General features: G+C 44.2%; 2 protein-coding genes and 1 pseudogene across 2 annotated transcripts; all 3 read right to left on the bottom strand.

The window, feature by feature from the left end:
* Window positions 1-249: 249 nt before the first annotated feature.
* Window positions 250-6,196, bottom strand: LOC136483606 (tobamovirus multiplication protein 1-like). The gene is made up of 11 exons (XM_066480720.1): window positions 5,841-6,196; window positions 3,515-3,605; window positions 3,385-3,437; window positions 3,056-3,148; window positions 2,880-2,951; window positions 2,654-2,726; window positions 2,260-2,305; window positions 2,120-2,183; window positions 1,728-1,781; window positions 622-699; window positions 250-542 (listed from the first exon to the last, which is right to left on the bottom strand). Exons 1-11 carry the CDS (start codon window positions 6,030-6,032, stop codon window positions 450-452), a joined length of 909 nt encoding a protein of 302 aa, XP_066336817.1. The 5' UTR covers window positions 6,033-6,196; the 3' UTR covers window positions 250-449.
* A 7,547-nt stretch (window positions 6,197-13,743) lies between these two features.
* Window positions 13,744-15,534, bottom strand: LOC136456624 (uncharacterized). The gene is made up of 2 exons (XM_066456550.1): window positions 14,043-15,534; window positions 13,744-13,916 (listed from the first exon to the last, which is right to left on the bottom strand). Exons 1-2 carry the CDS (start codon window positions 15,532-15,534, stop codon window positions 13,744-13,746), a joined length of 1,665 nt encoding a protein of 554 aa, XP_066312647.1.
* A 24,500-nt stretch (window positions 15,535-40,034) lies between these two features.
* Window positions 40,035-44,100, bottom strand: LOC136483615 (uncharacterized; annotated as a pseudogene).
* Between the last annotated feature and the right edge of the window lie 27,989 nt (window positions 44,101-72,089).

Genomic DNA, 72,089 nt, shown 5'->3' on the forward strand with positions numbered 1-72,089 from the left:
TGGAACAGAGAGGATAATTGTTAGTAAAACATTAGTTGAGGGTCCAAACATGGATCCAAACAGGTTCTAAGAAAGGAAATATGTCAGGTGTCAAAAGTGCAGCTCATCATAAAGAGAATAGCGATGCCATCGAAATTCTACCTGCCGTTTCAATCAATAGATAAAATGGTACAAATGCAAATAAAGTAACCAATTCAAACTGTTCTTTCTGTTAGACAAGTTAATAAAAATATAGACAAGTTACTTGTACAGGGAGATTTAATATATATAATGCCCCCAAAAAATTGGGCCTTTAGCACCGGGGTACTCTTATATCATATAGCCATGGCGCTAAGATGACAAAATACCTCTCGAAGCCATGCTCAAATATCACAGTTCGCTCTGTGACAAACATAATTCTAGGAAAATTTGGTCTTTCAGGATTTCTCAGCATAACATGCCAAAATCTTCTAACGAATAGAGTTGTATTGCACTGATACACGCTTGGGAGGAAGTTTCCGCAGGACGAATAGTACAAGGGCAGAGGGCAGTATCTCTGTCAACTACAAAGGAAAATACTGCATCAACAAGAAAAACTGCAAAGGAAAATAAGTGTATAAGAATACATTTCACGGTACTTACCATGTAGTAGAAGAAATCCAAAACTGGATGATCCAAAACCTCAAGAGATAGATCGGGATCAAATGATGAAAATGCCACCTGCCATCACATCAAAGCATGATTTAAGCTTATGAACTGGTGATACAAGTAAAAACCTGAATATATTGAAGATAGAACACACACATAGGCATGTTACAAGACCTGGAGTAGTCAATACTCAATAATACTCTCTCTGTTCCAAATTATAGCAGTGGTGGATCCATGTATCCGCCCTGGGGCCACCTGGCTCCACAGGTTTTGCCAAAATACATTAAACCCCTACATATTATTGGCAATTATATATGCCAATTGTGTAACACTTGTGTTAATTGACTTAAAATTTACAAGTTTGGCCCCATAGGTTTTGAATCCTGGATTCTGCCACTAGATTACTTTAGTTTTGTCAAGTCAAACTTAACTTTGACCGAGTCAAATACATCAACATCTACAAGTTCAAATAAGTGCACATAAAAGACATATTTCATAGAGAATTTAATGAAACCATTAGCCAAACCTAAAATATCTGACCTACTTTCCAAAAAACTTCAGCCTAATAAAGTATGGTATGCGAGTTTTGATACAAATTGATATCTGGACTGCAAAAGCAGGAAGAAAAAAAAGAATTACTCATGTCCTAGTTTCTGAACCAACTATTAGTCCACGATCTGTGCACTCCAACATCACCCTGAACCAGTTGTCCAGTTCACAGGGTTGTAGTCAAATGCTGCTGCTAGTAGCTGTTCATATTGTGCCAGGGGCAAACCCTGCACCTGCAAGCTACTGAGCAAGGCCACAAAGCAATAGCGATGATCAAACATTTGAGTTCATCATCACTATCATGTTAGGCTTTTGGTACTTAGACTCTTAAGTTATGTTGTAAATAGTTGTATCTACTTTTAGGGTGTTAAGTAACAAATGTGTCCACTCAACATAGAATTTTTAATATCTATTGTTCTTGAAAATGGACAATCTGTAGGGTTGTACACCTGATCTTTTGTCCCACATCAATGACAAAGCAAGCATTATTCTTGAAAGAACTTCGCAAAATAAATATTTAAGACTTGAGTCAATAAGAACTAAATACTTACCACAATGGATCTTATCAAGAAGCAGGTAAAGCAAATTGCTGTCACGGTCCCAACCTGATAGACAATTTTAATACATGTAAAGTTAGTCCCATTAATAGCACATGGGAATCATAAACTAGCACCAATTAGGTACAGGCATGGGAATCTTAAGCATTAAGTCAAGAGAATTTCCAGTGATATTGCATCTTGCAATTTGAGCTAATTGATGTGGAAGTTAAACAAATGCCATTTTAGACTGGCTAGTTTTGAGAGATGCCAGATGCTGCTGTGAAGTAATGGCACAGGACAAGGGCGTAATTGTGCATATACAGCAAGCAAAAAGTTGTTTTGTTTGCATGCACACCATTAACAGTACAAATGGTCTGTAAGGTACTTGTTAGTGTAATAATGACCTCAATAAGCTTCTTTCTCCGCCCCTTTGATTCAATTGGAAAGTGTCTCAGCATGACAAATAACCTAGACAAATGAGAACAGAAATACATTCAAAATGAACTCATCAAAAACAATAGAATATGCACACAAAAAAAGCTACCTTCCACCATAAATTAAGAATCCTAGAAGAGCTATAAATGAGACAGCTGAAAATCAATAAAGGAAAAACATTAGTGAGCTAAAAGGTGGTAAACTAAACAGATACTCCCTCCGGTCCATTTTATCTGGCACAAGTTAGAATGACACGGTCTCCTAAATTACACTTTGACCATTCATTTGCTTTATATTATATTATTTATGCTTATAAACCTATAATCATTGGATAGTATAATTCCTACAAATCTAATCATATAAAGTTTGTATTATAATAGTTAAAAATTATTAGCCTAATTATTGGTCAAAGTTTTTAAAGTTTGAATTTTGATATGCGTTTGTGCCAGATAAAATGGACCAGAGGGAGTAATTTCTCTAGCAATGGTGACAAAAGAAAGCACCTGATATGAATACTTTGCTCACAAGCTCCATGAGAGGATTGTCATTTATTCCAAGGTATACCCAAATACAAACCTACAAACATCTATTAGATACATACATAGAATATAGTTGTCTATTACAGATACCAGAGAACAATTGGGCAATGTATTTTACAGTTGGGGTTAATTAAACAAAGCACCCTAATATCAGATGACAATAGAATCAACAAACCAGGTAAAAACCAACCTGAATTACATATATGACACTATTAACTGCAATGTATATAGTCCTTAGCTTGTCAGTGGGAAGATGCTTAGCCTGGCATAGACATACAAATTAACATATATAAGTTCACGAGTGTATGAGCTGAATTTGTAGATGGAAAAGAAAAAATGCCAAAAGCAAAAAGATATTGGTAAGACCTGATGGTATATCTCTGCCCAGAATAGCACAAGCAATGTGTAGGTCGAGAAAAACAAGAGACCAGGAAGATCTAACAGCACTAAAGTATACACCTGTTGAAACAGAAAGGTTTAGTTGAATAATCAACTACATGACTGACTGGAAGAACAAAATAGGAGGGAAAAAATGCACTGAGCAGTCCATAAGAAAGCTATGGATTTGGGACTACAAACACAAATCTCTTGTAAAACAACAATCCAGATATTACAAAGATACTACAAATATATACTGAAGAAAGAAAAGGCCTCCATAACATTTAGATGAATCTTCTTTGACACATGGTTCTTACTTTTCTTTGAAGAAGGAACACATATGCATGAAATCCAAATATAATAGAACGAACTGCAAGAGGCAACCCATAGTTATTAAAAATAGAATGCAAAGGTGATAGAAGATAAAACATTAGGACCGCACATTACCTCCGTTCACAATGAAATTCATGAGATGAAAAACCTTTTGTGTGGTCCAACCAATTTCCGGCACCCGCAACTGAATTCTGATTAATTGAATCTGCAAATCTGAATGAAGTGAGTACGTAACGGATATTCATTTCACTATCATTTGAAGTTCAAAGTGATGACCGCACATGTTTCAGAATAATGTTATAAATCTGCTAGGCACAACACAAATATGGTTAATGTAGCATGCAATATTTCCAACTTCAAACATTGCTATACGTAAAAGCAGTTCATTATCCGACAGGAAACTCAAAATTTAAAGGCATACAAAGTTTAGTGAAACTAGCATCGAAAAACAAATATAGTTGTTGGAATACAGTAAGAGCAGAATTGCATTGCACTCTTAGCATGAATAGAATCCTTTCAAATAGCATTGAATACATGATTCTTTTCTTGAATCCACATGAGATCTGTGTATCATTACATTAAGAGAGGAGAAGGGCCAAAATAGCTTGGTCAGCGACCAAACATGACCTCACGAACAACAGTGACCAAATGACACCTTATACAACCAATCACACAGAATAAACACATTATCCCATGAATACCTTATAAGACAGTTCGACCTGTCCAGCAAACCAAATAAAAACTAAAAAGGAAGAAGGATATTAGGAAGAAAATGTCATGATAGAAGGAAGAAAATATCATTAGTGACTACTAAAACTTTCAGAGGGCACAGTATGAGGATCCAGAGTATTGGTCCTTTCCAAAATACATTTTTTTTAAATGTAGCAAGACCTAACTGAGTAGGTTAGAGAGTAAAAGACTGGTTCTGCCATTTTTTTAAGTAGAAGGATAGAAGGAAGAAAATGACCAGGTAAGCAAGACCGAATGTTATTACATAGTGATTTAGTCTTCTTAGGTATTCCTTACCCTCTACATGGCCATAACCTTAGGATTTACTTCTCTATTCAGGAGGACTGTTGCAAAATGTTCATGTCTATATTTTGGCTAGTGTTTTATTCAGAGAACTTCCGTCAAAGAAATGAACTATCCTACATCATACCAATGCCAACTTATGCACCATATAAACAATTTTCAACATTCTTATCCTACCAGAGGGATTGTGGTGGAAAAGGAGGAAAAAAAAAGTTTCTAATCTAAGAAGTGTGCACAACAACCATTAAGCAAGGATGTTGGAAAAGAATGGAGGCAAACTGTAAACACCTTAGCAGTAAAGATGGAAATGCTTCATGTTTGTAGCGCTCAAAAGCATAACACCATGAGAAAGATAGTTGCAGTAATGATGGTAAAATTAAAGTGATAGCACTAGATGGAAGTAGATTGATGTTTGTAGTGACAATCAATACTTGTATTAATTTTCTTCGGCAAAGCCACAACTCACAAGCAATTCATCCACAAGGAATTCATCCCCAACACTAAACGTTGACAAAAGCAGCTTGATGGACAACTTCAAGTGATAGAATCGATGATGGAGCAATTGATTACAGCTAATTGGTGGATTCCATGGATAATCAAGTGTTTGTTTAACGTATACTATGCCTTCCTTCTGCAAGGATGATTCTTAAGAGTATAAACAGAAAGATTGCCCTCAATTATGGTAGATGTAGAACAACACTATGTTGTTTTGAGAGACAAAATGGTATTAATCTTCAATCTGTGTATGAAAGATGGCTGTTGAGAATGGTTACTCGTGACTGATACAGCCTGACATGCAGCTGCTGGTCTGTAGCTCCTGTAGAGCCATATAGTACAACTTGTCTGCATCTGTCAGGATTATAGATTATTCCGGCACATACTCGGCCAGCTATAGAAAGATTGCCGTGATTACTGCTATGGTGAATGAATCTCGATCCATAATTTGTGGACAATTCAGAAACCTTATGCATAGGAAATCCTATCTATGTAGATAGTGTTTTCGTTATCCTCACAATGATACTTGTGAACAGGGTGACCGTGTGAATAGATGCCATAATGGCAACAGCACTCATTTCCGGAGGGAAATCAGAGGATTCCGCTATAACAACTAAACACACCTCTCTATAGCCACAGTTTCACCTGACACATATATACAATTTCATCCAGCCACAATACCAAAAATGGATGGAGACGTTTGGGGACAGCAACGGGGACAATCCTGACGCTCAAGGACAAAACACAAAAGATTCGTAATTTACCACGCGTCCCTACCGCACACCGGAGTTCCATTCAGATCGAGGGGCCAAATCATCCGCAAAACCGGATGGGAGGGTGATTAGCGCGATTGAGCGGAGATGATGATAGGGTTAGAGTGGGGGTTCGAACAAGGTCCAGCCGGCGGGCGTACCAGGGCGACAGCGGACACGAGGGCGTAGGCGGCGGAGAGGGAGAAGAAGGCTCCGTCCTGACACGCCGGCGAGTCGTTCACCTCCTCCCACCAGCCCCGCAGCGCCAGCGCGGCCCCTCCCGCCGCGGCCGCGGCCGACGCCACCTCCGGCGGTGACAGCGCCGCTAGGCGCGAGGAGACTAGCTTCCTCATCTCTTCCTCTCTTTCTCTCTCTCCTCTGAGTGCGGAGCTCTTCCGCGAGAGAAGAGATCAACAGGAGACAGAGATGGCCAGATGGGGGAGCGGGCGGCGGCGGTGTTCTCGAAGGGCCGCCCAACCCAACCAACTTTCCTCGTGTCCGTTGCGAACTTGTGCGATCTGCGGGGCAGGAGGACACGGACAAGGTTGGCTCACGGTCCCTTCTGGCCCACAATGTAAGTAACTGATTTGCCGGCCACTCTTTGAGCGGAAGAGATGCAACGAGAGTGGGCAAATTCCAAATGTCCCACTAATAAAAGACGATACTCTCCTCGTTCCAAATTATAAGTTATTTTAATTTTTTTTATTTATTTTATTATACATATAAATATAAGATGTATAACAAAATAAATATAAAAAAGCTAAAATAACTTATAACTTAGAACGGAAGGAGTACTACTAAAAAGTAAAAAATAGTGTACTGCCCTCTCCAATCCAAAAAAAAAAGATGCACTTATACATTTGGTCAAAGTGAAATTATTTTAAGTCGAGCTGAGTTTATAAAAAAAAATATCAACGTGTGTGACTCTAAATAAATATACTATAAAAATGTATTTCATGATAAATATAATGACAATTATTTATTAATATGATAAATATTAGTATCTTTTTTGGATGGAGAAAGTACTTATATGTGAGTGCCCGTGCTTTGCAACCGGGGTATGTTCATCCATACATGAGTGATGATGTTTAGATGATGCTATCAAGAATTTTGTCAATACGAGTGAAAGTGATGTTAATGATTTATCAATATGATCCGAGCCGAATAAGTATTTCGAGTATAAGAGAGGATTTTTTTGATATCTATACGGATATAGATAATTCAAATCCAATTTTATATGGAAAATCCAATACATATGGATTATCATATAATTGACTGTGGATTATCTAAAGCTTTTAGGCCTTGTTTGATATGCATGTTTTCATCTCAATCCATGTGTTGAGGTGGATTAGAGTGAAATTGAATTAAGTTTCATTCCAATCTACTCCACCCAAACAAGACCTTAATAAGATAATAATCTGACTCCAAAGAGCCCAACTGCATAACGTCACAATGTAGTTTAATCTGAGCTAGTCTTGCCCACATAAGGCTCAAATTTGAAACATACGAATATAATAGGTGATTTCTCCGCGTGCTGCGGGAATGTAAAAATAATTTCATTTCATTTGGTTTAGGAGGAATAGGCTTAGAAGGAATAAGATCTGCATGGTGTATATATAAATGAATATAAGAAGTATATATGCACTGTAAGCATAACAAAGTCGTCACAGGTGATTTCAACATGCTCGTTGCCGCATGAATTTAAAGATCACTTTCAGATGTTCTGTATAATTTTGCATTTCCCTATGTATATAATTCTTCTCATTCGTTGCATGCAAGTAGTTCATTATTACATCAAAACTTGCAGCTGAGAAACGATCAAATCAACTATATATAGGCCATAAAGCCTACTACGTAATACCGTACCGTTAAATCGACACTGATTCTTGGCGAAATACGTACGACATGGGACAGGCTACACTACAGCATATTGCACTCGGTAAAGCCTTTGTCGAGTGCTGCACTCGGCAAAGAGCTATCGGCATATCCTTTCACGGCAAAGGCTTCTTTGTCGAGTGCTTTTTGTCGGGCACTCGGTAAAGGCTTTGCCGAATGCTGAAAAAACACTCGACAAAGATTTACCCTCGGCAAAAACAAAATACAAAAAAACCCAAAAATAGTAGTCAAAATTTTTTTCGGGGGAGGCCGCCACCAGCCAGCGTCCGCCCGTCTTCATCAAAGTCGGTGTATTTTTTGCGCTAAATTCGCGGCTAACGCGGCCAGCGGAATTCGAACTCACAACCTCTCCTTCGTGTGTCTACTACTCTACCACTACACTACACTGTCACTTGTGTCTAGATTCCGTTATCTATCCTCATATATTATACTAAACCGAGAGTAAATTATTTGTTTGAGGCCCTAAACGAATTCAAATAAAAAAATGGTCAACTACAAAGTTTCATAACTTTTCGAGATCTACAATTTTCATTTAGGAAGTTTTTCCATCTGAAGTCGTTTGAAAAATTCGAATTTCAATTTTGAGACATTCAAACGTAGTTTTGCATGATAAGATGATTTTAAATCAAAAAGTTGTCAACTACATAGTTTCATAACTTTTGGAGATCTACAATTTTCATTTAGGAAGTTTTTCCATCCGAGGTCTTTTGAAAAATTCAAATTTTAAAATTTTCAAATTCAAACGTCGTTTTTGCATGACAAGATGATTTCAAATCAAAATGTTGCCAACTACAAAATTTCATAACTTCTCAAGATCTACAAAGTTTATTTTGGTCATTTATTCGTCCGACATAGTGGTAATAACCTTGTTCACAAATCTTATATATTTCTCTTCTACTTTCATGAAAATAATATGAAAGATATGAGAGATGTAGATTTTATGAACAACGTTATTGTCTCTTTGTCAAATGAAGAAATGACCAAAATAAACTTTGTAGATCTTGAGAAGTTATACAACTTTGTAGTTGAAAAGTTTTTCATTTGAATTCATTTAGGGCCTCAAAAATTGCTTTGAAAAACTGATTTGCCGAGGGAAAAAAAATGCACACGGTAAAATGCCTCTTTGCCGAGTGCCAAAACAAAGGCACTCGACAAAATACATATTTGTCGAGTGTTTTTTTTTTTTGCCGAGTGTATTTTATCTGGTACTCGGCGACTGTCTTTGCCGAGTGTCCAATAAAATACACTCGACAAAACATCCTGCACTCGGCAAAATGCCGATTTCCTGTAGTGCTAACATCAGGTTTTAGCTATGCCTTCTAATACTACATGCGTACTACTAGAGCAGTTGGTCTGATGAAAAAAAGCTATATATCACGACAAAAGAAGCTAAATTTTGTTTCAAAACAAAAAACAAAAGAAGATAAATAAGTTCGCTTCTGAATGTCAAGACTCATCAAGAGAGTAGCAGTCAAAACTAAAAAGAAATCAATAATATTAGCGCGCGTGTTCTTTTGCTACTGATCATTATACTAATAATGTTATTTTACCACTTACAAAAGTCCGTTATTTCATTCTCTATGAGATGCACCTGAAGCGTTAGAAAAAAGTATAGCAAAATAGCCACTTGATATTTGGCGACTACAGAATAGAACTTCTCCAGTTTCTCCATCACTAGTGGATCGCGTCCTCGAAAACATTTACCAGTGACAACAAAGCCAACAGTTTGTAATGAAGGTACCAGTTTTCCCAAGCAAGCTAAGCCTAACTCGTTTTATTATACGCTAATGCTCACGCTCAGGCATCCATTCGTCCAGACCCCACACCCACCCACCCCCAAAAAAAAAAACAAATCATACCCACTCAACAATCGTCTCCCCACTCCGTGCTCGTCCGTTGTGCGGCCGTCTGCCCCTCCTGCTCCACCGCGCCACCGCCGCCATCCCCCGTGCCATGGCCCACTCCGGCGCGCCGCCACCGCCATCCCCCGTGGCGCCTCCGTCCCCGCGCGCGCCATGCCGTGCTCCGTCCTTCGCTCGCACCCAGGCCAGGCGGCTAGGAGAGGGGGCCGTCGCTAGCCGGGCAGGCACAGGCGCAGCTGGCCGTTGCCGGGCCGCGCCACCATCCTCGGCCGCCGGCTGGCTGGAACCGACCGTTCCCCCACTCTGCGGTGCGCCGTACAGAAGAAGGGTGACAAATGCATGTTGCAAGCCTTATGTTTCAAGTTTTAGATGTGTTTTATAGGTACGCTGCAAGTGTTTCATATGGATGTTGCAAAAGTAGATCAGGATATTACATATGTTGCAATGGTTGTACACGTATGTTACAACCTTCTGTTCCCAATGTTTCATCTATTTTTCTAGACGTATGTTGCAAGTGTGTTTATTTGATAATGTTGCATATGTTTCACACATATGTTGCAAGTATTTTATATGGATGTTGCATATATTTTATAATGGTTTCAAGTGTTTCTGAGGTGTTTTTGCAAGTGTTTCAGATACATGTTCACATGTTTTATCTGTCTTCAAACATATGTTGCAAGTGTTGCATCCAGATGTTTCACAAGTATATCGGGTGCTGCATCTCCCTCCTTGCCTTCTGCTGCCTTGTCTTGGTGTCTCCTCCTCCTCCCAAAGACGGCTGGGCATCCGCCGCCCCATCCCCTCTTCTAGATGTTGGTGATGTTTGTGGCGGCGCGGGCCCACGTGGGCGTGCCAAACGGACTGCAGGCGTGGGTGTCCGTCCGTCCAGACGTCTGGGTATGTTGTAAGGACAAATGTTACTACTAGTATAGTACTCCGTAGTGTGTGTGTGTCTATATATATATATATATATATATATATATATATATATATATATATATATATATATATATATATATATATATATATATATACACACCCTGTAGCTGGCTATAAAATAACTTATTCTATAGCCACTTTGAGTTACGATAATTACTATGTTAATTTACGAGATTATAGTAACTCCTTACTAAATGGTTTACTATAACGTTATGGTAAATATCCCCATGTGTTATAGTAACCCAACTATCGTAAATATGTATTGACATTATCGTAAATTAGTATATAGAATTATCGTAAATGGGGGTGACTACATAATAACTTATTTTGTAGCTGGCTACCAAATATACTCTCCCTATATAATATGTTGTAAAAATATTCTCCTTGTATATATATACCTTATTAACTGATACTTTACTTCTTAAGTTGCTTAGGTGCCTCTAGCTCCTCAATGTCTTCATTTCACCAGTTTTGCAAGGTGAGCCATTTCAGCCTGTCGAAACACAGGTGCCCTTTGTATCATTTGCAACGTCCCAACTGCTTGTTTTAGTTCACTCATATGGTGCTTCCAACTTTGTCCCAAGCTGCTTTCATCTGATAAAATCGATTTAGGTAGTAGAGTATTTTAGTACAACCTTCACTGCTATCCGGTCCAGTACTGTTAATTTCCTTCTGCCAGCCTGCTAGATGACCGGAAAAGAAAAGGAATGTCATGGTTTATTTGTCAAGTGGGAATGATGTATATAGGATTATTTCCACTTCAGCAATTATTGTACCTAAACCTAATCCCTTCTTGTTGACTCTATAGAATCTTCCACGGGGGAAAAAAATTAAATCTTTATTTGATTCTAAAGATATCTCCGTCATAGTGTGCATATATATTTTTCTTATCGGCTACTTATCTCCACTTCTCAATGCACATACGTTGGTCTTCGAGTTTTCTCTGTTACTGAACCTTCCAGTGAGATCCTTTTTCCCTCGGTCCTCTCTTGACATTATATTGCTGCCAATACTCGGTGCTCGACTTTCTTGGGCATAGCTAGACTTCACCCTTCATTGTTTCACCAACACAATGTGATACTCGGTGGGTACATTTCCACACTACCCAATCTTCTGGCAATGCACTGTTCTTCTCCAAGTTCTTGGCTGACTAATTTGCTGCTTGATTCTCCATCAGAGTCTTCACATCAACCTCTCGACTTGCATACACATAGGACTTAAACAGGCCCTGTTCGCTGGTCTGAAACTTGGCTGAAATTGGCTGAAAAATACTGTTCCGGCTGAATTGTTGTGAGAGAAAAACACTATTCCGGCTGAAAAAAGAAGCCGAACAAGCCATTTTTAAGACAAGCGAACAGGGCCTATTTGACACAATTTTTAGTCCAATTGATGTTCTCTTCATCACCGAAATCACTTTAAACATGGGCATAGGGTGAGTGTTATATCGCAGTACAATTGAATTTATGGGTCTATGTGAACCGGTCCTTTTTTCCCAGGTTGCACTTGTAGAAACGGAATCCTACCAAGTTCATGAAAATAATCCCACGTACGGCCAAAAGGTGCAGAAGATAGCCATGTAACAAAGGCTTGTGGGAGCTTGACACACAGTGTGCTAGGAATCTAGGGTATCCACCATTTCGGCACACAAATGAACCAATAGACCGTCAAATAAAGTCACCAACAGCAGAGGACTTCACAGAAAAATGAGGTAAACAATGAGTATATATTTGCCATTTGAAACTATAGATAAATTAATTTCTGTACCTAGCATAACAAAAAGGGCATAATATATGCTCAAATTTGTTTTTGCATCATCATTATATGATATATATTTACACAGGCAACAATAACGCCACACAAAATATCACATCTATCTAAGCATACAGTACACGCATATGCTTTTTCATTGGAGCAAATGAAAAATAACATATCAAAGATACTCCCACTACACCATTCTCAAACATATATAATTTAAGAATGCTTTTACACACTAAACTCTGAATCTCTGATATACAAAACTGGTGTGGTCGTATATATGTCACATAAAAATGATATTGGCAGAATTGTGTCATGAATTTTTTAAATGATATAATTTTAAAAACAAATTATCAAATTCTTCGGTAAAGTATTGGATAGATACAAAACACAATGTAAACAGGAACAGATGGAATACAATTTTGCATGTCTCAAATTGTACTCATTCGCAACGTTTGTGCACAAGCCTAGATACTTCACTGTTACATCAGCTCATGGCTGAGAAAGGATCAAACCAAGTAGATCACATGGTGTTTAACATATCAAACATCACAAATCCTACTGTTAAATCGACACTTTTTCTTTGGAAAAAAAAAACTACATGGTATCCATTTCCAGCGCTTGGCATGCTTTGGCTTACATCCTTGCTGCTTCCTATCTCCTTTGTAGGAATGTTAACACCCTAAATATAATATTGCCTGCATAAAAGATGTAATTGTATTTTATAAAAAGTTATATAACAGCATTCAATGTCGTAACCATATATATAACTCAACACAATGGATCTTTAATTTCTTGCACGACTTGCAACCAAAAAATATATAATGCAGCTCATGCATAGCAAAAGGTAGGATCCCCCCCCCCCCCCCCCCCCCCCCCCCCAAAAAAAAAATGAATGTCACGATCAATGATGGAAGTTCACTAACTAATAAGGATATATTACAGAGAGAAGTAATATATAGATTGAATTCAACAACATAAGAGGGAGGGGTAGGAGCACACTTTCATTATCAAGAACTGTTCGTATCATGTATTACTGGCTAATAACATCAGTTTTTTTAAAAGCAAATAACATCAGGTTGGTGTCCTCCTAATACCTATATATACATGTCTATACACCAGCTGGTCCTGAGGAAAAAATGTTTTAGTCATCATCAGAACGAAAGAAGCTAAATGCAATCGCATCTGAAAAGCCAAGAGTAGGAACAAAAAACAAATTCAATAACAGTCGTTGTGCTCTTTTTCTACTGATCATTATTTTACCACTGATCAGGATCGAAGTTTCCTTGTTTCATTATCTATGAGAATTCACACTGAAGCATTAGAACAACGGTATAAAATTAAATTAGGAACTTGATTTTCTTTCGGATACTATAAAATAGAACTGCTGCTGTGCTGCATACTATTGGATCAACCGGGTCCTCCAAAACATTTGTCCTGTGACGCCAACACTAACATTTTGTAATAAAAGAACCGATTTTCCCAAGCAAAGTTAATAATCCTAATCCGTTTTATTATTTGACAGATATCATAGGCGATATCAGTAATGCGTTGCAAAGACAAATGTTACTAGTAGTGTATACCTTATTGACTGATGCTTTACTTGGGTTGCTCAGATGTCTATAGCTAGCTCCTGAATCTCTTTCACCAGTTTTGCAACGAGTTCCCTCGATCCAGCCATTTCAGCCTGCCGATTAACGGATGCCCTTTGTATCATTTCCATCGTCCCAACTGCCCATTTTGGTCCACTAGTATCATTTCTGCTAGACGACCCCTCATTGTTTCCTGCAAAAGAAAAACAAAGAGAGACAGAGTAATTTAAGGGTTATGTATCAAGCCTAAATTGCATTGTTCCAACTAATTTGATGTATATATAGCTAGTATTGCGACTTCAACAAAATTCTCTGGTACCTGATCCCTTGTTGCTGGTTTCTTCCACGAGAGAATCTAACTCTCTATTTGATGCTAAGGCATCCCTCTGCTCAACGGCAATAGCACATGCCACTGAGTACGGCTTCCACCACTGAGCATACTCATCCGTCACACCGGGCTCGTCACTCGGAATGGCGAATGCATAATCTTCTGCCCCAGTATTGTATGTCTCCCATGCCCTCTCCCAGAGATTGGTGTTCAGTCGGGTCATCGTCCCCGGAACGTCCTGGTCGAACCCGAGCTGCCTCGCGACGCGGTGAGGATTGTACTGCTCGATGTAGTCCACGCCCACGAGCTCGCAAGCCTGCAGACACCGTGCAAAGGATGATAGCGGTGCCCTAGCTCCGCCATGGCCACGACGACGCACCCAGAAGCTACTGCCGTAGGGCCGCCACTCGAACTCCTTGGGTGCCGTGAACACCGCGCGAGTGTACCCCGGGTCCAGCGCCCTGTGCACGTCGTGCCACTGGGCAGCCCTAGGCAGCAGCATCACATCCTCACCGTCAGTTGCGTCCGCCGGGACGCTTGCCGTCGCCACCGTCGCCGGGCGAAGCTCGGAGAAGCGCTCCCAGACCCAGAGCTGCAGGATGTGCATCGGCGCAGAGACTGTCGGCGCCTCCGTTCTCTTGGAGTGGATGAAGTGGCGATGGAGCGCGGAGAGGTCGCTGTAGATGCTGGCGAGCACCGCGGGCGCGAGCGCCGCGCTGTGGCCGTGCGCCAGGCGGACGGCGATGGGGAGCACCTCCTCCCCCGGGACGATGTCCTCGGAGCCGGAGTCGGACGGCGCCGGGAGCACGAAGCGAGCCAGCCACAGAGACAGGAACGCAGCGTGTTCCAGGCGCTGCTCCCGCTCGCCACGGCGGCCGCCTGCCTCCTCTGGCTGGTGCTGGCGAAGGAAGTGCTCCGCCCAGCCGGAGCCGGTGCCGGTGCCCTCGCGCTGATCCATCAGCAGGACAGCGCGGACGGCAGCGAGCTCGCGCTCGTCCGCCATCTCAATCTCAACAAGTTTGTCAGAGTACCGAGGCTCGAGCACGGGGAAGCCCAGGATGGGCAGGCCCGCGAGCGCGACGATGTCCTCCAGCGTGACCGTCGCCTCGCCCCAAGGGAAGACGAAGGTGTTGGTCGGGGGGGACCAGAAGGGCACGAGCTGGAGCAGCGCGCCCTCGCTCTCCCGCCGCACCCGGTACGTGGTCGCCAGGATGCCCTCCAGGATCGCGAGCTCGCGCCACAGCGGCTCGTGCAGCGGCCGGAGCTTGGCCACCCACTGCCTCCACAGATCCGTGCTGTCAGCCCAGCCCTCGAATTTCGCGTGGATCCCGCCGTCGAGAACGAGATCATGAGGAGGCAGGGGTGGCAGGGACGGAAGAACACGGTTGCCACTCGCGCGGGGAAGCAGGAAGCGCGGCGATGGTCGGGCGGTGGTTGGGACGGCGGTGGATTCCCGGATCAGGGTCGCCTCGCCGCCGGCCATCTCCGTTGCGGGGCTAGCTGTGGGCTCCGTCTGGAGAGGGAAGAGGGGCGCGCGTTTGGTGTGGTGAGCGAGAGCCAAATGCAAGAGCGCGTGAATGGAAAGGAAATGGAGTGGAAATGAGGAAACGCTAGCTTTGGCGGCTATATGAAAGGAAAGCAGGTACTGACAAGACAACCTTGACGCGGCTAGCTGATGAGAATTCAGAACCTCGGCCCTTCCTTATTTACCGTTGTAGTTGTATGTGACATGTGAGCGGGGAGATTGGAACGGCTTTACATCTGTGGGTGCCAGCTGTTTCATTCATATAGGAAGTGATGTATATCGGTAGTATAGTATGGGATTTCCACGGTAGTATAGTATGGGATTTCCTTGAGTATGTAGTATGTAGTATGTATGCATGTAATTAATAGTATACATCCTAACCAGTTTTCTTTTTACCGTTGTAGTTGTATGCATGTAATTAGTAGTACATCCCAGTAGCTTACAAAGCATAAGCATAGAGACGATGTATCCTACTATTAATTATTACATCTTGTATTTTCTAAATTATAAATGGTTCTGACTTTTCTAGTTGTATACCTTTTGTTATGTATCTAGATATACATTATGTCTAGATACATAGCTTTTACTATGTATCTAGAAAAGCCATAATGGCTTATAATTTGGAACGGAGTGAGTAAATAATAAATAGTAGCAATGATGTATCTTAAAATTCCCTTCACCATGATATGATGGATATAATTAGGGTAATATATAATCGGAACTCACAAACTTTCTTTGCCGCAAAGCTATGTTAGGCTAAGCAAGAGTTAAGTATTGTAGGCACCCCCTCCTAGAACACTTTATTTACACTAAAATTTGGGAAGAAGAATTGCAGAAACTCGAAAGCTCTCAAGATCGTGTCATCGATGAATTGATTGCATAAAGGTCGGTATCAGCTGATTCGAATGCAGTACTAGAACCGGCTCTCTTCAAATAGCACCAACAGATAACGATAAAAGCTGTTGTTGGCGTCAGGAAAAACATGTTGGACTCTATAAAATGGGAAATATTATGGTCCATGTTATCTTAAATTAGGAATGTTTTCTCTTATGCCAAAGATTGTAATGAGTCGTGCTTAAGTAGGATTCATGCTTAGACTCCGGGTATAAATATTGGACCGCGGCTATTGTAAAGGACACAATCAATCAAATACAAGTCATTTGCTTTTTTTTGGCTCCGACCAACCCTTAGGAGTAGGAGTAGAGTAGATCTCGACAAGTTCTTCAGCAAGCAGGGCTGCATCGGTCTAGCCGACCTCCGGCTTGTCTGTAAGTACCGTCATGGCTTATACTTCTGTTCGTACGGCTGCATCGATCCGGTCGACCTCCACTGTGACTCTAGTATAAGCTAGTTATCGACTCTTGTCTAGTTCAAGTACGGCTGCACCGATCTGGTCGACCTCCACTGCTCGAACTAGATTAAGGTCAAGTTATCGGCTCTATCTAAGAGTGGCAATCTTTGGTAGATTTATTAAGTTACCGATCTTACTGATGTTCTTATCGTCATTAGTTTGCAGCAACATCAGCAAAGCTATAGAAGAATTTCAGAACAAGTGTTTATTATCCTACACCAAGACACGTGATAATACAATTGTTCAGAAATATCCACTACCAAGAGTTCTATTGCATGGGCAAACAGATGTAGATGAAGCTGAAGACAGGCGTTTCTTCATAGAAGCTGTAAACAATTCCGTTCATGATGCCATGTTGAATCATAATGAAGTTTTCTTAAACACATTCCACAACACCATGAAAGAGATGTTTCATGGGTTTCCAGTTGATCAGGTTGGACTGGCTTATTACAACATTCCACATCTGTCAACTCAGAGGACTAATCAAGCCGGTACTAGCCATCAAGAAACAGCACCCGCTAGTAATGATGATGTCCAGGTGGTTCATAGCTCATCTAAGCAAGTTCAGGGTGCTAATGCTAATCAAATACAGTATAATCCTGGATCATCAGAACAGCATGTGCAACAACCGACATGGCAAGCTTGGAATCAAATGGTCAATTTTGGCACATCAGGCCAGATGCCATCATCGGCTCAAAAAATAGCGCCATTAGTTCAAAGGATTCGTAGAGATATAGATTCTAACATTTATAACCAGAGACTTTAAGCAGCAAACAAGCAGAGGACCCAGCAGATGGAGATAACATAAGGGTATCATTATGGCACAGATTACAACACCCTTCACATGATTCTAAATTCGGGGTATCAAGGTACTCGAAATTTTAATCCACAGATGGGTCAGCAATTGCAGAGAGATTCAAATTTAAATGCTGATGAGTTATTTGTTAGAGTGACCGAGATGATGAAGAATCAGTTCAGTTTGAAGTCAAAAGGCAAACATTTTCATATAAACGCCCATATCCAGAATGGTATGATTTGATCACTCTCCCGGTGAATTATAGGCTCCCGGAGTTTGCTAAGTTCACTGGCCAAGATAGCACAAGCACAATAGAATATGTCAGTCGATATCTTACACAGTTGGGTGAAGCATCCATTGAAGAGGCCCATCGAGTTCGCTTCTTCTTCTTGTCTCTATCAGGGCTAGCCATCACTTGGTTTTCATCACTGCCAGTTAACTCCATTACTAATTGGGCTGACCTAGAGAAGTTTTATACATATTTTTATACTGGGACTGGAGAAAAGAAGATTACCAATTTGACAACTATAAGGCAGAGAACTAATGAATCCGACATCGAGTTTCTTCAGAGGTTTTGAGAGACTAGAAATTTGTGCTTCTCATTAAACTTGGCTGATGATCAGCTAGCTGCTTTGGCCATTCAAGGGATGTTGCTAACATGGAGAGAAAAGCTGCTCGGACAAGAATTTGACAACTTGGGTCAATTGGCTCAACGAGTGACAGCGCTCAATAGCTAATTCCAGAATATGCGCAGAGATACCTGATTCCAGAAAAGTACCACAATGGCCGAAGCCTATAATTTGTATTTAGTCGATGACTGCTATGAGGACGATGAAGAAGAAGAGGTTGCTGCGGCCAAATGGAATTGGGGTAAGAAGACAGTAATAGTGCCAAATCCTTGGGGAAGAGGAATCAAAGAGAGCTATGACTTCGATGTCACAAAATCGGACAAGCTCTTCGATTTCTTGCTCGAGAAAGGATAGATCAAGTTACCCAACAATCATGTTATGTTGCCTCCCGATCAGTTGAAGAATAGGAAGTTCTGCAAATTTCACAACGCCACTTCTCATTCTACTAATGAGTGCAGAGTTTTCCGGCAGCATATACAGAGGGCTATTCAGCAAGGAAGGCTCAAATTCGATACGCCTCAGAAGATGAAAGTTAATGATAATCCTTTCCTAGGAGATCAAAACATGGTCGATGCCAGGCTACTCAAAGGAAAGACTAAGGTCCTGACGTCAACTAGATCAAGAAAAACTAGAACAGTCGATCCCGAGATGCAAATATCGGCTAATGAATACAGAGAAATTAGAAGGCGTCGTGACCAACAAAAGAGCTGATATGAGCAGGGGGAAACATCAAAGGATGGGACGACAAAGCCGCTTGTTACATCTCAAATTTTGTTGAATAAATGGCAGGGGTAGAAGGAAAAGGATTATCAGCGTTGGTTAGAAGAGCAAGAAAACCAGCATCAACAAGAAAAAGAGAGGTATGAAAAAAGCAAATTGAATCACATTGGAATTATCCTTTCTTCAAACATTGCTGAAACGAAGGTTTGAAATTGCCTACCAGAAATAACTATCCAAAATGCAGTGAGCAATATTGGGAGTTTAGGCAATCTCAAGCCAACCATCGGTCTATCCATGCTCAAGATATGTATCATCATAATAACATGGATCGGCGCTTAAAAATAGAAGTGTTCATGATCTGCTAGAAAAGCGAGTTATCAATCAAAATTGGGCTGATCATGAAGAAGAGAGTAATGAGAAAGAATATGTTTGGTAGGAAGGCCAATGGTGTTCAGGAGGTTTGATAAGAAGCCAGAAAAGAAGAGTGCAATGGCTAAGAAACAGAGAACTAGAACAGGCTCAAGCACCTAGTAAACCTTAAGTATGGCGTGCTAAGTAAACAACAGATAGAAGGCAACCATCAGCTAATATTCAAATGGCTTTTCTGTTGCCATCAGAATTCAGAGCTCCAATAGATCAAGAAGTTTATTCAGATTTTGATGAATCGGAGTATGAAGAAATAGTTGCTAAGTTGAGAGTTATACAGCAGGCTATATTCGATAAGCCAGTCAGGCATTGACACTTGAAGGCTTTATATGTAAGAGGTTTTGTTGATGGGAAGCCGATGAACGAGATATTGGCGGATGGAGGTGCTTCTGTCAATCTTATGCCTTTTACCACTTTTCATAAACTTGGCAAGGGACCAGAAGATTTGATTGAAACCGACATGATGTTTAAAGATTTTGGGTTTAATGCATCTAAGACTCGGGGGGGGGGGCAACGAATGTTGAACTAACAATTGGGAGTAAAACTCTGCTCACCACATTCTTCATCATCGATGGAAAAGGGTCATACAGTTTACTCCTTGGTCATGATTGAATTCATGCAAACTATTATGTGCCATCAACTATGTATCAGTGTTTGATTTAATGGCATGGAGATGATGTCGAGCTGGTTCACGCTGATGAATCTGTGAGTATCGCAACAGCCGATCAAGTATTTTGGGAGCTAGAAGACTTTAAATGCTTTTCTAGCAAGTTATGGGAAGGAGGCTTCATTAGAATCAATAATGAAAGCCAACAGCCGATCCAAGCAGTTGGCTTTGAAAAATTGTTTTAATGGATAATCCAATAGATAGCACAGATGGCAAACTAGGACATGGCTTCACGTCGGTCGATGAATTAGAAGAGGTAGATATTGGTTCTAGAGATAGGCCTAGGCTGATGTATGTAAGTGCCATGTTAGATCCTAAGTATAAGCAAGAGTTAGTCAATTTATTAAAGGAATTTAAAGATTGTTTTGCTTGGGGATACTATGAGATGCTTGGTCTAGACCGATCGATTATTGAACATCAATTGCCAATCAAACCTAGATATCGGCCGTTTAAACAAGCTCCGAGGAGATTCAACCCAAACGTACTTGACGATATAAAAAAGGAGATTGAAAGGTTACTAGAAGCAAAGTTTATCCGACCGTGCCGATATGCAGAGTGGATATCGAATGTTGTTCCTATGTATAAGAAGAATGGAAAGTTAAGAGTTTGCATCGATTTTAGATATCTGAACAAGGCCACACCCATGGATGGTTATCCGATGCCAATAGCCGATATGTTGGTAGACGCAGCCATCGGGCACAAGGTTATTAGCTTCATGGATGGCAATGCAAGATATAACCAAATTTTCATGGCTGAGGAAGACATAGCAAAGACCGCTTTTAGATGCCCTTGTGCAATCGGTTTATTTGAGTGGGTTATGATGACCTTTGGTCTGAAGAATGCCGGTGCCACTTATCAGAGGGCAATGAATTATATTTTTCATAAGTTGATCGGTAGGATCGTTGAAATCTACATTGATGATATGATGATAAAATCCTAGGGGTACAAGGAGCATCTAGCTGATTTGCGGGAGACTCTGGAATGCACAAGAAGACATGGTCTAAAGATGAATCCTAATAAGTGTGCCCTTGGAGTATCAGCTGGATAATTCTTGGGTTTCCTGGTCCACACGAGAGGAATCGAAGTTGGTCAAAAAACATAAAAACAATTGATGAGGCAGTGCCCTTGATTACTAAAATAGAGTTGCAATCTTTGCTTGGCAAAATTAATTTTATCAGGAGGTTTATTTAAAATTTGTCGGAGAGAGTTATGTCGTTTTCTCCCTTGTTGAAGTTGAAAAATGATCAAGAATTTAAATGGGGGTGATGTACAACAAAAGGTGTTTGAGGAGATAAAAGAATATATGAAATGTTCACCCATGCTAGTCCCTCCTCAGTAAGGTAAGCCTTTTAAATTGTACATATCAACCGATAACCAGACAATTGGATCAGCCCTGATGCAAGAGTTCGAAGGGAAAGATCGAGTTGTTTTCTATCTCAGTAGGAGGCTTATGGATCCGAGACAAGATATTCTCCCGTCGAGAAGTTATGCTTATGCTTATATTTCTCTTGCACTAAGTTACGACATTACTTGTTGTTGGCTGAGTGTACGGTTATCTCCAAGACTGATGTGATCAAGCACATGCTATCAATGCCAATATTAAATGGAAGAATGGGAAAGTGGATTCTTGCGTTGTCAGAATTTGACTTGAGGTATGAATCGACTAAAGCAGTCAAAGGGCAAGTAATAGCCAATTTTGTCACCCAACATTATAAGCCAATTGTTGGCTATGTGGAACCGGTACCCTAGACGTTGTTCTTTGATGAGTCATCCTGCAAGCAAGGTGGCGGCATTGGTATTGTTGTTATTTCACCTCAAGGGGCAAGTTTCAAGTTTGCTCTTCCAACTAAACTAATGATTACCAACAACCAAGCGGAATATGAGGCTACTCTTAAGGGGCTTCAACTTCTTCATGAAGTAAAGGCCGATGCAATTGAAGTATTTGGAGATTCATAGTTAATTATTAATCAGTTGATCGGCCTATATGAGTGCAAAGAAGATACTCGAAGGGGATATTATGATGAGCGCCAAAGGTTGCTCAAGGATTTTTCTCATGTCTCTTTTCAACATATTCTGAGAGCACAGAATCAAGAGGCTAATCGTTTAGCTCAAAGTGCGTCAGGTTATCGAGTGTTTCAAAAAGTCTTGAGTGGTGAAACCTCGAATAATGATTGAAGAGTGGAAATAGCCGATTACCTTAGGAATCCATCACAAAAAGTTACCAGAAAGCTAAGGTATAAATCGACTAAGTATGTTTTACTGGATGATCATCTATATTACAAAATAGTCGATGAGGTGTTGCTCAAATGCTTAAATCAAGAGGAAGCTAAGGTGTTGATGGATGAAGTGCATGAAGGGATATGTGGAGCTCATTAATCGACTTATAAGATGAAATGGATTATTCGTAGGACTGGATATTTCTGGCCAATAATACTGGAAGACTATTTTGAATATTATAAGGGATGCTAGGACTGTCAACATTTTGGTAATATCCAGAAATCACCTACATCGGCTATGAATCCAATAATCAAACCATGGCCATTTCGAGGTTGGGGAATTAATTTAATCGGCCAGATTTTTCCGCCCTCAAGTAAAGGACATAGGTTCATATTGGTAGCAACGGATTACTTCACTAAGTGGGTTGAGGCAATTCCTTTGAAGATGGTAACCTCAAAGAACATGGTTGATTTTATCAAGGAGCATATTGTGTATCGTTTTGGGATTCCTTAAACTATCACTACCGATCAAGGGACAATGTTCACATCAGAAGAGTTTGGAGATTTTGCTACCAGTATGGGAATTAAGTTGTTAAATTCTTCTCCTTACTATGCTCAGGATAATGGCTAGACAGAGGCATCTAATCAGATTATGATTAAGCTGATCAAGAAAAAGATTGAGGAACAGCCAAAGAAGTGGCATTCGATGCTTAATGAGGCACTATGGACATCTAGGATGGCCTGTCATGGATCGATTAAAATGTCCCCTTATGAACTTGTGCATGGTCACAATGCAGTCCTTCCTTGGGAGGTTCAAACTAGATCAAGGCGTGTCACGTTGCGAAATGATTTGTCAGCCGAAGTCTACAAGAATCTTATGATAGACGACTTAGAGGACTTGAGTTGCCATCGGCTGCATGCTCTTGAGAGTATCGAAGCCAATAAACTGAGGATTGCAAAATATTACAATAAAAAGGTCAATGGCAAGCAATTTTCTGAGGGAGACTTAGTCTAGAAAATAAAATTGCCGATCGGGTCAAATGGCAGTAAGTTCGGCAAATGGCCGCCTAATTGGGAAGGACCTTATCAGATTAAACGTTGTGTGCCTAACAATGCTTATATTCTGGAAACACTAGGAGGAGAAGAAGAGTTTGATAGAGCAATCAATAGAAAACATTTAAAGAAATATTATCCTAGCATTTGGATTAACACTTGACAGCTGATTTGTTTGGTCATTGGTTCTAATAGCCGATACTAGAAGGGTATCATCTCTAGTTCAAAAATAAACTCGAAGGGGTAAAAGCCAGTATAATACGTATCGCCTATAGAGCAAGACCAGACATAGATCGGAACATGAAGTACGAAGCAAAAGAAAAATCACTTAAGATGAAGAAATTGTTTGCTGATGTCACATATTACAAGCTACAGGCCAGAAAACACTTTGTTTACTATATCATCGGCCTGGGAAGTAAGGGATATAGAGTCGGCGGCGTCGATGAAATCCTCAACTAGGTGCTCATGATCCCCAGGGTGTGCCATGGCTGGAAAACCATGGGGAAGAAGCTGAAGCTTGTGGCCAGAATGGGCTTGCACAGCAGCCAACGCCATGGCAGCACCATGACGAATGCCATGAAGAGCGACCTCCCTGACATGGTTTGGGATGTCGTGCAAGCGAACCACTAGAACGGCGCCTCTAGCATTGATGAATCATGCCACGTACTCCGTAGCTGATCGGAGGCTTTCCAGCTGAGTAGATAGATCTAAAAGATTCAAGGGAGGGATGATCAAGATCTTGAAAACAAAATTAAGAAGAGACAGAAAGTTGTGGTTGGCATCTCACCCATGATTTTGACCTTGGCCTTGGCCAACCTATCCTCCACCGGGTCGGCCTCGAAAGGCGATCGACAACCATGACCAGAGCCGATTCTATAAGGGAGAGGCGATCAGTGAGATTCTAGCTAGCCCGATCGATGGAGGTGAGCAGATCATCATTGTCGATCCACCTCCTCAGATAGCAGGGGAGCTGGGGCGAGCTATTGACGAGGATGACCTCGAAGGCTAAGCGAAGTCAGTCCTATGCTCTAGGATGGTGAGGGCATCCTGAGTTACACCCTCCTAATGACGAAGGCGCTGGCGTGATGATGCAGATCTGTTGACGGCCTCCTCAGTAGACATCTTGCTGTTCTCCATTATATCAAACCTATGGAAAAGTAGAAATCGCACCAGAGACATGAAAGGTTTGGGATAAAGCAAGTTGTTTTTTGATCCATAGCCGTGGCCCGTATGTATAGCCCGGGAAGGTGAGAGGATAGACTTTGCCGGGGTTATGGAATTAAAGTCAGATATGGAAATGGATCGACACTCTAGAAATTCAGGGGACGGATCACGAAGAGATAACAGATTCGGACTTATTGCTTCCCATAATCACAAAATATCGTGGGATGGATATGAAAGGTTTACATTGACCAGCGATCAACCCACCAAGGCTTCTTTGGAATGAAGGGAGTTCGGATCCCCACAAGGCCGAACGTCATCATGAACCTAGTCACATCAGTCCATTGATAAAATTGCATCAGGAGAAGGGGAAAGGCCGTCTGCTTAAAAGATGCCCAACCGATTTCTCGGTGACTGGGAAACAATGGGAAAGAAAGCCGCCTACTTAAAGATGCCCATTTCTCGGTGGCTAGGAAACTGTGGGAAAGAAGTCTATGGTTTTCCTGATGGGCATTTGATGAAGTGAATAAGGGGAAGGTGTCCACACATTTTAGCCCTTGCAAACACTAGAACAGCTCTGCCATCATGGAGAGAAGACTCAGGTGATATCACAAGAATTCTTCTAACCGCAGTAGCTGATCCTCTTGCTCGACAAGGCACTAAGATGAGTGACACAATCACCCTATGTACAAGAATTCTTCTAACCACTCAAGATCCTCATAGCAAGGAATTAGACCATGGAGGGTCCAACGGAGCTAGAGGCAGTCAAGAAAGCAGACAGAAGAGAAATATAACTGAGTTGTTGAATTGCTCTCGCCAGAGTCGGATAGACATTTTATAGTCGGCCTGAAAGATGGATCCAAGCGCCCATAAAGCAATGATGCTCTCGTAAAGTTTTGAAGCATGGGCTCATAAGCTAGCAAAGACGGTGATTGATAGTAGACTCTAGATCAAGATTCTCTACCCGTGACCATGGACCTATCGGGGGTATAGGCATGATAATTTTGGAATAAAATTACTTTTATCTCAAAATTGGGGGGTATGTGTTTACACTAAAATTTGGGAAGAAGAATTACAGGAACTCGAAAGCTCCCAAGATCATGTCATCAAGGAATTGATTGCATAAAGGTCGGTATCAACTAATTCGAATGCAGTACTAGAATTGGCTCTCTTTAGATAGCGCCAGCAGATAACAATAAAAGCTACGGTTGGCATCAGGAAAAACATGTTGGACTCTACAAAAAGGGAAAGATTAGGGTCCAAGTTATCTTAAATTAGGAATGTTTTCTCTTATGCCAAAGATTGTAATGAGTCGTGCTTAAGAAGGATTCATGCTTAGGCTCCGGATATAAATATTCGACCCCGGCTATTGTAAAGGACACAAACAATCAAATATAAGTCATTTACTTTTTTCGGCTTTGGCCAACCCTTAGGAGTAGGAGTAGAGTAGATCTCGGTGAGTTCTTCAGCGAGCAGGGCTGCATTGGTCCGGGACCTCTGGCTTATCTGTAAGTACCATCATGGCTTATACTTCTATTCATATGGCTGCATCGATCCGGTCGACCTACATTGCGACTCTAGTATAAGCTAGTTATTGACTCTTGTCTAGTTCAAGTACGACTGCATCGATCCGATCGACCTCCACTGCTCGAACTAGATTAAGGTCAAGTTATCGGCTCTACCTAAGAGTGGCAATCTTTGGTAGATTGATTAAATTACCAATCTTGCTGATGTTCTTATCGTCATTAGTTTGCAGCAACATCAACCTGCCTGGCCGAGATCGATTTAGATCGGCTTCATATCCTTTGGGTCTGTCATTTGCTTTATCATAACACGATACTTCTTACAATGAACAACAGGTTATGTCTTATCGGCTGTTCTATTTTGATCTTGGTCGCGCATAGTACACGGTTAAGGCACGTATGATCTTGGAGAGGTTTGCTGGTTAGTTAAATCTGGTCTATGGTTCACTATTATGGCTATAACGATCCGGTCGATCCCCACTGATAGCACTGTAGATTAGAGGACGCTAGTTAGTAGATCTGTTCTCGATTAGGTATGACCTTAACTATTTGCTATGCCAGCATCGGCTAAATAGCCGACCGCCCATGCGTTAACGCCTACAGTGCGTTTACATGATTCTGTTAAGCGTGAATAGATCTGTTTACTTTAAAGGTTTGATTTGTTGTCTTTATCACGGCTGCATCGATCCGGTCGAACCCCACTGTTAGAGATAGCAGGTTAGGTTTGATGAGTCTATAGGTTTATCCATGTGAAATAGTCAATTGTTCACACGTTGTAGTTCTCTTCACTTGAATCGGCTATTTTAGCCGATTCATCCAAGCCTTCACGAATAGCATGTCTTTTGGAAAGCCTGTCGAAGTATGGATGTTTTTACGGATTCCTTGGTTTTAGTTTGTTAGTATCATCATAGCTGCCATCGATCCGGTCGAACCTCACTGTTGATGGTAACAGATTAGATTCAGAAAAGAGGTCGTTATTTCACAAAAAGTCACCAATTTAGAATTATCAAACAACTTTTGCACCACTATATGAGTTGTGTTATATATCATACCACTCACAATACTCCTTTATTCACTCAAATTAAGGAAATATGTGTTACTACAATACTGCTTAAAAGACAAATAATTGTATAGATTTTATAACAAGATGGTACTACATAAGATCATCTGTAAGACAATGCCAATGTGTGCTTGACCCTAGTGGAAAGTTTTTATAAGGCAGACATAGGGGTATTAACAGCCTTGCAATGTTTTATCCTAGTACAAAGTACCAATTATTCAGCATACTTTGACTGAGTGAGTAACAATTCAACGGTGTATGTTCACATACACTTCAATTCCTAGAAAATATGAAGAGCACGGAGACCTTTAAGAGCAAATTCATGAAGTCCCTTTAATATAATATTGCCTCGACTTCCTTATCACATGAACTGACAATAATAACATCATCAACATATACCAAGGAATATGTGATAACATCACCTTGCTTGAAAAAGAAGTGAGGTGTCACCTTTAGATGGTTGGAATCCAAGCCGTTGAATCTTATTGCTTGTTGAGAATATCAAGCTCTTGGCGCTTGCTTTAAAACATAAAGAGACTTACCAAGCTTACAAACATAGCTCGGCAAAAGATCGATCCTCACATAGAAGGATTTGTCTCATATAAACATCCTCCTCCATAACACCATGCAAAAATGTGCTCAAAACATCTAGTTACCGAATGCACAATTGATTGAATTGCTAAAGATAGTGCAAGTGATCTAATGGTATCCACGATGACAATAGGATTGAACGTGTCTTCACAATCCAATCCATGTATCTGTTTGAAAACTTTACCAAATAAGAGAGATTCAAAATTATGAATGTCCTCATCAGCCTCCTTTTTACTTGTATACACCCACTTGTAGTCTATTACATTCCCTATAGCCAAGAAGGAACAAGATGGCAAGTCCTTCATGAGAGCATAAAATTCTATATGGTTTCTAGCCTTTTTCTAATCCTTGGAAGCAAAGGCTTCCTATAATAAGAAAATTTTCCTCCCTAAACTTCAAAGGCATAGACGCTGGGGATAAAAGAACAAGCTAAATTTCAATAATATGTCTATGTTTCATTCGAACAAGTCATTTTATTGATGTGCATGAGGATAAGAGGCATAATGAACAATGTAAAATGTTTGGAAACAAATTCAACTTTTCATATTCCCCACCCAAATCGATTTGCTTGGTGAGAATTTTCTTGTTAAAGAGGCATTCAACACATTATGAAAATTAAGAAAGACTTGAAAAACTTTAGATCTATTCTTAAGTAGATAAATTAATGTAAACTAAATGAAATCATCAATGAAGCTGACATAGTATACACTGATAGTGACTAACTAATTTTGGTGTAGGATCCCATACATCTAAGAAGACAAACTCAATCGGGGAAGAAGAAATACTATTGGCCCTCAATAGGTTAAGGCAACTAATGACTCACTAATGAAAAACAAAGAATTGTCTTGAAGAACGCAATAACGTTAGAAGATGGATGCCACATATGATGATGCAGGCGAGGAGTCAAACACTAGACGAAATGATGAATGTTTTGTCCTCACACGGTCGGTTCGTCTTATCAGCTGTCAGTGATTAGGATTTCTAGAAATCCAAAAAAGGGGCAAAAAATCCGTACGACGCGCGGTGGTGGGATTCAAACTTGAGACATGTGTCCTCGCGCGTAGCTCCTCTAATCACTCCACCCACAGGTCACTTGTGTCTATATGGCATATTCATTCCTCTAGTATTTACTTTTTAGGATTTAAAAAGAAAATGTAGGACACTAAATGACTTCAAATGAAATGTCATCAACTATAAAGTTTTTGTTCTAATCGAGATCTATAACTTTGGTTTTGGTCGTTTCTCCATCTGAGGTCGTTTGACCAATTTGAGTTTCAAATTGTCAGAACTTTAGCCATACTTTTGGGACCTCAAATGATTTCAAATAAAAAAGTCATCAACTAAAAAGTTGTAGTTCTCATTAAGATCTACAACTTTGGCTTTGGTCGATTTTTCATCCAAGGTCATTTGAAAATTTTGAATTTCAAAATTTAGAACTTCAAATACAAACTTGAGACTAAATGATTTCTAATAAAAAGTTGTCAAATACAAAGTTGTACTCCCTCCATTCTAAATTATAAGTCTCTTTGATTTTTTTTGGTACATAGATTTTATTATGTATCTAGATATACATTATATCTAGATACATAGCAAAATGAATGTATACCGAAAAAGTCAAAGCAACTTATAATTTGGGACGGAGGGAGTAGATCCCATCGAGATCTACAACTTTGCTTCTGATCATTTTTCCATATGAGGTCATTTGTAAAATTCAAAAAAATGAATTTTAAAATTTGAGAGCTTCAAACAGAATTTTGGGACCGTAAATAATTTCAAATGAAAAAGTCATTAACTACAAACACTACTACAGAAGTTTTTTTTGGAGACGGACGAAATGGGTTAACCGAGGCAGGCATCACAACCGCCTCGGTCAAAAGGTCATGGTAAATCGATCGTTCCCGAGACGGTTCAAATGCCCGTCTCGATAAATCAAATAAAAAACAAAAAAAGAAAACCCGTGGACAAGCTTGTCGAGCCCATCCACAGGCCCACCAAGCCCATCCATGTGCCACCGTCGATGCCGCCACAGCTGCTCGTCAAATTTGAGCACCTGCCACCGCCGGAGAAGGGCCGAGCCCTGCGCCGCGCCTCTGCTATCGGATCCAGTCACACCACCACCGGATATGCGCCTCTAGAACCAAATCCGCAATTGGGGGAGCACGGGTGGCCAGATCCGGCCGCTCCACCACCAGATCTGGTGCGTGGGGGAGGAGGGGTGCTAGGATCCGCCACCGGTCGCGGAGGAGGAGGGGCGAGGCCGGGCCCTCCACCACCGAAACCAAGAGAAGTGAGGGAGAGAAGAGAGTGATAGAGGTGAGGGAGAGGAGAGATGTGTGAGAGAGGGGAGGGAGAGAGGGAGACGCGGCTGCTCTGTCCAGCGTGATTGCGCGAGGGGAGAGAGAGAAGTGAGAGATGAAACCCTAAGTGCTGGTTTTATATGACTATGGTAATGGGCCTTCTGGGCTTGTTTGGGCCTTGGGCCAATTTTCCGAGACGGATAGGAAAATGCCCACCTCCGAAAATGGATTTATGGAGGCGGACATCTTAAGACAACTGGCTCTGAAAATGGAGGATTTTTAAGACGACCACCTCCGTAAATCGATTTTAGGAGACCGCCTCCGTAAATCGATTTTACGAGGCGGCCTCCGTAAATGAAAAAGGCCGACTCCGAAAATCCTCAGGCATTTTATGAGGCGGTTGGATTTTGTGACCGCCTCGGTTAATGTTTGGACATCGCCTCGCAAAATCATTTTTTAGTAGTGAAAGTTGTAAATCTGGTCAAGATCTACAACTTTGATATTGTTTTCATCCGACTTTACTTGTAAAAGTTGTGAATTTTATTGTGTTGCAGCATAGTTATCACTGTCGTAACATACAACAAGCTGGCGGGTGAAAACCGTCTTCACCGCCAGTTCATACGGCGAGCTGGAAGTGATGAGGAGCACATCATCACCACGGGTTAGTGGTGCGAACCGGTTGTGATGATGGATGCGAACCTGCGATGATAGTTATCAATGCCAACGTTCTTACGAACCGGCTGTGATACTCGGTGCTAGTTATCACAGCCAGTTTTAATAAAACTGGCAGTGATAGAGACGTCTGGGATGGCCAGATCTGTAGTAGTGTTAGAAGAGCGCAGGTTTGGTTCTTTGTGAAGTTCTGTACGCTCTACGGAGATTGAAATTAAGATTGTCATCGTTGATTTTTGTGAAGTAGTAGTATTGACTAATCTTTTTACTTCTAATGGCACTATCTATATGACTTGAATGGCACCAAGTTCTTCGAATACTTATTGCACTATCTGAAATCTTTTATTTACAATGGTACAAGTTCTTGAGGCTGGTATCATAAATTGTTGCTAGACATTGTTTATAAAGTGTTAATATCATGTGAAGCCACTAAGTTAACTAGTAATAAGTGCACTATCTGCGCGTGTTTGAGTGCGGTTAAAAAGTATTGAGTACCAGTAACTTATACGCTAATAGGATTTGGATGGTGAGGTTTGGGCGTTTGGCTAGGCTGCTGGAGTACGAATGATATGGAAGCGAACCTTGTAGAGTAAATAGCCAAATGAAAATATAGACAGTAAAATTTAGAGTGTGTTTCACTCTTACCCTAACTACGACTCCATTAACTATCCAATTGAAATTTATTTTTTTCTTGCAACTGGTGCCCAAACAAAACAAGCAAAAAAGTGCATGCAAGTTTTCCCACTACTTTCTCTCTCCTCCTTTCACCACTTTAGCATTAGCACGCTAGCTAGAGTTGCCCCAAAGCATGCATACTATTGCCCCTCACATGATTCTGCCCAAAACAGTGAACCATATGTGGCCCCTCACAAGAACTAGAGAGCTCCCACGAGAGAAGCACCTTGCTCTCCTACAAGCTACTGCAGTTTTGTAATATAGGCTGTATATCCTCCTCGAAGAACTCCTTAGCGATTGAAAGGAAAATGACTAATCATACAACCAAACAACTGGGTAGGAATGAATAGCATTATGATAACTTACATTGATGGTACCAAATCAACTTTATGAAAATTGATCCTCTGGCCTGATAATTGTGTTCAAAACATACAAAATCTAATTTAATTTTCTAGCATAAATTTTCTAGCATTGTATATTTGAGACTAACATTATCTTCTACCTCCCGTACCTTAGCTTGTACCCATCGAGAAACATCTAGTGATCATGCAATCTATTACAAAGGAAATAATAAAGGACATGTTTTGGATAGTTTTCTTGTTGGGTGATCATTATTAGGAGCATATCACCACTGAATATATCAGCTGCATCATGTTGTATCAAATTGTACTCCAAAATATGGGAAAAAATTACAGGAAGGTCAAGCGACAACTATAACAAGATATTAAGTCTAAGAGGTGGTTGTCTTCAAGTAACAGACTTTCAATTATAAATACAAAATTACTAGAAAACATCGCGCGGCTTTGCCGCGCAAGCCGCGCGGGCCAGTAGGTGCCATCGTTATGGAGCTGCTAGTAGTTGCGTAGAAGTCCAATCCAGTGTAAGCATTTTTATTTTGAGATTTACTTAATTTGAAGTCAAAACATGAATATTATTAGGAGAAAGTCGAGTTTCATCGATGGAGCTTCTGCGCGGTCCAGGGTGACGATTGGTGAGGAAGGGAAGAAACCCGGCGGCGCGTAAAATGAGTCGTGGGCTGAGTAGGCGGAGATTGCTCCGACTCGACGCTCGCGTATGCTTCCTCGTCCATCCGAAAGCTCGCAAATTCTCTCGCAGCACAGCGAGGTCGGGCTGGCCGCACGCCACAGCCCACCGGCGAGTTGACACAGCAGGGCACGGTTTTTCTTTGGATCTCTGATTGTAGCAGGATAATCAAGCAATTTGAATAAAGAAACTAACTCTATTAATTATTTATAGAAAACTCTAGAGAAATCTAGATCCACGTTAATAGCAAAAAATTACACTAAAACATGTGATGTTATGTGTTTACAGTGCAGTACTAGTTGTGTAGAGTTCAACAAACTTGGTTTGACATTTTTTAATTTTTATTTGTTTTATTATGTTCTTTACAAAATTTCAACTGTTTTAGATAAATAATAAATTCGCAGGAAAATAGAAAAACGTCGTTTATTGTTCAACTGCTCATGCTTAGAGCAGCTGGATGCCGTTATAACAGAGGTACGGGATAGATATCATGGGAACTGGCCACTTATCATAGTACATAATAAACGAATTTCCAAGCTTATGGAAAATGCATCTAATAGATATTTGATTGAGACTTGGAGAACAAATGGGGCTTTGTATACTTCACCAAGTGGGTCAAATGATGACTCGTAATGCTCAGTTTCTAACATTCAGTATATCTAAAGAACAAGCCGCTACTCTCATCTTGCTTGGAGGCCAAACTGCATTGAGGCACCGATCCTGTTATGGGCCGGCTTGGCCACCTGGGCCCAACTGCTGGAATGCTTTGTTCTTCAGGCTTTAGTGCTAGTGCTTCGTTGGCAGAAAGAACATTAGTCCCACCTCGCTCAGTCATGCACAGCTGAAGCTACGCGCACTCTATAAAACACAAGCATGCACTACTTGGCTGATGAAGCCTGCAGTTTGTCGGGTACTGGCTACTCATGGTTACCCAATTCGACCCAGTAACGCCTAGGTTCGGCGCTATACAGGCCTGGGTGGGAGGTAGGCCGGTCCATTTAAAAGGTCTGGATTGAGGGTTGATTTTGGTAAAGTTTGAGGGTTTTTTAAAAAAAATATGAGAGGAGGTTTGGACTGTGGGTTGATTCGACTAAAGTTTGAGGTTTTATTTGTAAAAAGACTATGGTTCGTATGATCTGGGCCGTCCGTGCTTGATTGAATGGCAGAATTCATATGGTAAGATATGATAAAATGCATACTTAGCATCTAGCAAACAAAGACCTACTGAAGTTTCACTTTGAAGAGCAAAATAACACCTAGCATCGTCATTGGACAATGTCTTCCACAAAAATTAGAAAGCATACCATTTGCATCATACATTTGCGCTTCTAAGTATTGTAAGAGTCACCAGGAGCGGCTACATAGTAGAACGACACGAACCTGTGGGTGTTTGGTTTGAGCAAAGAGTTCATCATCTTCTCACTCCTTTTTTTGTTTAGTTTGTAAAATGAAATGATTTGATACATCATCTTATTTCTTACCGGCTAATAATTAGTACTAGTATAGAGAACGAAGTTATTCCATCAAATTTGATGGAATGGACTTATGATACATCACCTCATATAGAATGAGATGGTTCCTCAAACTAAACGCGTTAAGATCTGGATGCGGCCTTCCTTCATGAGATGGCAACAGAGCTTCTCTCAGATTTGGAGTTGCATCAGAGTAATTCAACAACCTCTGGCAATCTCCATGGCAGGTAACCCATGTGACCGGTAAAAAGCTCAGAAGTTAAGCTTAGCTTACTGGGACATTGATTGACAATTAGCAAAAAAAAAGGGTGAAAGGGGGTTTGATATTTGAATATGAGCAACTATATTTGGAAAGGTTTGTTATAATAGCAAACAAATAAAGATATAGTTTGGTAGCAACTGTAACAGAACCGCACAATTTATACAAGATCAAGTATGGATGTCCCCGCTAACACGTTGACACACACATACCTTCACTCATATAAACCCGGTAGTCCGCCGAGTGTCCCGAAAGACCTCGGTAAATCAACATCACAACCAAGATCGCGTGATTAAGCAAATACACATCACATACACAGGGTTGCAGCGGAAATAATATTACAAATGGGTTCATAATTAAAAGTACAAGTTTGGGTTTCAAAATCGATTAGTGAAAACAACATAGCTTTCAAAAGATTACATTAATATATGTTCCAAATACATTGCTAGCATAAGTGACATCATCCGACAAAAGCATATAGATGAGAAGTAACTATAGAATCACCGAGCCACCGGTGGTTAGCCACCATCTTCACAGGGCGAGAACTTCACCTGCAACATGGTGGGATAAACCCTGAGTACGAGAAGGTACTCAGCTAGACTTACCCGTCAAAACCAGAAATAAAGGACACCAAGGGTCATGCAAGGCTTATGAGGTGGGCTAGCTTGACACAGTTGCATAAAAGAGCTTATGAATATAGTGACCAATTTAAACTTAGCATCAAGTTTATCATCATTTATCTGTCCACTAGATTAGTACCTGTACTAGAGCACACTTATTAGGAGCAAACAATATTAACCATAGCAGGTATAATAAGGCTGTCATCATCATTTCTGAACCATTATGTTATTTAGTGTATCTACTTTGGAGATAAGCCCGTCAAGTTCTCACTAACCAGTGAGAGATAGCAACTCGAATCGAATTACAACTCAGCTGAGGGGGTATTCCTAACTCTCACCCTGGCATACTTTGCAAGGGTAGCCATGGGTCACCTTTGGTACAACTCAGGAACCAAATTCGCGGATTTGATCAGCGCCAGCACTCTCAGGGATTACCCTTCTGCCAGGACGATCAGGACTTTTAAATCACCTGCCCTTGGACTCACGCCTACGGCTCCCTTCCGAGGCGTACTTTATACTTATCGACTCTCGGCCTAAGGTGAGCTACTCGGCTTCGTGGTCGGTCTCCAGACCCGGCCAACTAAGAGAGAGGCATGCGTTCAACATGAACAGGAAAGGCTCCAAGATTCGGTCCTTAAGCGACACAGACGGAGTCACTGCAAACTAGCAAGCCTCCGCCCGGTCTTCAATTCAAATTAAGACAGGTTCTTTTCCACGATAGCAAATATAGCCAACTGTGCCATATGTATATCCCTAAAGCTCGCAGGTGACAGGAAATCACCTGACTTCTACCGCATTTAAGCAGGGCTAAGCACTACACGAGCCTGAGCTACATAGGATTCAGGGTATCAATATCTGGACAAGGATTGGATAACCAATGCAGCAAGTGTTTGCATCCAACACCTAAACTTAATGCAACAATATATATGTAACAATAATACTTTAATTGCATTTCGGAAATTAGGAGGCTTAATATGCTCTGAGGCTTGCCTGGGATCCGACATAAGTCAGTTCAGTTAGCTTGCACCATCCTAGTGACATCTCAGGTCCTAGCACTTGCTTAGTCCTTCCATCTTCGGGATAGATCCATCAAACGCTGTCTTCGGGTTTGGCTCCAACATCTCATCCTTCGCGTGGTGCATCTAGCGTATCTAGATGAGATGCAATATGCAAGTGCATAAATATGAAGACTAGTACCATGAGACACATCACAAAATAGCAAGCAAGACAAGCATAGTTTATACTAACACACTTAAGTACTTTGCGATGCTTAACTTAAACATCACACAATCTATCATGCTAAGATGGCAAAGAAGACGACAACACCAAGCATGACACAAGTTTCCCAAGATCTCAGGTGCTCTAACTCAGTCATCATCAAAGGTATGAGCCACACTTAGCAATATACAAACAAACAACTATAATTGGAATCTGTCAATTTCTGGACATGCAAACAGCAGCTACAAGATTTAGCTATAACTGGAGTTACAAAAATCCAAATGACTTACAAGAAGACATTCTGGAAATCTTATGAAATTATCTACATTTCATCTATAACCATCATAGCATGATTCACAAGTTAAGTATGTCGAAATTATACATTTACAGAAACTGGTCCACAATTGACAGAGAGCAGCCATTTCTAAAACCCAACTTTCAGCAGGCATAACTCACAAACCACAAGACCAAATACCACCAAATTTTAACATCAGCTAGATACATGAATTATGTACAACTTTGTTATTATCACCAAAAGCTCATTCAAATCCTAACTAGATCAAACACTAGCATCTTTCAGATCTGCTCATAATACAATCAAAACCTGATAGGAGACTTAAAAGTCATGTAACTCCTACACTATCAGGCCTATGGCCTTACAATTTGAACACAAGCAAGACCATGGAATTTTCTACAACTTTTGTATTCACTACAACCATAGCAAACATCATTTACACCACGAAAATAATTGCACAAGCAAAACTACAAATGCAATCCAATAGCAGTGGTACAGAAAACTGATAGGAACTTCAGAGAAGCATAACTGGAGTTCTAGATCTCCAACAAACATGAAACATAACTTTTTGAAAAGCTTAGGAAGTTACCTACAACTTTCTTATTCTCATATTAAAATGATTCTACAGTTAGAAGGGTCAATTAATCCAATAATTGCATCTCTGTCCAAAACATAGACAGAAACTTACATGCCACTTTAAACAGCTATAAATAGAGTTATACATGTCCAATAAATGTGTTTCTAGACTTTTTAGAAATATTATCAAATTTTAAACAACTTTGTTATAAACACCTAAAGCTAATTCTACTATTAAGAAGGCCCCACAGTAAGAACAAAGAAACCCTCTCTGGGTTTGGACAGAAACAGACACAGAGATTTAAGCAAGTATAACTCAAGATCTACTTAACCACAAATCATGATATTTAGCTTTTTGAAAATTTTAATAAAAGTACTACAACTCATGTATTATCATAAAGTCATGATTCATAACTTAACTGAGCCAATTAATTCAAACATGCAGACCTATTCAGAATAGGGGTAAGGCAATACAGGTAATTTGTTATTTTTATAGATCTTAAACTATCAAGCCTAAAATACTGAAATTTTTACCAGATATCACTAATCACATCAGTAACACTCCATAAAAATTTCACATTTATTTGAGTAAAATAACTACAGTTATAAAAAAGACAAGACATGATTAGCATTAAGAATCTAACTGACTAAATCTATTTTTACAGCAAACTATTTAAACTTAAACATGTAATATTATAGATCTAGTACATATAGAATTTCACAAGGATTCCAAAAAGTCTTCATTTACTATTTTACGATTTTTCTACAAATTACTACGAATTTTCAAAGTGGAGCATTCAAATCTGTAAAAACCAGAGAAAAGGGATTGAAATCTTGCATCGGGGTCCCTGCGGAAAACACAAATTAAACATGAACAAATGGATCCTTTTTGGCACTGTTCAACTGAGTCATTGTTTCTTCAGTTAACCCCCTGGAAAAGCTTCTATTTGCGCATGCAATCCTTCTTCTCCTTCACCGAACCGAGCAGAGGAGGCCATCGGGGAGGACCAGCCGGTGGCCGATTTGGCAGGCTGGAGGGGGGCGTCGGCGGCCACAGAGGGGCAGTGCTGGGGCTTGGCCGTGGACAGCCATGGCCGCGCCTGGCCCTGGCCGGCCAAGCTGCAGGCAGCAGCGACGCAGCAGCCGAGCCGCGCCAGGACGGCAAGCAGGATGGCAAGCAGGGCAGTGGCAGCTTTGGCGACGGCAAGCAGGGCGGCGAATCCGGCCGAAGAAGAGACGGCAGCGGAGGATCAGCGTGGCGTGCCTAGGCACTACAGCAGAGGAGGAGAGGGAGCAACGCTATAGCAGCAGCGGCAGCTCAAGCTTCGCTCGGCGTCAATGGCAGTCATGGCCATAGCGAGAGGCAGGGAGCGAGAGGGGCAATGGAGAGGCGAGAGAGGAGGCAAGGGCCGCTCGGGCGCTCGGTTTGAGGGGCAGGGGCACTCGGCGGCGTGTGGCACAGAGCTTGGACGCGCGTCAGCCATAGCGGGGCGCGCTCCGGTGCATGGCTGCCACGACGTCATTTCGTCGAACACGTGGCGCGCGTCGCGGTGCTCGACTTGGAGGCCGTGATAGGGATGCTTGCGTGCTAAACTGGGCTATGAACCTTGAATAAAAATTGTTCCACTTCTAACGATCTACAAACTTTATTAAAGGATCATAGCCATTGGGGCAATAGATTAGTGGTTAATGACACTCCAAGATGGCAGTGTCAGTGCATTAACGACGATTAACAACCTCTAGAAATTGATGGGCAAAATGAAGTCAACTGAGTGTCATCTTCATACATGCTCATCTCCATCATGTATACTCCAACTTTTATTTTGGGACCTGCTCACTTTGCTTAACAAAATCACGAGAACGCAAGATGCCAATGGCGACGACGATGAATTCCAGACTTAGAAAAATTCGAAGTCTGAAAACAGCCGCTGATTCAATTTTTGAGCCTCTGTTTGACTTAGTTCCAAGTTGATCTGGCTCTTGTTCCAAAAACAAAGTTTGTTCTACATGATATGGACTACAACTTTCATTTAAGGTCCAACCTCAAAACTGGTATAGAGCCTGCTGTTCTACTTTGACCAAAGTAGGATCACGATGAAGCTTAAATTATCCTTTTTGATCCATTGGAGCATTTTCTTGGCATTTGCCCAACATGAACCTTTCATGACTTTTGTTGTAGAGTTCATCTAGAGTCATTTTGGCAAGGTTGCAAGGTTTAGTTGACATCTCATGTTCTCATTCACTTAATAGTGCAATTCAAGCACTTAGTAAAATCATTCCAACAAGGATATAACTTATCATTTCATGTGACTTTTTGATTCTAAACTTCATAAAACTTTTCCATGGATCAATATAGATGGATATTGATGTGAGACACATGAAACAAGTACATCCAGCATTACTCAAGCATACTTTTTAGAAAAGGCAACATGTAAGCAATAGTGCATGGTTCAAGTTTAAGTGGTGGCTCATTTTCATATGTTTGACCTAACATCTCCATCACCACTTAACATGTCAAGGTTGAGCTTAAACCTATTGCTTAACTAGTGACAGACACCTGGGGTGTTACAGCAACAATCCTACTGTTTCTACTTAGCTTTCGCAATTACATGTGTAGATTCTACTCCAACTCTCCAAGCACCAAAATTTCAGATAATGGATGATTATATGAACTCACTCTATATAATTTTTTAAAATCTTTTGTGTTGTGAGATATATGCTGTACAATAAAATAAAATTATATTTGGCTGTTGCCTGTGTATCAACTTCTATGTTTAACAGTTACAAACTGCCATAGACCCAAGGTTCAGAGAAATGAGCTATGAACTAAAAAGCAGATCTCAGATCGAAATACAACAGAGAAGAATATCTAGCTTTGAGGGAAAAAGAACTTTTAATCTTCTAACTTTGTATGTGCCAGCAGTTTTCCAATTAGTAAGTCAGGCGTCAAATGGCACATGGTCACATGGATGGATAGTTCCTCAGCAAAGTAGCAAAAATGCTAATTTTATATGCAAACCCCATTTTGTGTAGTAGGCCTTGTAAGACTTAAAAGTTGTCTGGTAGACCAGCAGGTCGTGAGACAAGGTATTCTCAGAAAATCCAAAGAGTAGCCAAGACCATAAAAGAAAGACAGATTTACCATTGATTACTAGTTCATTCATTCCAAGGCAAAGTATTGGAGCCTAATTGGATTAAAGTGCAACAGCTTTTTCAGAACTAGATCCTTCAACACATTAATTAAACAACTGAGACCAAATTCACAAAGGAGACTAATTTCACCAGAAAGCCTAGCGCATTCTATTACTGAACTACCATCTGGTGTAAAGACCAATATATTCCTACATTGTTTCAAGTTATACTTCACTCAGCGGCCTTCCCTTCCTAAGCTGCCTCTAGCGCCCGAATCTCTTCCTTCAGAGTATTAATCTTTTTCTTCAACTCAGCCATTCCGGCTTGTCGAATTGCAGATGCTTTTTGTATCATTTCCATCGTACCAACTGCCCTTCTTGGTAGGGTATTTGCATCTTTCTCCCAAGCATCTTTCATCCGATGAAACCGACTAAGATAGTACAGTGTTTTAGTACAAACTTCCTGGCTAACCAGTTTAGTATTTCCATCTAACAGCCTGCTAGAGAATCTCTCACTGTTTCCTGCAAAAGAAAAGGAGGCAGAGACAAAGTTTTAATTTGGGATTTGATTTTCATTTCAGCTAATTTGGAGTGTGTGGCTGCTGCATCAGCAAATTCTTATACCTGATTTATTTATACTGGTTCCTGCTGAGTGTTCCATAGGATGTTCTGATTCTTGGTCTGCCACTAAGATAACTTCATTTCCTTTCTCACTGAAATTCAGAGAACCACCATTTTCATTGGGCACCTTGTCGATATTGCCAATATCCCCTGTGACAATGCATGTATCCATTTCTTCGCTTGGTCCTTGTAAGAGACCATCATTGGTTTGAACAGTAGCAGGATGAGTTAATACATCTGGCTGCCGCCTTGGAGTTGTGTCATCTTGAACACTTGCAAGCTGATGATCATAACTGTTTTGCACCATGCCTTCTTTCATCACACCATTGTCCTGCTCATCATTTGTTTCCCTGACCATCTGCTTTTCTTCATTGCACTCCTGTAAGATGGTCCCCATTGGTTCCATCTCAGGAGATTTCAAACGCATGGTACCTAGTACATCTTCCTTGATCGTTGCTTCAACAAACATCCCAGCTTTCTTGCTTGTTTCTTCATCAAGCTCATCATCACTGATTTCAACGATATCACCGAAATTGCCTTGTTTGGTCACTTTCTTCAAAACTTGGTTGTCTTGCTCGTCGTTTCTTGCATCAACCAGCTTGGTATCTTCATTTCGCTCTCCTATAAGGGGCATTTTTGCCCCCGACACATGAGATTCCAGATGCATTGCACTCACCTCATGTCCATTGCAACAACAACAACAGCAACAAAGCCTTTAAGTCCCAAACAAATTGGGGTAGGCTAGAGTTGAAATCCAGCAGAAGCAATCAAGGTTCAGGCACGTGAATAGCTGTTTTTCAAGCACTCCTATCTAATGCTAAGTCTTTGGGTATATTCCATCCTTTCAAGTCTCCTTTTATTGCCTCTACCCAAGTCAACTTCGGTCTTCCTTTGCCTCTCTTCACATTACTATCCTGGCTTAGGATTCCACTACGCACCGGTGCCTCTGGAGGTCTCCGTTGGACATGTCCAAACCATCTCAACCGGTGTTGGACAAGCTTTTCTTCAATTGGTGCTACCCCTAATCTATCACGTATATCATCGTTCCGAATTTGATCCCTTCTTGTATGACCGCAAATCCAACGCAACATATGCATTTCCGCGACACTTATCTGTTGAACATATCGTCTTTTCGTAGACCAACATTCTGCACCATACAACATAGCAGATCTAATCGCCGTCCTATAAAACTTACCTTTTAGCTTCTGTGGTACCTCATGTCCCTTGCTGCTTGATTTATCACACTCGTCATCATCACTGATCACCAAGAAGTCTTCATGTGTTGAAAGCATATCAATTCAGTCCCAGCTCCAATGGCTTCACTTCTTCCAGTACTCATGGCACCCTGGACAACATTAAGAAGCACAACATCACAATGCTCTGTTCTGCTACTATTTTCCCCATTGGCAGTATTAAGATCTTCATCTTTACTTTGTTAGAGACATTTGGCCTGTGGCCTTTCCGTAACAAACCCACAAGACGATTCATCAACTATAATAGCTGAGCTCGCAACAGCATCAGGAAAAGCTTGCTCAATAACTTTGTGTAAAACTGCCTTATTTGGGCCAACACTTGGAGATTTTGGTATAAAAATCTTCACACTTTCGGCAGTCCTCTCCTGCTCACCACCCTTCACCAAAGATTCTGTGTTGGGCTGCTTAGGCTTAGTAATGTAATTGAGCCTTTCAGAAAGAGAAATGTGATCTAGTGGATCGTCGGCTGCATCTGGCGCTGGCTGAGGCATCCCGGTGGCGGACATAGCTCTAAATCTTAGGTGCGGTGGACACGCACAGAGAACAAGCCCTGGTGTTGCTGCAGCTCGTCTTATTTTTGCATGGCTTCCTGAGGACTGGGAAGGGTAAATGTTAATTCCCGCTGGTATATTGGGCGGGCGGCCCTGGGTAGCAGTGGCCACACTCAGACACAGCTTCTTGCCAGAATTTCCAGCAAGAACCCCTTCCATTTTCCTTTTCACTGGACTAACAAAATCATGGCCTTCTTTCATCTTTGCAGCATTAGCAATGGCACTACTGCATGCTGATGAGTAAGGCTTCCACCACTTTGCATACTGAACCGTCACACCGGGCTTGTGATTTGGAAAGATAAATGCAGAACTTTCGGCATCTATGTTGTATGTCTCCCATGCTTTCTCCCAACCTGAGCTTGCACAGGGAACCGTCCCAGGGATGTCCTGATCGAAGCCGAGCTGCCTTGCAACATGGTGAAGACTATACTGCTGAATGCAGTTCATGGCCACGAGCTCACAAGCGTGCAAACACCGCGCCAAGGACAAGAGCGCTTCACTTGTTGCTATATCCTGAACGCGGACCGGAAAACCACCCATCTCTGGCTGTAGACCAAACAAACTGCGATTTCCATAGGGCCTCCACTTAAACTCCTTTGGTGACATGAACACTGCGTGGACGTCCTTGGAGCTCAGCCTTTTCCCAACTTTATGCCATCGGGCAGCCCGTGGCATGTCATGATCACCTGGAGCAGAGGAGGCCGCTGGTTCAGGGCTTAGCTGGGTGAAATGCTCCCAGACCCAGAGCTGGAGGATGTGCATTGGTGCCGACACGACGAAGGACTCGTTTTTCTTGCCGGGGGTTATGCGGCGTTTGAGCGCGGAGAGATCGTGGTAGATGGTGGCGAGCGCGGCAGGGGCGAGCGCCACGCTCTCGCCGCGCGCCAGACGGGCCGCGAGCGGAAGCACCTCCCGGCGGACGACGTCGAACGGCGGGCCCGGGAGAACGAAGAGGGACAGCCACATGGAGAGGAAGGCGCCGTGCTCGACCAGCTCACGCGCCTCGCCGTCGCCGTCGGCGCCACCGGCCGCGGACGGCGGCGCCTCCGCCTCCGGCGCGCGCTCGACGAAGCGCTTCACCCACGCGCTGTAGCCGGCTTTCTTCTTCTTGCTCCGGTGCAGCACCGCCCGGACGGCCTCGATCGCGGCCACATCCTTCTCCAGACTGTCCGACACGGGCGCGCGCACGGGGCCGCCGAGGAGCGGCAGGCCGGCGAGCGCGGCGACGTCCTCGAGGGTGAGCGTGGCCTCGCCCCAGGGGAAGACGAAGGTGCCGGACCAGAAGGCGGCGAGCTGCAGCAGCGCGCGCTCGTGGTGACGGCGGCGCACCCAGCAGGAGCTGGCGAGGATGCCGTCCAGGATCCCGACCTCCCGCCACAGCGGCTCGTGGCGCCGGCGGAGCTTGGCCACCCACTCCGGCCACCGCCGGGGCACGCCCGCCCAGCCCCTGAACTCCACCTCGATCCCGTGCGGGCGAGCGGGGACGGGGCCGGGATCGCCGGGCGGAGGAGGGGGAGGGGCGCCGTCCCCCGCGCGGGGGCGCAGGAAGAGGGCCGGCCGGACGTAGGGATTGGAGGAGGCGTCAGCAGCGTCGGAGACGACCGGGACGGTGGATTGCTCGACCAGAGGATGCTCGCCGGCGGCCATCGCGGTGGTCGGCGCTGGGGTTTTCGGTGTGTGGGCAGCGAGGGAGGCGCGAAGAAGGCCAGGGGAGAGGACGAAAGGGCAGTCGCTTTGGGCCTGGTGCCCTGGTGGGTTGGGGTGCCCACGATGGAAGTGGTAGACGGTTGCTCTTCTGTGCGACACACCAAAAGACGCCCTGTTCGCTTGAATTTCAGCGGCGCTTTTCAGCGAACCCTCACAGCAAATCAGCATATTACATTCAGTGAAACGAACAGGACTGTCCTTGCCACACCACTCTCGTCTCATCAGCAAGACAGCAACAACAATGACACGGTGCCCACGTCGCAACATGTAGTACTACTCCATCCATCTAAAAAAATACAATCTCATTTTTTTGAAAAGCGTTAAACTTTAACTAATAAAGCTATATAAAAAAAATACTAACATGATAAAAGTACGATTGAATTAAAAATAAAATATAGTTCCCACGCCTGCCGTTCACGCCCCTTCGCTCCCACGTGCATGCACGTTGGCCTAGCAGCTAGAGCAGGTGGCTGCGACAGATAGGTTCTACTATAATATATCATCTAGTTGTGTAACATCTAAATGAAATATTGTGCAACGTACATCTGAAATAGTTGAAACACCTGCTGAAACATCAGGAAAACACATTTTTAGTCATTGCAAAACATATGCAACATTCTGATAAAACACTTGCAACATACGTATGAAATACTTGAAACACTTAAAACATACGCTTGCAACGTGCATTTATATGCAACATCCGGTCTAATTTTGCAACATCCAGATGAAACACTTGCAACATACGTATGAAACAGATGAAACATTTAGGACATACGCTTGAAAACACCATTGCAACATGAGCAAAATCCCGATCTACTTTTGCAACATTTATATAAAACACTTGCAACATACCTGTAATGCATTTGAAACACTTGAAACATGCGCTTACAACAGGCAGTTTCAGCGCAACATCTCTTTGCAGCTTGGGAGAATGGATCCTCGTCGGTGTGTGGAGTTCTATCCCAGCCGTCACAGGCTGCACACGGGCGAGTTCCGCCCCGGCCACGACGAACTGGGTAGGCGGGCACGAGATGTGCATGGTCGGGCTCCACCCAGGCTACCGTGAGTTGCACGCGGGCGAGCTCCACACCCAGCCACAGCGAGCTAGGCACGAAGGTAGAGGTCTTCCTGGCCGCCGGCCAGGCGTCCGGCCCCGTGGTGGAGGCGGCAGCAGTCTCCCTCACCACGGGCGGACGGCGCAGCGTGTAACACCCTCGGTGTTACATTATACTGTTTTGTTAAAACACTGCATGAGCATCATACTTGTTTATACTTGTGTGTAAATTGGAGTATAGATCAATATACGTCACTTGACACGTTTATCTAAAACAAGGAACAAATGTTACATTTCATGTCGTTTAATACTATTTAGTATTCTGAGCGAATTTTTATCGAGTGAAAATGCTATAGAACGTTTATGCGAACTTTGATAGAGTTGGTAGTACGTACTTCGTAGGCGACGACAATATATGTGCGGACGAGGTTCATTAGCTAGCATACCTAGTAGGTCTAAATTGGAATTCGGCGAGTAATCGTTCGAAGTTAAGTCTTTTCGCGTAAGTTTATAAAGGGGTCGACGAAGCCACTTTTGGCAATTGTTGTAGAACGTTCGGCTTAGGAAGTGGCATGATGTCATGACTCCGGTCGATAGCCCTACGTACCCTCTTGCGCATCGAACAACTAGTTTGGCGTTTGGGGTATCAGGTTCGAGTTTTTGGGCTGCTTTAAAAAGCGTGCACGGCACATGGTTTAGCTCCGAGCGTGGTCACCACCCCCTGCTGGCCTGGCACCGTTGCTGGCTTGCCAGTGCGCGCTGTCGTGCCTGTGTGTGTACGCACATGCATGGGCCTTGCGCTGCGAGCCAAGGCCGCCTGCCACCGCGCGCTGGCCACGGCCACTGCTGCTACTCGCCTTGACGCTGTTGCTGGCTCGCCCAGAGCGCGCGCCGAAGCACCAGCCGCGTCCTCACTGCCGCTGTGAAGGCACATCATGCGCAGGGTCCTGGCGCTGCTGCCAATCACTGGCGTGCGGGTCGCATCATCGTGGCTGACGCGCTGCGTCCGGGTCGCCAACCATGTCCTGCCCTGCCCTGCTCTGGCCGAAGGCGCACCGGGTCCCACGCTACATGCCACTAGTCGCCACACCCAGCACTGCTCCCATTGACTCACCATGGTTGCTCATGCGTGAGACGACCGCCTGCTCCACCATCACCTCGACGTCGCGTTGCGCTGTATTTCTCTTGTCCGGCGCTGTCCGCTGTGGCGTCGTACCGAGTTTCGTCGGCGTACGGGTTCGGCCGTGCGGACAGCCGTCTGGAGCACATCCTGTTGTTCCCCATAGTTATGTGTGCTTGTATTTTGCGTTGACGTCCACAGTCGGGCCGAACCAAGTCATGCCAAAGCTCCCCTATCTTCGTTGTCGCCATGGCCGGTGGGACCCCTTCCTTCAATTCACCGTGACTGCAGCACTATACTCCAATTCGTCGCACCCTTGGCTCCACTAGGTAGCCGGTCACCCAACCTACCTCACCGCGCTATAGGTACCACTACACGGTGCCTCAATTCCTAATCGCCGCTCCGCTGGGTCCTTTAAGACTAGATGGGTGCACGCCATGGGCAAGCCGCCTACTCATAGCACCCAGTGGCGATTCATTGCATCACCAGCCTAGTCTTACCCTCTAGAGCGCCCCACACACCTTAGTCGTAGCTTTACAGCAGCCCCGCTTTCCCCGACGTGGACGTGCCACCACCGTGCACCGCCGCATCATCGGTGCGCACGTGGCCAGCTCGGCTCGGGCCTTCTCCGGTCGAACCGACATCTCAACGGTCTTTGTGGGTAGTTCCTTGAGCTTGCTAGCTAATTTGTTTGCTCCGTTTTCGTTGTGGCTCACAGGAACGCACCCACCGTCGCAGGGAAAGAACCACCGCCGGGGAGGGAGCTCGAGACAACGCCCCTACTCACCGTATCGCCTCCCGTCGCTGCGCGTTGTCATCAAGGTAACCATCGGTCCCTTAGATAGGACATGGAGGGTCGGGTGACGCCGGCGTGGCCGCCCGGTGCCCACACCATCGTGCCTGTGCGCGCACGGGTGCCGGGGGACATCGCCGCGGTGAAGAAGAAGAAAGGGAGGGCGTAGCTGTAAAACTGTAGACTAGAGGAATAGTGTCTTAGAACTTGCAGTAAATACAGAGTAGTTTGGGGGCGTTTTTGCATGTTTGCCATCGCGCGCGGGTCTCTCTCATAGTGGGCCATTGGCCGGCTAGGCCGCGCTTCGCTGGCGCGCGCGCCATGCCGTTGTGGGCCGAGCCGCGTGAGCTGGGCCGCGAGTTAGAATTTGGTTTCTTTAATTTCTAGTAAAATATAAATGCTTATTTGTTTTAGTTATGAGTTGAACTTTGATAAATTGTAGTAAATTATGTAGAGGTCCAAAAATAGTGAGACTAATTTTGTTAGGTTCGCAAAATTACCATCTACTTGATAGTATAGTTAGATTGTAGTTAGCTATGATGGTAATGGGCTCATAAATCCAATCTAAGAGAGCTTAGTATTATGTAGATTAATTTTTGTAGGAATTTTTGTGGGAAATTGGTGATAGCTATAGCTATAAAAATTTTACAGTAGGCTCACTATATTATTATGTACTTGTTGTAGATTTTGTGGCTTTAAGATGGGTTGTTAAATAAGGTAGCTATTACCCTTGATGTATCGTATGTAGCGTAAATCGGTATTAGGAGTAAGAATACCTGTAGTTGCTATAGTAAAAATGAATGTCATATTTCAAACTTGTTATCGGTAACAATAGGTAGCTTAGTACCATGGTCGATAGCACTAGATTAGTAGTTAAATCAATGTACTTTTATTTTAAGAGTTGCTATTGTTATATTCGTAAGCATTGCATCGTCATCTCATGCATGTAGATCACGAGCTAGTAGACTTTGTGCCCGTCGGCAAGCCGAAGTATGACGAGGTGATCGAGGAGTACGAGGAGGAGATCCTCATGTAGGAGGGAGCCCAGGAGCCTATTGGTGCTGATCCTACTAACCCGTCGCCTGCCTAAGGCAAGCCCTAGTGCATAACCCCTATTTTAATGATCACTGAATATATATATGTGATGTGCATATAAGTTATAGGCATTTTATGGAAACTACATGCATAAATATATCTACCCATGAGTCCTACTAGTATAGGTCGAGTAGCTGCTATGCTCAGGGTATCGGTAGCATGAGTAACCTATCGTTACTCGTAAATAGGTGATAAAATATGATCACTCATGATAAAATGGTGGAAAGGTAAATGGTGACCGGGCAGGGATATGGTTTGGGTATTGGTGGGTGTAAAGGGTTGTGTCCTGCGGCCAATAGGGCATAGCTCGGTTATACTTTTTCCCTGTCTGTGTCGATTAAGGACTGGTCGTTGCATATGACTCTAGGCAAGTCACAGATTTATTGTCCCGAGCGCATACTTGGGTATGGGCGCAGGGAAGACTTGTTGCTCTCTTGTCACAGATCCGGCTCTTTTTGGACTGACTGATTGGAGACGGAGATAGTGGAGGTCCTTACACCCCACTTAGTCTGGGAGTTACGAGTGGGGGCTTGGAGTCCAAGTTTGGACGGGGACCTAGACACCCGGGACAGGAGAGTGATGGGTTAGTCCTGCTTGTGCCTAGGGTACAAGCGAGGTGTGTGTTTTCGGGGCACTCGGCTGGGCACATCGATTCGCGAATCGCCGGGCGATTCGGTACGGCTTGTCTGTGGTTTAGCACCGTAGTAAGAACTGGAAGTTGAAAAGAAAAGAACTAGAACTAATTGCTCCACCTTTGCTTGAAAGTAGAATAGGTGCTGATATAGACTGGCTAGATGATAACTTAATATAGCTATAATAATACATGAACAAGGACTCACTATTAGTATTGCTTTCTGCCAAAAGAAACCAGCCAACCATAAAGCTTATCATATTCCTTAGAGTCAGGAAATTATTCTCACTAGTCAGATAAGTCTTGCGAGTACATTGTGTACTCAGGGTTTATTTACCCCTGTTGCAGATGATACTTGAGAAGTACCTTGTGTGGAGGATTCTTCTGGTGGGCTTAGACGGATCCTCGTCCCTATCGCTAGATGTATATTTTTAAATTCCACTGTTTATCATTCCGCACTCTGATATTTGGTATTGTAATAATGTACTTTTTAAGAAAACTCTGATGTATGAAATGGACAAGTATTGTAACTCGTTCTCATTATTGGATCCTTAGGAAAATGTGGATCTTTCGGGTTCTCCCTTGGGGTGTGCCCGATAGATACCGTCCGCTGTAGCTTGCTTTCAGGGTGCTTAGTATCTGGTGGAAGACGAACGCCTCCGTAAGTGTGCTATTTCGGGTGGTTCTGCCATAATTGGTACCAGAGCCAATAATGGTCACGAGTTTCATCACTCTTTTTTCAAAACTAAAAACTTGACCAACAAAAGCTTTGCGAAAAGTAGGATGCGATTAAGTTTAGTTAAATAAGTATAAGCCCTAGCAATATGGTTTATCTAGGATTGCGGCACTAGTTTTATCTAATCAATTTTCTGTAGGTACACTGACTTATGTTGCGTAAGAAATCGCTTAGTATACGGAAAGTGAGTGTGCGATGTGCCAAAAATTTTACGAATGCCGCTATATTCTGGCTTGAGTGAACATATAGGTCGAAGCATGCATCATGATAATAGCATCTTACTTCAACTGAAATTCCCCCCTTCACATATAATTGAATTAGTAAATTGATAGGACTAACTAACGGAATGCTTTAATAAATGTGCTGTCATCCCTCTAATTCCTTGCTTCTGATCGGGAAGGTGTTCTAAATGGATGGTTTCTATCTCTTACAGATGAATCTAAGGTCTAGACGTGGGAGCACCAGTGCTGGGGCGGCTCGCGGTCTTGGTGAGGGCCACGACAAGAGTGGCCGAGCCCATGAGCCCAACAGGGAGAGCCATGGGGCTCCACTTTTGGCTCCTCCTCTGCCACTGCCGCCTCCGATGACCCACGCCGAGATGATGGTGGAGCTATTGGCTGCTCGCCGAGAGTCAGAGGCGTAGTGGTCGAAAAACAAACACATTCACCGCAAGGTGAATGTGTGCCCACTTAGTCCCCGAGCCTGGTAGTAGGTGACGTAGGCACGTGGTGGCAGGGTCTAAAAAAGAATTTCCACTGAAGTTAAGAATCCAATTGACGTGCATGCGATACGAGATGCACCGGTAGGTGCATTGTACCGATGTAGTCCCCGAGCTTGCTGGAAGGCGAAGTATGAGCCTTGTAGCAAGGTCTAAATAAATGTCTCTCAACTGTATGTGAGTACAAATCACATGTAGCCAAGGAGAACGATCTCCGAGCAGTGGTCGGGACAGTTCCCGAGCACGATAGTAATCCTTACAATTAGTCAAAGCATAGGGGTCGATTAAATAAACACATTCACCGCAAGGTGAAGTGTGCCCACTTAGTCCCCGAGCCTGGTAATAGGTGACGCAGGCATGTGGTGCCAGGGTCTAAAAAATAATTTCCACTGAAGTTAAGAATCTAATCGATGTGCAGGCGATACGAGATGCACCGGCAGGTGCATCGTACCAATGTAGTCCCCGAGCTTGCTAGAAGGCGAAGTATGAGCCTTGTAGCAAGGTCTAAATAAATGTCTCTCAAATGTATGTGAGTACAAATCACATGTAGCTGAAGAGAGCGATGTCCGAGCAGTGGTCGGAGCAGTCCCCAAGCACAGCAGTGGTCGGAGCAGTCTCCGAGCATGGTAGTGGTCGGAGCAGTCCCTGAGCACGGCAGTGGTCTGGGCAGTCCCCGAGCGTTGTAGTGGTCGGGGCAGTCCTCTAGCACGACCGTGGTCTGGTCCATCCTTGAGCACAAGACATGCAGCAAAAAAACAAACGCCTCTTGTACAATTATTTAGTGTATTTATTTATCTCCTTACTCTGTCAAGTCCAATCTGACATGTCTGGTCAAAAAAAGCAGACGGGTATAGCACATCACATTGTCTTCTTGCTCTTTCTAGCAAACAGGCGCTTGGCACCTGTAAGGAGGTGCATCAGTGTGGGCCCTCTCACACTATCATCGAAAAGGCGTGTACACTGGTAACGAAGGGGCGCATTTATTGGCGTAGATCTTGAGGTTGTGAAAACAACCGTTTGTGGCACGTGCGCACGTCTCCCAAGAATCTTGGGCAGACGAAACGATGGAGCTCTTGGTTATTTATAATATAGAATTGGTAAGTTACTTTTTACTGATCCCCATTGTCATTCGCCGCCGCAACCTTCTTCTTCCTCTTGCCAAAACCCTATACCTCTAAAAATCATCACCAATCCCCCCTCCACCGCATCCACTCCTTTAGCAAGGACAGATTAATGGTGAAGAGAGACGCCCAGAAGAAATCCGGAGTCATGGCAAAGGAGTGGTGGAAGTCAAGGAGCAACGAGCAGACCATTGAAGACCTCATCGCCATGGAAGTGCTCCACAACAAGGCACTCACGGGATGGCTTGCGCCGGAAGGAGAAAGCTTCCCCGATCCACAACCAGGTGAGATTGTGGTTTTCGAGGATTTCTTCAAATGGGGTTTTGGGGTACCAGTGCACCCTTTCCTTCAGGGGCTCTGTTTGTATTACGAGATTGGGATTTACAATCTGCATCCCAACTCAATTCTTCTTGTCTCCACCTTCATCCATTTTTGCGAAGCCTATGGTGGCTTCTAGCCCTATTTCGACCTCTTTCACCATTTGTTCTGTCTGTGAAAGAAAGGGAGCGGCAGCTCGAAGATAGCTGGAGGCATATACCTCAATCTACGTGATGGGATGAAGGCCCAGTACTTGCACTGCCCTTGGAACACATCACTAGACGAATGGTACAAGAAGTGGTTCTACATCCGTGAAGAGCCGAACACGATCACCTTGTGCGAAGTGGGGTTGATTCCGGAAAAGAAGAATAGCTGGTCGAAGAAGCCCAAGCACTTGGAATAGATTGCAGAACTGCTCGGGATGATCCCGTGGGGGAAGCTGGATGGTCCAAGCGTGGTTGGGAACTTCATCAACCGAAGGATCCAGCCCTGCCAGAAGAGGGTACATCCTGGCTACGAATACCAAGGGAGCGTAGATCCAACGAGGACCAAAAAAGAGGCTCTCAACAAGATCAAAGTCAAGGCCAGGATTGGGGAGCTATTCAACCTAGCCGATCCCAATTATATCAGGTTAAGCGACATCGAGCACGCCTTCAAGCTGGCCCGACCTCCCCCAAAGGTAAATGATGCTTCCTTGTACCTATAGAGTTATGTTGTAACAAAAAATTGACTGTGTTGTCATCTTTATATTTCCTAGAGTAATGGTCATGACAGGATAGCAGTGTTCGTGTCTCCACCCCTTGGTGTGGATTGGCCGCAAGTTGCTGGCCCAACCGCCCAGACTAGTGCCAGGTCTGAAGACGTCGACTGGGCTGTACTCGGGGTTGGAGAGGAGGCAATGGCTAGGGCTGCTGACAAGCGGCCAGCGGCCAACAAACGTCGTCAGGCCATCTTCCCTCTTTCAAACGATGAAACAGAGGATGCGGACATCTTCCAATTCGTCCCCCGAAAGAGGAGGAGACAAATGGAGTTAATGGAGCAGGGTGGCTCCTCTGTGCCAGCAGGGATCACATCACCGACCACTGCAACACAGAGGACAAGCGGAGAAAGGGTCGAGCACCAAACCCCAGCGCCAGTACTGGTCGCGGAAAAAGACCCGGTGGAACCCACCGAGCACGTGGAGCAGGCGCGGTCAAAGAGACGCTCCTTCACCATGTCATTCCGTGCTTCCAAGCTGTAAGTATCTATAACCTTGATGTACACTTATAATTTGTATTGAATACTATTGTCTTCTGAACTTTTCTCTGATATATTAGGTCGGCGTCCACCGAAAATCCCGACCAGCTAGCCGGGTGCGGCATGGCTTCACCAGTACTGGCGGAAAGAACTGCTCAGCAGCCGGCTGTGGAGGAACCTATAGAAGAAATTCCGTCAGAACCTCAATAGGCGAGTGGCCAGACGATAGTCCCCGAGCAGCTGGTCGAGAAGAGAGCCGAGCCAGGTACAAGTGCTCCAAGCACTAACCCTGCTGAGGTGGATACCTTGGCGCCAAGGGAACCAGACCAAGCCGAGGAGCAGTAGCTGGAGGTGGCACAGAGCATGCTTGCCGATGCTACAGCTCATGGGAAAGCCATAGTGGTCGTAGAGACTACAAACTCCAAACTAGCGCCGCCCCCTGAACAAGAGGCCGAAGAGGACGAAGTAGAAGAGGTCCTGGGCCATCCCCAAGACAAGCGACAACATGTATATGTGTCGCGCTGGTGGAACGACGAGTGGGTTATGCACGAGGAAATCCCAGAGGTCAAAGAGACCCTAAAAGTTGAACGAGTGGCAAAACGTCTAGTGATAGAAGTCCATGTATGTTTGGCTTGACCACTTGATCCTGCTATTTAGTCAAACTGTTTGATTTAGCTTGTTTATACATAAGACTTGATGAAGACCGCAAAGTACCGAAAGAGGTGCTTCAACCAGATTGAGGGAATCACGGCCAACAATAGAGAACTGGTGGCCGAGGTGGAACGCTTGCGCCGCCAAATTGAAGCCATCGACTAGGAGAGGACAGAGCAAGAGGCACAGAACCAGAACCTAGTCGGCCAGCTCAGTAACAAAGAGCAGGAAAAAACAAGTAAGTTTTCATTTTATCATAGCAAGTGCATGACACGTGTTGTTGCATTATTGGTAGTGACAGCTGTAGTGCAGGCTTAGAAGCCAAAGTAACCCGCCTCCAAGAGGAGAATAGCCGTGTAACCACCGAGTGTGGTCGCCTGAAGGAGGACAATGAGAAACTGGCGTGCAACCAGTCTCAACTCCAGGACCGCACAACCAAGATGAAGGAGGAACTGAAAAGTAAGTATTCCAGACCACCTTTCTCATTCTGTTGCCCACCTTATCTTGTCGTGCCGTTACATTTTGATGTCTTGTATGGTTTGTAGTTTTAAAAGTCAATGCCAAGAAACATCTAGAAGCCGTGATGAAAGATCATGATGGCTAGAAGGCACGATGCCTAGAGACCACCGAGGATCAGGACACATGGAAGAACCGGTGCTAGGAAGTGGCAACTGGCATTTTGCCCGTCCTCGACCTTATCAACCCGGCACTCACAGAGGAAGAGCCAGGGACACCCCAGCTCGGACTGGTCGAGAGATGCAGAAAGGCATGGGGATGGTTCCAAGAGTTCGTGAAGGAGATGAGTGAGTACACAGGTGCACATGTGCTAAGCATGGTGCATGCCCACTACCCCCTAATCGATCTCAAGCGCTTGGAGGCTGGATACCCAAAGGAGGTAGACCCAGACAAGGCTGAGGAACTTCGTATGGCCTAGCTGGACCTGTCGTCAAAGATAATTGGCGACATTAACCTTTGTGGAGGTGGGACAGCACCTGTACAGGGTACGCCATCGACAAGTCAGCTGGGAACGCCATCAGTTGCAAGCCAACCGACAAAGCTTGCGGTCTTGACCAGCCAGGCATCAGTGGGGCCATCCCCTTCAGCTCGACCAGCACAAGAGTCCTCGAGACTCGAGTAGGATATCGGAAGTAGCGAGCAGTAGGTGCCACGCGCCCCGACCAGCCAATGTAATAGGCTTAGAGCTGTAGAAGGAGGACATAGTTGTGTTATTGTAACCTTGGGCCTCTTCAGGCAAGCTTGTAATAACATAACTGTATATCATCATAAGCTTATTTGCTTTGTATAAAACGTATTTAAGCTTGAAACTCATGTTGGTGTAACTAAGTGAGAACATGTTAATGTTTTGTTTAGTTGTACCGTTTTGCTCGACATGTCATCCTGAAAAGTTTGTGCGGCCCTAGTTTGCCATGTGGTCGGAGTGTGAGGTGCATGACCTGTGCACACGTAGACACGGACAAGTCAAACCAAGGGGGACCTGCCGATCACCCGTAACGTAGAGAGCGGATCCCATGCACATGTTGGGAGGAACCGGAGACAGGGCCTGCTCCAAAAACCGTAGAAGGAATGGTGGTCGACTTTTACTGGCTAAGTTAGAATAACCATAAAATTCGAAGTTACACATTAGAGTGGTCGGAGAAATCATAATAGCTTTATTGAAGTAAATCAAAAGTACAAGAGGAGTACATATCTTAGTAGTTAAGCATAGAAATGTCTAAGCTTGTCGATGTGCCATGAGTTTGGTACGTCTGTACCATCTAGGTGAGCTAACCTGTAAGACGTTGGTTGTGTGACTTCCTTAATCATGAAGGGCCCCTCCCATGGGGTTGCGAGTTTATGGACACCAGCCTGGTTCGTCTTCCACTTCAGGACCAGGTCCTCGACCACAAAGAACCACTCTTTAACGTTCTTGTTGTAGTACCTATGCAAAATAGCAAGGTATTTGGCCGTACATACACAAGAATCGAGCCGCTTCTATGGCAGAACCTCCTAAATTATAGGACCCATATGCACTTGTCACTGTCCAACGACCTTTGACAACTATGCATATGTTCCTGGTAACTTAAGAAGTCTGTCGGGTGTCCTCGAGGAACCCCGAATCATCCATGATTTCCAAGCAGGATCATATTACAGAGTCATTGTAGTATTACAACATTTGTTCAAATATCAATACCAGAGTAAAAATAGCGGAAGTCTTACAATAACTTAGTTTACAAACCAGTTGTTTCAAACCTTACAAACTAAGTTCGATAATTATTACAAATCGTAGTAGTAGTGGAGTGGCATTATAATATAATACAAAACACACAATAAAACTGCCCTGCCCAAGGGCCACACATTTATTTCTCATCGTCATCACAAGGAACAACTGTCATGCAGCATGATCCAAAATAGATCTGCTCATGAGGTTCACCTGCAACAAGGGTCAACGAACCCTGAGTACAAAAGTACTCAACAAGACTTAACCGAAATATTAACGGATAAACTTAGAAATGCAGGCTTAGGGATTCAAGATATAGCTTTAACAATAATCAAAGTTCTTTTGCGTAAAAGCTCTTTAACAAAATTCTTTATATAGAAAACTTCATAAAATCATATACAAAGCTGACATGATCCGTTTTGAGATCATGAAACTTCATATCCAACACCTCTATAAGCCTTATTCGAGTTCCAGTTATTAGTACTACGATGATGAACAGAGAAGTGAGTCTCCATAACCGAGGAGCAACGACGATTCGAACCGATTAAACCTAGCTGGGGATTCTAGACCACACGACATATGCAGGTCCCTGACCTACATATACCAACCTATTCTTGGATCCTCTAAAACAAGAATGGGTCCGCGCCACCCGAGAATACAGTACTCCACCAATCCAACCCATTGCCACGTGGGTACACGCTATTCCCGCCATCTCTCCACTCCCAGTGCGCGAGTAGCCATTCTCGTAATAGAATCACCAAGTCAAGGCTTACCAGAGTATGTGGTTAGTACTACAAAGTCTCACCGCACATAGTTCAACAACGGACGGACCTTAATCGACACAGGCGGAAAGAGCCTGCTCACAAGACCTCCATGTCTTGTGGCTCACACACACCGAGTCCGCCCGGTCTAGATTTATTACTCCACATTCCCATATCACATGGTAACATAAGTAACCAAGGTTCCATTTAAAACTTGTAGGTGACAGGTAATCACCCGACTTTCATCGTTCTAAGCATAGCTAAGCAAAACTAAGCATATACGAATTTAAAACTAGTAATATGGTAAATATGGAATAACAAGGTTGGTAATGTACCAATTTGGCTTGTACTTGACTCCTAATCACTTAATGCAGTAAAAAGAAGCAAAAGCAAAATCAATTTGTAAAATACAAGGTAGGGTTGTATGCATCCGGGGCTTGCCTTCGTTGACGGAAAAGTCTGGTTCCTACGACGTTTCACAAGTATTCGATCCGACCTCAACAGACGGATTAACTTTCTCAACAACTTGATTAACTACCACGTGTTCACCTTCGTTCACTACATGTAATAACAATGCCATGTTTAACATGATGCGGAATACGAAACATGATGCTCGATGATGGATGCAAAATTAACAATTTGAATACAACTTTCCCTCGCGGTACAGTTGCAAGTCAAACAAACTAAATCTTTTTGTATTACTTACATCAATTGCCAAGGATCATTACCAACTAATGACCCAAGGTCATCACTCAATCCAAAATTTCAAACAAAACCTAAATCATTAAAGGTTACTATTTGCTTTTATGAATTAATTATTTAATTCAAAATTATGAAATAAATCAACTTATTCTAATTGAGCTGAAAATTTTAGTATATGTTTATTACATGATAAGTAAGTGGCAAAACAAATTTCATAATTTTTGGACAATTAAATAAGCCTAGAAAAATCATGGAAATCCATTTATTAATAAATTGAGCAATTTAAATCACATTCAAAAATTATTGAAAAACATTATTTCATATTTTTCTTAAATACTATACATCACAGAGAAGTCACACAAAAATTTTCATAATTTTTGGAGCTCTAAATAAATCTACACAAAAATAACAAATTACATCACTATTCATTCAAATCTGAAAATAGAAAAATCCATTTGAACGTTGAGTCACTGACAATGGGTCCCACATGTCATCCCTAACCTCGTGCGTTTGACCACAATGGCGACGGCGCTAACCGACGTAAACTTGTCGACGGTGAGTCCAACGGCGACGCCCAAAGTACCAAAACGATCACCAAGACTAGGCGCATCGATTAACGTCCCTATCAGCACTAATTACGGCCCTATACTAGCTCGACGTCGGCCATGGCGGACGCGATGGCACGGTAGCATTACGCCAGCAACATGAAACCAGTAGAGCACAAACAAAGGATCTAGGAAGCACCAGTAGCTCACCCCAAATGCGTTGAAGCAAGGAGCGAGGTCGGAGAAGCAACAGAGAGGCGTGACGACGACCACGGTGATCACGGCGGAGCAAAGATCGTCGGTGAGGAAGAACCGGCGACTACAGTGATCAAAACGAGCAAGCAACCCACGATTAAGCACCACAGCATCGAGACAAAGTTGTAGGTACATCGATCAAGGCCAACGGCTCACCAGAGTAGGCTGGCCGCGGTGAAACGGAAGCTCGGGTGAGGTTGCCGGCCGTGAGGAAGAAAGCGACGAACGATGAACTCACGGTGAAATCAATCGACCAGAGCTAGCTGGTTGGGTGTGCAAGGAAGAGGCGAAGCTAACTAGTACTATGCCACGACGACGCAGATGCTGGTTCGACGGTGAGGGCTCAACTGAGCAGCGGCGGCGGTGACTAGAAAAACAGAGGAGAAGAGAAAGCGAAGAACGGCGATGGTGGCTGGCTTATAACACGACCAAGGAAGCGCAAAGAAGACATGCGGAAGCCTTCACCATGCCAACGCGATGCCCAGACGGCCACGCACGTGACTGGAAGCTAACCGAAGCTCGCCGACGGTGTAGCACAAGCGGTGAACACTGTTCATAGAAATTACAGAATTACCATTCACCAAATTTCACAAATTACTCCCAAATTTTCATAACAACTCAAAAATCTCCAAAAACAAAAGTAGTTCAAAATCAAAAGTTCTACAACTTTGCTTTTATAACCAACCCCTAATTCGGTCTGCATTTTGAAATGATCTTTTAAATTCAAAGAGGGGATATTTAACGAATTACGCCTTTTTGAATTACTCCAAATTTTTCTAAACAACTTGAAAAACTCCAAAAATAAACTTTGTACAACTTGTCAAGCTCTACACTTTTTCTTTTGGGCTCAACCCCAAAATATGCTTAGATTTTGAAATGGATTTTTAGGGTAGGGTTTAAATAATGAAAATCAGGGTTTTCGGAATTTCAAATCAATACAAAGATTTCGAACTTAATTCAAACAATACCAAGCAATGCTTAAAACATAAATGTAAACTTATTTTAGTGAATGCATACAAAGTTTTTAATATGACCAATTGCCTTGCAATGCATATGATGATATGGCAGTTTTAGTATTTAAACACCCGGGGTGTTACAGCTTCTCTTCTGCGCTATTCACTTCTAGCTCCCGTACTTCATTGACCTTGCCTTCATCGAAATTCTCTACCTATGCTGATCTAAAAGCTATATCTGCTGGGAGTACTGCCTCAGTGCCATAAACCATAAAGTATGGTGAGACACCGGTGTTACGATTGGGCTGAGTTCTGAGGCCCCAGACCACGGCTGGTAACTCTTTGAGCCATCTTCCGGGAGCTTTGTCATTTTCTCTATACATCCTCTTCTTCAATGCGTCCAAGATCATGCCATTTGCCTGCTCGACTTGTCCATTAGCTCTAGGGTACGCCACCGAGACGTATTTTACTACTATGCTCGTTTCATCGCAGAAGTCCCAAAAAGCGTTCCCGGTGAACTGAGTACCCAGATCAGTGATGATGCTGTTGGGTATGCCAAAACGGTGGATGACTTGGTCAAGGAACATGATAGCCTTTTCTGAGGATGCCTGTACCAAAGGCATGTATTCTATCCACTTAGAAAATTTGTCGATCAGCACAAAGACGCATGTAAATTTCCTTAGAGCTGGTTTGAAGGACCCGATCATGTCCGGTCTCCAGCATGCGAAGGGCCAAGAGGCTGGTATTGTCTGGATCTCATGTGCTGGTACGTGGATTCTCTTGGCGAAGAACTAACAACCCTCATAGTGGCGGACTAGCTTCTCTATGTCGGCTACTGCCGACGGTCAATAGAACCCTGCTCGGAAAGCCTTACCGACCAGCGTTCTTGAGGCCGCGTGATTGCCGCAGGAGCCAGAGTGGATTTGGTCTAGGAGATGTTCGCCATCCTCCTGGGTTATACACTTCATCAAGATTTCCTCCTTTGCATTCTTGTGCCATAGCTTGCCATCAACGAGCAGGTACTGCTTACTGCGACGCATCAGGCGCTCATTTTTTGTTCGATCAGTGTAACCGCTGCCATCTATTAGGTACTTGATGAAAGGTATTCTCCAGTCAGGCTCATGAGTGGTCGGAGGCGGCTCGGTGGTGCTCGACGCCGGAACCATAGCCACCAATTGCTGGTCTGGAGGCTTGTTGACCGTGGAATCTTCCTCTTCGATGGACGGCGTGAGCAGATCTTGGATGAATATGCCATGTGGGATTTTGGCTTGGGATGATCCTAACTTTGATAGCGCATCCGCTGCTTGATTCTTGTCCCGAACCACGTGTATGTACTCGATGCCATAGAACCTGCCTTCCAGCTTTCTGATCGATTTGCAGTATGCATCCATCTTTTCGCTGGTCATGTCCTAGTCCTTGTTGAGTTGGTTGATGACCAGAGCCGAGTCTCCGTAGACATAGAGACGTTTAATGCCATGCTCAACTACAATGCGCAAACCATGTAGGCATGCTTCATACTCAGTGGCATTATTAGATGCTGGGAAATAAATCTTGAGGACGTACCGGAACTGCTCCTTGGATGGTGACACGAAAAGGACTCCTGCTCCTGCACCGTCAATGTTGAGAGAGCCGTCGAAGTACATCATCCAATACTCGTCGGATCCCGAGGAGGCAGGCGTGCTTAAGTCTGTCCACTCGACGATGAAATCGACGAGTGCCTGAGACTTGATTGTAGTACGGCTTGCAAATTCCAAGGAGAAGGGGCATAGCTCCATTGCCCATTTGATGATGCACCCGTTTGCATCCTTATTGCGAATGATGTCCCCCAAAGGGTACTCGGTCATGACCATCACATGATATCCGTTGAAGTAATGTCTCAACTTTTAGGATGTTATCAGTATGGCGTAGAGCAGTTTCTGAATCTGTGGGTACCTGGTCTTGGATTCATTGAGTGCCTCACTAATGAAATAAATTGGTCACTGCACCTTGTAGGCATGGCCCGGCTCATCGCGCTCGACCACCATGGTAGTGGAGACCACCCAATTGGTTGCCGCAATGTAAAGTAGGAGAGTTTCATCTTCTCTGGGAGCAGTGAGGACCGGAGGTGATGTAAGGTATTGTTTTAGCTATGTGAAGGCAGTGTCTGCTTTCTCCGACCACTCAAACTTCTTGAATGCTTTGAGCAATTTGAAAAACGGCAGTCCTTTTTCTCCTAGTCTTGATATGAAATGGCTAAGAGCAGCCATGCATCCGGTAAGCTTCTGGACATCCTTCACTTTTTTGGGGGCTTCATGTCTAAGACAGCTTTGACTTTCTCCGGGTTAGGGCGTATGCCGTCATAACTAACGATGTTGCCAAGCAGTATACCAGAAGGAATACCAAAGATGCACTTCTTTGGGTTTAATTTCCATTGGAATGTATTGAGGGCTGCGAAGGTGCATTCTAGGTTGTCAACAAGGGTATGTGCTTCCTTGGTTTTGACAACTACATCATCAACATAAGCTTCTATAAGGACGTCTTTTATCTCATCTATGAGGCAAGCCTGTATGGCGCATTGGTACATAGCCCCGGTGTTCTTGAGCCCGAACGACATAGTCATGTAGTAGTAGACGCCGAAAGGCGTGATGAAAGATGTCTTGATCTGATCGTCCTTTTTGAGAGCGATCTGGTGATAACCAGAGTAGCAATCGAGAAAGAAAAGTAGTTCACAACCGGCTATTGAATCTATGACCTTGTCTATGCGAGGTAAGCCAAAGGGGTCCTTAGGGCAGTGTTTGTTGAGATCAGTGTAATCAATGCACATTCTCCATTCATTATTCTTTTTGCGTACAAGAATCGGGTTGGCTAACCACTCCGGATGATACACTTCTTTGATAAATCCGGCTACCAAAAGCCATGTAACTTCTACCCTAATCGCCTCCTTCTTGTCACGAGCGAACCGTCGTAGCTTCTACTTGATAGGTTTGGCCTTGCTGTTGACATTCAAGGAGTGCTCGATCAAGTTTCGGGGTACACCGGGCATGTCGGCAGGTTTCCATGCAAACACATCCACGTTGCTCCTCAAGAACCTAATGAGCGCGTCTTCCTATTTGGGATCCAGGTTGGCCCTGATAAGGGCCGTTTTGTTGGGATCATCATCGACCAGCTGGATCACCTTGTGCTCCTTGGACTTGATGTTCTTGCGTGGAGACTCAAGCTCTGAGATCTCTAGGTGGTCGGTCGAGGTCTTCTTGGCATCGAGGATGGTCTCAGCCATGTGAATAGAGAGGTTGGGAGCCTCTGCTATTTTGAAACTGTCGTCTTTGCAGGTATAAGCTGCGTACACATTGCCTCGGAGGGTTAGAACTCCTTTCTCGATAGGCATCTTGAGCACCAGATACTTGTAATGAGGTATGGCTAAGAACTTAGTGAGCGACGGTCGACCAAGAATAGCATGGTAGGTGCCGTCGAAGTCAGCGACCACGAAGTTGACATAGTCGGTGCGAAAGTGGTCCAGGGTCCCAAACTGCATAGGTAGTGTGATCTGCCCGAGAGGTGTAGAGCTCTGTCCGAGGAGAACACCCCAGAACTGTGCCTCATATGGCTTGAGGTCCGCCTAAGCTATCTTCAGGGTGGGCAGACTATTCTTGAACAGTATATCGATGGAGCTACCATTGTCGATCAGTACTCTATCGAACTGAACCTTGTTGATACAAAGATCGAGGACCTGGGGAAAATGCCCTAGCTCAGGTATTACGGCCCATTGGTCCTTTCTGCTGAAGGAGATTTCATGGTGAGACCACGAAGGGAGCCACGGGTTGGTGAGGAGGTTGTTGGTGTTGGCAACATTCAAGCAAGCGTAGGCGAGCAGCTTGCGTTCTCGTTTGGTCTTGATGGACACTTTGCCTCCGATGATGGTGTGCATGTGATCGGTTGGCTTGATGTACTTGTGATGAGGGTCTGCATCATCGTCGTCGTTATCCTCGTTGCGCTATTCCCCTACGTCGTTAGGCTTGTCGGACATATCCGGAGCTTGTTGATGCGTGTAGATAGACTTGAGAACACGGCAATTCTCCATGGTATGGTTTGACTTAGGATGGAGCTGGTAGGGCCCTTTCAATGCTTTGGCGTAGTCATCTTCATAGTTACGACGTCCGCCACCCTTTTTAACGGTGTTGACCTCGCCGTTGTCTTCTCGAGCATGCTTGCTCCTGTAATCATCATGGCGGTTACGCCGCTGATTACGTTGGTTGCGGTGGTCGCAGGAGTCGTTGCGCTGGTTGCGGCGGTCAAAGTTGTCGTTTCGACCACGGTTGCCGCGGTAGTCGTCGTGGTGTGGGGGGTGGTCGAAGCGTGGAACCCTTGCTGCTTCTTCAATAATTATCTTTTTAGCGTCGTCGGCGTCTGCATATTTCTTAGCGGTGGCCAGGAGCACTATGACCGATTCAGGTCTCTTGCGGAGGAGCTTGTCCCTTAGGGCATCGTGGAAGTGGAGGCCAGTGATGAAAGCCTCGATTGCCTCGTTGTCGGAGATTGATGGGACCTTGATGCGCATCTCTGAGAAACACCAAACGTACTCGCGCAGTGGCTCATCTTTTCGATCTTGAATCCATTGCAGATCATATTTGTTGCCTGGTTGTTCACAAGTAGCAATGAAGTTGTCGATCAAGGCTTGCTTGAGCTCCTACCAAGAGTCAAAGTAGTTCGCCAGCAAGCTGACCAGCCATTGGTGACCTGCATGGCCAACAGCGACTGGGAAATAGTTAGACATGACGTGCTCGTCAGCCATTGCTGATCTGCACGCAGTTTCATAGAGCATGACCCATAATTTGGGGTTTTCCTTGCTGTCGTACTTCTGAAGTTTCTCGAGCTTGAAATTCTTGGGCCATATGACTTGGCGAAGGTGTGGAGTAAACTGCTTCAAACCCGGTGGGCCGTGGGTAGTGTCATATTCCATACGGTGATAACTTTCATGGGATGCTCGATCATCGGCTCTATGGTTGATGCGAGCGCACAGATCGCGTCCACCGAGGTAATGGCGGAGATCGTTATTGCCATCACGGCGATCTCAATTGCCATCTAGATTAGCCCTGCAACCGTGGTTATCATGGCGATTATCGTGGTTGTCTCAGCGGTTATCGTCCCAGACGTCGCGGTGGTTGTCGTCCCAATGGCGGTTGTCATCTTGGCCACCATCATGGCCACCGTTTCCGCCTTGACGGTTATCTGATGGGTCGTTGTTGCGTGAGCCACATTGGTTGAGTGGCTGTGAGTGACTTGGGTGCTGGCGGCTGTGGCTTGACTCGACTGAGACAGATGGAGCCCGGGCTTGATTTACAATCTCTGCGGTCTAGGCCATAGCAGCCGTCAGATAGGCTTGTATTTCATCACGAATTGCTTGGGTTTCCAAGGTGTTGGGTAGCCATTGCATTATCACCATGGCGACGGCTACGTTGGTGCTTGGAGTCCTAAAGACCTGTTTGTCCCCCACCCTGTCGAAAGCATTGTTAAGGTCGCGTGGCTGGACCCTTATGCGTCATGCCTCCTGGTCTGCTTCGGCTTCGATTTGCCAGCGATTAAACCGGTCAATATTGCGTGCTTTGCGTGCAGTCCTTTCTTGTTCTGTTTCGCCAACTGCTGGTGGTTCATCATTGCTGACAACATGGATCAAATCCCCTCGCCTTGGCAGGAAAGACGGGAATTGTGGGAACCCCAAGGCGTGGTCTAGGATATCTAGATCATATTTGACGCCTTCATCTTCATGATGCTGAAGCTCGGTGTGGACAGATGCATTAGAAGCGATGCCAGACAAAGAGCTAGAGTCACCCTCTTGGACTGTGTGGATGGATCCTTCTCGATAATCTTCAATCCAGATCATGTTGATGAAGTTGCGTGGCTTCGGCCGAGGTCGGTGCACAAAACACAGATCTAAGTGGCGTTGTAGGTTATGCGCGTAGTTGGAGGTAGCGTTTTGTAGGCCGTAGGATTGGACCTGGTAGTTCTCCATCGAGGCTTCATACTCAGAGAGCCGGAGACCCATCGAGAAGGCTAGCCGGCGACGAGTGGAGCGCCCTTCAGGAGTAGATATGACCACGAGATCTGTACCAAGTCATGCAGGACGACTGGTCCGAGCTGGTCGGGTAGATCTGTTGTGGGGAGTGGTTACCTGCTCATTAGGTTGACTTTGAATCGTACTTACTAGAGCTAGGGTTTCAGCGAGTTTGGTGCCGACCCAATCGATGGAGTCGAGCAGGTCGGTGTTGTCGATCTACTTCCCTTTATAGCAGGGAAGCGGATGATGAGTTGTCGGCGTGGTTGAAGATGATGCAGGCATGGTCGGAGCCAGATCCATCGTGGTCGGAGCCGTATCCATTGTGGTTGGAGCCGTATCCGTCGTGGTTGGAGCCGTATCCACCGTGGTCGGAGCCGTATCCACCGTGGTCGGAGCCATAGCCGATGCAGGTGAAGCAGTGGTCGGCACAGACTAAATCCACGCCTCCTCTATGGTCATGGCGATGAAGTCATTGGAGCCAGTGGTCTAGGTGATCTGGTCGACGATGAACGTGAGGCCGTGCGGCGTAGCCATGGAGCCGGAGATGATGACCATCTTGTTTGCTTGGAGAGCAGTACGCACGCCCCCTACCTAGCGCGCCACTGTCGATGAAATATGGTCGGTAGTCTACCTAGGGGTATACCCAAGGTAGTAGATTGTCGATAGACAGATGCGCAAGCCACAAACAAGACGGTGACGCAAGACAGACACGAGGTTTTATCTAGGTTCGGCCGCTAAGAAGGCGTAATACCTACGTCCTGCATCTGATTTGTATTGCTGTATGTCAATGAGAGATGTTTTTTAGAGGGGTCCCCTGCCCGCCTTATATAGTCCGAGGGGCAGGGTTATAGATCTGGAAACTAATCCTAGCTAGTTACAATTGCCATATGTGGTTGGATAAGGATTCCTATTCTAACCGGCCAGGATCTTGCTTGATCGCCAAATCTACCTTGACTCCTTGTGCGGGACTCCGAACAGGTTGGCCAGGCCGCGTGTCATCTTTTGGTGGACCAGACCCACTGATCCGGGCTGGCCCAAGCCTAGCCGTAAGGGTATAGGGGTTAATACCCCCATAGTGGAGCTGTTGGCTGCTCGCCGAGAGTCAGCTCATGCCATGGACATAATGGCATAAGTTGTCGCGGGCCTCGCCCACGGAGGCCCGAGGGGCAACGGTGGGAATGGGGGTGGTGCCCGCCATCCTGAGGGACCATCCTCTTACCAGGACTTCCTCAAGACTCACCCACCCACCTTCACCCCATCTGATGAGCCTCTGGATGCGGAGCACTGGCTTCGCATTATGGAGCAGAAGTTTCTGCTGCTCGATGTGGTCGACGAGCAAAAGGTGCGCTTTGCAGCGTAGTAGCTTTTGGGTTTTGCAAGTGCATGGTGGGACACCTTCCATGCCATGGAGTAGCCTAATCATCCAGCAACCTGGCAGGAGTTAACCACCGCATTTTGAGAGTTCTTTATCCCTACCGGTGTCATCAACCAGAAGGTGACTGAGTTCCTAGAGCTACGCCAGGGGAGCATGACAGTGATGGGTTATGTGAATAAGTTCAATCACTTGGCTCAGTATGCTGGCATCCATGTGGACTCTGATGATAAGAAGAAGGACCGCTTCTTTTGTGGTCTCGCTCCCAGCCTTCAAGAGAAGCTATACACGATGAACTATCAGACCTTTGGGGCATTGATGAACGCCGCCATTGCCATGGAGGGTTTTTAGCGAGAGTCCCAGGCCAAGTGGAAGAGGAAGCGGGTGGTAGCTAGATCCTCTAGCCACCCTCACACACAGAAGATATAGTTTGTCCAGCGGGGTCCTATCAATCATCAGGTGGGCCTTCATTCTGATAGCCCCAACAAACTTCGCAAACTTCCTCTGCATAGTACCATGCACCCCTACAGCAGGTGCAGCCTCAGCAGTCTTAGGGATAGTAGGTCCCACCTCATCAGGGGTTTGGGAACAAGCTAGGTGCTTGCTTCAAGTGTGGAAAAGATGGCCACTATGCCCGAGCTTGCCCCCAGAACCAACCAGCTCAGTCCGCTCAACCGTCAACAAATTCCAGGCTTGTTAAGAGGACCATAATCAAGAAGAAAGTGCCCAGCAGATCCAGCCAGGTGCATTTCACAGATGCTGAACATATTCTATAGCAGGAGCCGGTGATGGCTGGTATGTTCACCATCGACTCCCATCCAGCTTTGGTGTTGTTCGATTCTGGTGCATCACATTCCTTTATGAGTACGGGGTTTGTAGAGTGACATAACTTACCACTTATGGCTATACCATATGCCTATAAGATCCGTACTGCGGGTTCACAATTGTTCATCAATACCCGCATGAATATAGTAAGTTTGGTACTAGCCACCCACACTTACCGCCTACAGTTCATGGTCATGCCTAGGCAAGGCATTGATGCTATTCTTGGAATGAACTGGTTGCAGGTGTATGGGGTAGTATTGGATATGAAGAGGAGAAGTGTGGAGTTACGGCTTCCTTCTTCTGAGGATAGGATGTCTCTTATTGTACCCTTAGATCTAGTCTTGCTTGTTGCTGCTCATGCTGAAGCCTCTCCTAATCTTACCTCCATCCCGGTAGTATGCGAGTTCCTGGATGTTTTCTCTGAAGATCTTCCTGGGTTGCCACCAGACAAAGAGGTGGAATTCTCCATTGAGCTTGAGCCTGGTACTGCCTCTATCTCTAGATGCCCGTACCGCATGGCTCCAAAGGAACTAGCTGAAATGAAGAAGTAGCTAGAAGAGTTGATGGATAAAGGTTTCATCCATCCTAGTTCTTCACCATGGGGTTGACTGGCTATTTTTGTGAAGAAGAAGGATGATACCTTGTGGATGTGTGTGGATTACCACCCTCTTAATGTGGTAATAGTTAAGAACAAGTATCATTTGCCCCGCATAGATACTTTGTTCGACCAATTAGCTGGTGCCAAGGTGTTCTTGAAGATAGATCTCTGATCAGGCTATCATCAGATCAAGATCAGGCCACATGATATAACAAAGACAACTTTCTCTACAAGGTATGGGCTGTATGAATACCTAGTGATGTCTTTTGGTCTCACCAATGCTCCTACCTTCTTCATGTACTTGATGAATTTAGTTTTCATGCCAGAGCTAGATAAGTTTATGGTAGTTTTCATTGATGACATCCTGATCTATTCCAAGAATGATGAAGAGCATGCACAACACCTTCGAATAGTACTGACTCGACTAAGGGAGCACAAGTTGTATGCTAAATTCAGTAAGTACGAATTTTGGTTAGATCGAGTGCAGTTTTTAGGGCATGTGTTGACACCAGAAGGCATTTCTATAGATCCCAACAAGGTGCAAGATGTATTAGATTGGAAGTCTCCCAAGTCTGTGCATCAGATTCGTCAGTTCCTTGGTCTAGCTGGATACTATCGGTGTTTCATTCCTGATTTCTCCAAGATAGCCTAGCCAATGACCAAGCTGCTCTAAAAAGAAGCTAAGTTTGATTGGAGCCCAGCTTGTGAAGAAGCTTTCCAAACTCTAAAGACATTCCTGACCACTGCTCTTGTGTTGGCCCAACTAGATATTGATAGGCCCTTTGATGTGTACTGTGATGCCTCAAAGATGGGGTTGGGGTGTGTGCTTATGCAAGATGGGCGTGTGATAGCTTATGCTTCATGCCAACTGAAAAAGCATGAAGTAAATTACCCCACTCATGACTTAGAGCTAGCCGCTGTTGTCCACGCTCTAAAGATTTGGAGGCACTATCTGTTGGGCAACAAAGTGCATATCTTTATAGATCACAAGAGCCTCAAGTATATTTTCACCCAGTCTAAGCTAAACATGAGGCAGAGGAGATGGTTAGAATTGATAAAGGATTATAACTTGGAAGTCCATTATCACCTAGGAAAGGCCAATGTTGTAGCTGATGCTTTGAGCCGAAAGTCACATCAGGTTGAAGAAGCACCTTTGTCTCTCAACCATGCAGAGGTATTGGCTCACATTGCATTGACCTCAGAATTACTGGAGCAGATTATTCAAGAGCAAAAGGAAGACCCTAAAGAGATTCCTCACATTAGGGAGTTGATGGCTAAAGGATGTGGCCCTCACTTTAGTGTTGATGAACATGGAGTGGTGAGATATAAGGATAGACTGGTGGTTCCATCCAATGAAGAGCTAAAAAGAAAGATTTTGAATGAAGCTCACCATTCAAAACTGTCTATTCATCCTGGCAGTAACAAGATGTATCATGATCTGCGCCACTTGTACTAGTGGTCTAACATGAAGCAGGACATCACCCAGCATGTCACGGAGTGCGACACTTGTGGTAGGGTTAAAGCAGATCATATGCATACCCCAGGATATTTGCAGCCCTTGCCCATTCTGGTCTCGAAATGGGAGGACGTTTCCATGGATTTCATTGTGGGTTTACCCCGCACCTCCACGGGCTTTGATTCTATTTGGGTCATTGTGGACCGTCTCACCAAGTCTGCCCATTTTATTCCGGTGGACACTAGATACACTGCCAGAAAGTATGTAGAGATATATTTTGATTAGATTGTGACTTTACATGGAGTTCCTCTTACTATCATCTTTGATAGAGGGTTAGTTTTTGTCTCTCATTTCTAGGAGCGACTCCAAGAATGTTTGGGTACTCATCTTCTTAGAAGCTCAGCATACCACCCACAAACTGATGGTCAAACTAAAAGGATGAACCAGGTGCTCAAGGATATGTTGAGCGCTTGTGCCATCTCCTTTCCTGAGAAGTGGGATAAATGCTTGAAGTTAGCTGAATTTTCTTACAATAACAGCTACCAAGAGAGTATCCGCATGGCACCATTTGAGGCTCTATATGGGTAGAAGTGTAGAACGCCACTGAACTAGGTCGAAGTGGGAGACCGTGGGTACTTTGGGCCTGATTTCATAAAAGAGGCTCGAGAGAAAGTAAATATTATTCAAAGCCACTTGAAGGTAGCTCAAAACTGACAAAAGGCTTATGCAGACAAGCGAAGGAGGCCTTTAGAGTTTGCAGCTGGGGATTATGTGTATCTCAAGGTGTCTCCTATGAGAGGGGTGCATCGGTTTGGTGTCCATGGCAAGCTAGCCCCTCGCTATGTGGGCTCGTACCAGGTGTTGCAACAATGTGGCCCCGTTGCTTATCGTCTCCAGCTTCTTGATATTTTATTTGCGGTACACAATGTGTTTCATGTATCGCAATTGAAGAAATGTCTACGTGTTCCTGATGAAGCGATGGAAATTGAAGAACTTCCCCTCTAGCCAGATTTGACTTATGTGGAGCACCCTATCAAAATCTTGGATGAGAAAGAGAGAGTGACCAGGAACAGAGTGGTAAAGTTTTACAAGGTGCAGTGGCAAAACCATTTAGAGGATGAAGCCACTGGGAACAAGAGAGTTACCTATTGCAGCATTACCCCCATCTTCACACCGGCTCTGATAGTTAGTTGCTATGCCAAAAATGTATTCCCTATCTCTTTCTCACACTAGGCACACGAAATCTCGGGTCAAGATTTTGTTTTAGGGGGGTAGATTTGTAACACCCTTGGTGTTACATTATACTGTTTTGTTAAAACACTGCATGAGCATCATACTTGTTTATACTTGTGTGTAAATTGGAGTATAGATCAATATACGTCACTTGACACGTTTATCTGAAACAAGGAACAAATGCTACATTTCATGTCGTTTAATATTGTTTAGTATTCTGAGCGAATTTTTATTGAGTGAAAATGCTATAGAACGTTTATGCGAACTTTGATAGAGTTGGTAGTACGTACTTCATAGGCGACGATGATACATATGCGGACGAGGTTCGTTAGCTAGCATACCCAGTAGGTCTAAATTGGAATTCGGCGAGTAACCGTTCGAAGTTAAGTCTTTTCGCGTAAGTTTATAAAGGGGTCGATGAAGCCACTTTTGGCAATTGTTGTAGAATGTTCGGCTTAGGAAGTGGCATGATGTCATGACTCCGGTCGATAGCCCTACGTACCCTCTTGCGCATCGAACAACTGGTTTGGCGTTCGGGGTATCGGGTTTGAGTTTTTGGGCTGCTTTAAAAAGCATGCATGGCACATGGTTTAGCTCCGGACGTGGTCACCACCCCCCTACTAGCCTAGCACCATTGTTGTCTTGCCAGCATGCGCTGCCACGCTAGCTATGTCCCACTGTCGTGCCTATGCGTGTACGCACATGCACGGCCCTTGCGCTGTGAGCCAAGGATGCCTGCCGCCGAGCGCTGGCCACGGCCACTGCCGCTGCTCGCCTTGGTGCTGCTACTGGCTCACCTAGAGTGCGCGTCGAAGCACCGATCGTGTCCTCACTGCCGTCGTGAAGGCACATCACGCGCAGGGTCCTGGCGCTGCTACCACTCGCTGGCTCGCAGGTCGCATCGCCGTGGCTGACGCGCTGTGTCTAGGTCAGCGACCGTGTCCTGCCCTGCCCTGCTCTGGCCGAAGGTGCACCGGGTCCCGCCCTACACGCCGCCAGTCACCACGCCCGGCACTGCTCCCGTTGACTCACCGTGGCTGCTCATGCGTGAGATGACCGCCTGCTCCACCATCACCTCGATGTCGCGTTGCGCTGTGTTTCTTTTGTCCGGCGTTGTCCGCTGTGGCGCCATACCGAGTTTTGTCGGCATGCGGGTTTGGCCGTGCGGATAGCCATCTGGAGCACATCCCGCTGTTCTCCATAGTTGTGCATGCTTGTATTTTGCGTTGACGTCCATAGCCGGGCCAAACCAAGCCGTGCCAAAGCTCCCTGTCTTCGTTGTCGCCATGGGCGGCGGGACCCCTTCCTTCAATTCGTCGTGACCACAGCACTATACTCTAATTCATCGCACCCTTGGCTCCGCTAGGTAGCCGGTCACCCAACCTACCTCACCGCGCTACAGGTACCGCTGCACGGTGCCTCAATTCCTAATCGCCGCTCCACCGGGTCCTTTAAGACCAGATGGGTGCACGCCATGGGCAAGCCGCCTACTTATAGCACCCAGTGG

This window comes from Miscanthus floridulus, chromosome 1, assembly GCF_019320115.1.
Source record: "Miscanthus floridulus cultivar M001 chromosome 1, ASM1932011v1, whole genome shotgun sequence".
NCBI lineage: Eukaryota > Viridiplantae > Streptophyta > Magnoliopsida > Poales > Poaceae > Miscanthus > Miscanthus floridulus.

What these genes read in the sequence shown, in the direction of transcription:
- LOC136483606 (XM_066480720.1), bottom strand. Translation starts at nt 6,032, where the DNA reads ATGAGGAAGCTAGTCTCCTCGCGCCTAGCGGCGCTGTCACCGCCGGAG. An exon ending in TCGTGTCCGCTGTCGCCCTG is followed by an intron (nt 3,606 to 5,840) that starts GTACGCCCGCCG and finishes TCAGATTTGCAG; the next exon opens with ATTCAATTAATCAGAATTCA. An exon ending in TCTTGATAAGATCCATTGTG is followed by an intron (nt 700 to 1,727) that starts GTAAGTATTTAG and finishes ATGTGATGGCAG; the next exon opens with GTGGCATTTTCATCATTTGA.
- LOC136456624 (XM_066456550.1), bottom strand. Translation starts at nt 15,534, where the DNA reads ATGGCCGGCGGCGAGGCGACCCTGATCCGGGAATCCACCGCCGTCCCA. An exon ending in AACCAGCAACAAGGGATCAG is followed by an intron (nt 13,917 to 14,042) that starts GTACCAGAGAAT and finishes TTTCTTTTGCAG; the next exon opens with GAAACAATGAGGGGTCGTCT.